Here is a 72089-nt window from a genome sequence, read left to right as displayed (position 1 = left end):
AATCAGAACACAATAAGTTGCATAAAATACAGTAGGGCCCTAGGGGCACGCTAAACCATATACTAAAATAGTGGTATAGGGACCACTACAAGAAAAGTGAATAGGCCTAGGGCCTACAGAATCGCTGGGCCTACGCTGGGCTACCAAGATTTAGGAAGCAGGAGACCCACGGGAGGCGCGTGCAGTGTCTATTCACACACGCAAGTTACCATGGAGAATGAATGGGAACGTAAAAGTTACAAACTAGTTCTTTTAGGGTACTTCCGACTGGACTCTGTGAAAGTTACTTGAAACCTAGACAGTTGGATGGTTGATACCCACAGGAGCACCAAAGTACTCGCATTACCTCACCCACAGGAAGCGGGTGCATAGGTGTCAAAGTTTGTCGGGTTTCGTCGTCGAATCCTATGGTGCCTGCAGAAAAGATGCTGCAGGCGACCAGGAGAGAAGTGTCCGGATGGATACAAGGGTGGATCGAAGATGAAGAGGACCTGAAAGCAGAGGGGACAGAGTCTGGGTCACTAGCCAGTGACCAGAAAGGAACCAGGAAGGAACCAGGCGATGTCATGAAGCAATCAGGTGCTGATGGGAAGCTTGTCTCTGCAGCCATGTGGACCAGGAGCCATTGACGACAACCAAGAGTCAGGCTCAGACTGTCCCACAAAGGCTCTCGCTGTCGGCGGTGTCGGCTTCAGGATTGGAGTCAACAAGCCTTGGCAAAGGCCGCAGGATACAAAGTAGGCTTCTTACTCAGACCAGCAGGGTCTGAGGGGCTGCTTCTTTTGAGGAAAGCAAGGGCCAGTCTGGAGCAACCAGACCATCAGTGTAAATTCAAAGGATCGTCGCCAAGATGGCCACTAGCCAACGGGCAAGTGACGGGCAGACGCATCAAGCAGGAAAATGCAAACGGGCCCCACGCTGAACTCGTGGAGAGTGCAGGGCTGACCTTTGGTACAGATGCTGCTCGGGGCTGGGGCTTGTCATTTCCCCAATGCACAGCTTCGTGGAGGCCTCAGGGGCTGCACAGTTAGCAGGTCGCAGACTTTTCAAGATGGCCGGTCCCACCTCTCTCGTCGCCTCCACGGGTCTCAGCTTTGCTGGGACTGTGGATCGGGCTGTCGGATGTCTGGAAGTCTGGTTCTTGTCAGGCACTGTGCTCAGGCTTTGGCGGGAGGCGGCAAAAAAGCAAGTTGTTGATCGCTGGATGGTGCCTGCTTGTGCAGGGTGGTCACTCCTTGACCACAAGGGAGATTCTTCAGGCGTCTTCTTCAAGTAGATCGTAGAAGGGCCAGAGTTTCGTTTCAGAGTTTCAGTCAGGATTAATCTAAAGTCTTAGGACTCAGTTCCTACCTATATACCAAATCTAGGGACTGGATTACCTGCTAGGTCCCTCCTATGGGTGGGACCAGGGGAGGGGGTGGTTACACTCCTTTCCCTATGTCCAGTTTCGCGCCAGAGCTGGGCTGGAGTGCCCCAGCACTGGTTTGAACTGGACCATGCATGGGACACCTTGTGTGCCCCAGGCAGTGCCTCATTCCTTTCAGACCTCCCTGTCCCAATACACAAAAGCCTGTCTGGGGTGGTGCAAGCACCTCCCAAGGCAGGAAACCTATTGTCCAAGCCTCCCTCACTAGAAGGACTCCCAGCAGCAGGAGGTCAGACTTGAGTCTGTGGCAGCAGCATCCATTTTGTGATGCTGAGTCTCTGGTTAACTTTAACCGGGAATAGTAGGAACAACATGTCTTCTCCCTCTAGAAGGGTGGAATGCTACCCCCGTCACCAGAACTGGCTAGGTGATAGTATTCAAAATCGTATGACACCTTACTCGACATGTTTTGATAAAGCCAAACCACAGTTAGCATTTAACCGCGAGGTTCATAATGCACTTAAGAGTATATGGTATGGCAATATCCTAGAACAGCTATAAGGACATGGTTCCGAAAGCTGCAGACAGGCTCAGCTCATGCTAGAGCACCATCTCACATATAACCAAGCACTCTGCCTCCAGGATTGTTAAGGCCTGCCATAGGAGTGACTTAAAGGTGTATATGTGTCTAGATATAAGGTTAGATATAGGTATACTATATCTAAGCAAGGGGTGATTACACAACCTTGCCCCAGCTGAGTGATCAGCCAGTTGTGCCAATGTGAATGACCAGCCAGGGGTGGCATAATACATGCTGCAGCCCCTGGTAGGCCTTGGATGCACCTATGCCCTGGGTACCTATAGTACACTGTACAGGGGCGCATAAGGTGACCCAGTATCCAATTGGTAATGCACCTAAAGTACATTGTAGTGAATTTATAGAGAGAGCAGCTGGGTCTGATTAGCAGGCCCACAGCCACATTAAGTCGAAAACCAGTGAAGCAAAAAGCAAAAAGTGGGGTGACCATAGGAAAGCAGACCCTACTCTCCTACATGTATTACTATGGTTTTTACTACTAGGGATTCTGATCTTGCTCTGGACACTTTTTCTTTTATAAAAACCATGACCTGCTGTTTACGGCTAATGGGTACCGAGCAAATAATTTCCAAGAAACATATTATCTTGTATACTGCCCTTGGTTTTCTTAATGCTTTGACATTTATGGTCTTAAACTATGATTTTGCAACATCGTTTTTGGAATATTTGTTAGAAATGGGGGTCTCTAGTTGGCAGTTATTTACACCCTGTCCAAGTAGGTACCCTTATTCTAGGTAAGGAACTTACACACCCAAGATAACTTCTGTTCATCCCCTCGGTAGCTTGGCATGAGCAGTCAGGCTTATCTTAGAGGCAATATGTAAATCATTTGTACAAAGCTCACACAGTAACAGAGTAAAAACCCTACAAACGGATACCACACTAGTTTAGAAAAACAATCAATCTTATCTTACTGAAACAAGACTAAACTACCGAAAACCCAACACACGCAAATCAAGGTGTCACTTTTAAAAGGTTCAAAACAGTTCAGTCCATAGGAAACATTTATCACTGAGTATGCAGGATGCACAGGATGCAAAGATGGAAACAAGCGCAGGGGAGGTGAAGTGCCGGAAAAGCAAAGTGATGCGTCAGTTCCTTACTCTCAGGGAAGGTGATTTGTTGGTTCCTTACTGCCAGGGTAGGTTATGCGTCAGTTCCTTATTGCAGCGCAGAGGAGGTAATGCGTCTGATCCTTACTGTCGGGGCAGGTGATGCATCGGTTCCTTACTTTGAAGGGAGGTGATATGTCAGTTTCTGGGCACGTGGCCTCAGTTCCTTACTGCTTGGCAATGTCGATGGAGAATGTGGCACACAGGTGAAATGCGTTGACAATCCGGATGCACTTGGTCAATGCAGCAGCGGCAAAACAGGCGCTGTGTTGATTTTCCGAATGGGTAAAGTTGCCTCCAAAGGAGTTTATTGATGAACGTGAATTAATGATTTGTAACTAGTGAGTAGGTAACTTAATTAACCTGAGTGAATTTAATTCATTGATAATTAAATGAGCAAGTATTGAACCAAGACTAACTAAACAAGACAAAACAAAACAAATAGAGTGATACGATTTAAAACAAAGACTATTAAGCATGTGTATAAGCAAAAATAGATTTTATCAACATTTAGTCATCAAGGGAAAGTACAATACTGAAAAAATATGTGCAACAGGAATACAGGAAGAAAATCAGAAATAAATCAAAAATCACTGTAATGCCTGTAGGACACCTATCCAAACAGATGTAGATAATTTTTCTTTGGATAAGGTTGGGAGTCGACGTTTCGGTCTTTATGGGTGACTTGTTAAGACCATCATCAGGACAAGGGTAAATTAATATTGTAGCTCCCTTTAGGCGAAAACAACTCTTTTCTTGTGTCGGAAAAGTATAATACAATAGGTCCAAAGAGAAATTTATCTCTATTGCCTCTAGGGCACATACAAAATAGAGAATTGTGCTGGCTTTAGAATGACCCGCCTCACAAGGTTGAGGATGACGTCGTTTCAAATTGACGATCTGTTCGAAAATCAAGGGTGAAATGCGTCTAACTGGTTTGTATCCAGGATAAATTCCAGGGGGAATCTGATTGAATCACAACGTTTCACTGAAAGCGGTTCACTGAAAGCGGGAAATATCAGCGTGTATCAAGCTTGCCTCTTGGGTTAGTTAAGGGAATGCTCGAAGAAGAACAATCTGTTTGAATCTCGATAGTTCCGGATGCGTAAAGTCTCAGCCGTCACTGCGTTACGCATATTTTTTCTGTATTGTACTTTCCCTTGATGACTAAATGTTGATAAAATCTATTTTTGCTTATACACATGCTTAATAGTCTTTGTTTTAAATCGTATCACTCTATTTGTTTTGTTTTGTCTTGTTTAGTTAGTCTTGGTTCAATACTTGCTCATTTAATTATCAATGAATTAATTTCACTCAGGTTAATTAAGTTACCTACTCACTAGTTACAAATCATTAATTCACGTTCATCAATAAACTCCTTTGGAGGCAACTTTACCCATTCAGATTACGTTTTACCCAAGCCCCCAAAGGTCTACTGGGTTGCTCACTTACAATTCTCATAGTGTTGATTTTCCAGCAACTTGGCAGGTGATGCTTCGATATCTTTAGCAGCACAGCAGGGCCTGCATTGAAGTCAATGTATCATTTAAAATCTGATCAACACAAATCAATTCTTTGCAACTGGTAAATATTAAGAAGCCCTGATGAGAGCCCCTGGAGGTCCCCTGGGGCTTGAAACGCATCGGCATTTACAGTGATAGGCAATAAAATCAATACTGAAGTGATACTGATGAACACTGAATGAAATCGTGTTCCTAGCTTCGAGAATTATTCTGTATTTATCAGTCACAAAGAATTGATTTATGTTTATCAGATTATAAATGATACTTTGGCTTTGTGATATATTTGTGTTTGTGATAAACTTTGTAATGGATATTGTGGTAAATGTAAAAATATGTGAATGTTTGTAAATATTGAAATTGTCTTTTGATATGTGTTCAACTGGAAGGATGTGAAGTCCTTTTAAAAGAAAAAAAAAGTGTTTTTCAAAAGAAAGGTTAAATAAATTACCTAATCACCCAAAAGAATTTAGTGTGATTGTTGCAATAAGGACATTGCTTGAATTATTCAGTCTACCAGCCCCCCTTCTTTGTACTTATTGAATACAGCCCTTCCTGGTATCTGTCTTGTCAGGGTCTTACCCCCCTTTTTTCTCCACTTTCTAAAAGTGGCATTTTCAAACATGCAATTTAAAAAAAAACTTTACTAAAATATGTATTTGCAAACTGTGAGTTCAGAGGCCTAAAATCAAAATCTCTATCTCTTCACAGCTCAAAGTGACACACTTTTGTAAGAGGTTACAAGAAAGATCTAATGATTAACTATGGGAGGGATGCAATAGTGAAAAACGAAATTAGCAGTATATTACTATCTGGACATGTAAAACACTCCACTACATACCTTTTAAATACACTGCATCCTGCCCATGTGGCTGCCTGGGCCTACTGTAGGGGGTTTCATACATGTAGAAAAAGGGAAGGTTTGGGCCTGGCAAGTGAGTGTTCAGGCCAGGTCAACTTGTCAGTTTAAAACTAAACTCACAGGCACTGTAGTGGCGGGCCTGAAACATGGTTGCAGGGCTACGTATGTGGGTGGCATAACCACTGCTGCTGGCACAATAGTAGAATTTAAGTTACAGGCCCAGGGTACACACAGGGCACTTTACTATGGACTTACCAGTAAATCAAATATGCCAATCATGGGTAACCAATCATAATAACAATTTACAGTGGGAGCCCTTGCACGTTTGCACTGATCAGCAGTCGTAAAATGGACAGAATTCTAAAACCAGCGGAAATGAAATGCAGCCCACAGTCAAAAACAGGAGGTCAGCAGCCAAAAAAGACAGGGGAAAAACACGCCAAAGATGCCAGGTTACTTTCATCCGATCAATTGTGTTTTTTTTATGAATATGTATTATTTATTTTTGATGAACCTACTTTCTATGATCCTAGTGATTGCAAATAAAGTTATAAATGGAATTAGCAAATACAATTATTTTCTGTTTGTTGCAAAATGTCTGAGTTTGAATAACCCCAGATACCAGCCCTGTATGTCATCAGAGGTAAAGACTTACATTTACAATAAATCATGTATTTATCTTTAACTCAAGTATGGGCATAACATTTCTACTTATTATGCCGCCTCTATTAGGCCATAACGTGCAAAAACCAAACACTGAAGCGGGTCAGTACGATATTTTAATCATTGAATCATTTTTCATTCATGGTTTTTGTTTTTTCTTATCGACTGACACCTTTGAATATGCAATAAAATTTACAAAAAGTGGCGCAACAATTTAGTTTAGTGGGCAAAGTGACATAATGTGAAATAAATGTGACACAGTGACATCAAGTGATCTATATATACATGCGTGAAGAAAGTCTTTAGAAAGGGAAAAAGGAATGGGAAAAGGCCGATTCTCATTTAGCTGACACTCAAGACCAACAAACTATATTCAATAGATGTGTTATGTTGGACATGGTTGACTGGTCCTTTCTGTGAGTTTGTCGACGTTTCGACCCTGGGACACCTTATTTATGGGTCTCTAGCGGGTCTTCTTCAGGACGGGGGCAAATAAGGGTGGTTGCGCCAGTTCTTCAAGAGTAAGACGTCCTGATGTTCAATTCAATCAGTCGGTCTTCTTATATATTTGATGAATATCTATTTAAAAGGCATTAGTCCTTGTATAGTCCTATTCACTGGCAATTGTTATTAATTATCAGGATCCCTTTGTGTTCAGGATGTCTAACTCTTGAAGAACTGGCGCAACCACCCTTATTTGCCCCAGTCCTGAAGAAGACCCGCTAGAGACCCATAAATAAGGTGTCCCAGGGTCGAAACGTCGACAAACTCACAGAAAGGACCAGTCAACCATGTCCAACATAACACATCTATTGAATATAGTTTGTTGGTCTTGAGTGTCAGCTAAATGAGAATCGGCCTTTTCCCATTCCTTTTTCCCTTTCTAAAGACTTTCTTCACGCATGTATATATAGATCACTTGATGTCACTGTGTCACATTTATTTCACATTATGTCACTTTGCCCACTAAACTGAATTCTTGCGCCGCTTTTTCTAAATTTTATTGCATATTCAAAGGTGTCAGTCGATAAGAAAAAACAAAAACCATGAATGAAAAATGATACAATGATTAAAATATCGCACTGACCCTCTTCAGTGTTTGGTTTTTGCACGTTATGGCCTAATAGAGGCGGCATAATTAGTAGAAATGTTATGCCCATACTTGAGTTAAAGATAAATACATGATTTAAAGCAATTGTGTTCATACCCGACGGAGCCATTGTTGAAACTATTATTGTATTGCCCAGGTTCTGAGGGATACTGGGTTACCCCATAAGGAGTTACTCTTACATTTATAATAGTCATTATATCATTAACTGGTTTCTGTCAGATTTTGTGAGCAAATCCAAACACTGCATCATTTGATTCATTAAAATATTGATGTCTTAGCTATATCATGGGTGACCAAGTCAAGGAGGAATTAAATAAAATCCACAAATAATTCAAAGTATCTGTTTTGCCCAACCTTTTCCCTTCTAACCAGTGAGTCCTAATTTTTGTTTTATTTGACCCAGATGTCATTACAAAGGAGTTAGTGAAGTGTAGTTTAAAATCTAAATCCTTCGTAAATAACAACAAGCATTGGCATAACCAATAGGTCTCGCCTTTGGGACCTTATAAGTGTTTAGCGAGAGCTATTGCCTTTGCCAGTATTTTTAAACTATGGTGTAGGATAGTGTGTCTGCTGCACAGTACATTAAAAAAAATAAGTGTTATAAGCATTTTTTTTACCTTATATATAATTAGGATGATATTATGTATAATTGAACAACTGTATTAAAAAGGAAATAACATAAAAATGCTGCAACACATGTCCAATTTCTAAATGTATCCTATATTTAACCTTGAAATTCCATCTGCTTTCAACTGGTAGAGTCTCCGGATGAAATCCAGATTCCGATCTTGTAATCCTGATGGGGCCAGTAGTGTGGATATTGCCCTTGCTCGTGGTTTGCCTTTGTTAGAAATGGGATATCTGGTTGGCTAAGGCTTGCGCCAAAGCCAGGCAGAAACCACCACTCTAGTCAGGGCAAGGGAGTTACATGCCAAAGATAACCCCAGCTCACCCCCTTGGTAGCTTGGCACGAGCAGTCAGGCTTATCCCGGAGGCAATGTGTAAAGCGTTTGCGCAACACCCAAACAGAAGCAACACACTAGGCACACCACAAAAGCAACTCTACACAAGGTTATATCAAAAATAGCCTTTGTATTGTCAAAAACACATTAGATCATAATCACACAATGTACACCGTGCCAACTGGCACTAGGCAGTATTTACAGGGGATTATTTACACATGACAGGGCCAATTGGGCCAGTGTCAAAACCATCACAAATCACCAATTGTAAATGTAGCACAAATAGTAAATGTAGAGCACAACCCCTAACTACTGACGAAATACTGAACTGAGAACTATATCCTGTAACATAGAATTTAGGATGCCTAAATCATATCAGGCATGAATCACATTAGCATAGACCACATTAATCACTTAGGGCCATCATTAGCATACCCACAGTGTGCCCCAATCTGGGGAACAACACACTGAAACTGTCCCTAGGCCAACTGGCCTCTCACAGTGGCTCAAATGCCCCATGTCCCGCAGAGTCAGGGCTGGCTGCACCTGCAGCGAAGTAAAAGTGCGCAATGAACTTGCCTAAACGTAGCGGCTGCCTGCTAATTGATGGGCAGCTGTACAAATGAGCATGGGCACCAGTGTGCCCCTGAGCCCCTCTCTGGGACTCTAAATGAAAATGCCCCTAAGGAAGAGAATGGGGCTGGCACGGTGGTGCTTCCTGAACCCCCACTGGGGCTCCTAAGAAACTATGGCCCCACAGTGCAGCTGCCCATTGCCAGGCGGGGCATCTGGAGAAGAAACGGCATTAGTACTCGGGAGCACCACCCTGGGGCTCTGTGAACCAAAATCACCCCCAAAGGTGGAGCGTCTCGCTCTCCTGTGAGTCCGCTCAGCAGCTGTGCCCAAAACAACTTAGCACTGGCATGAGGGGGTGGATACCGGCAATGTGTCCTGACACCACAAACCCCTTCGCAACTGAGCCCCACTTACCAGGCTCCCTGGGAACTCCTTTGCTCCTGCGGTGGTACTCTTGAGCTTCTCTTCTGCTGGAAAGGCTCCGGCGGCAGCAGGTCTTCCTCTGCAGCAGGCACCGACAATGTGCCTCTACTGGCAGACTGCTGCAGCACTTGCAGGGCTCTCCTCAGAGCATGGGAGCCCCGCTACCTCACCGACCGCCACTGCCCTCATGCCGTACCGCTGCCTCTTCTTCCTGCATGGGCTCTCCCTGCTCATGGGAGACCAGCGAGCCACAGCACGTCTGGAGTCGGCCCGCCCCTTCCTGGTCGCCGTGGGCATTGTGGCAGTGAATTTCTTCAGTGCGGAGGCAATACGGGGTAGGCTCTCGTTTTCACTAACTACCAAAGCGGGGTGGGCACCTGTATTATGGATGCATAAACATACGGGGTGGGCACCCACTAAATCGGCACAACCAAAATACACAGCGATGCGGGGTGTGCACCCGCCTTTAAAGTACAGATGCAGGGTGGCCTCCTCCTTGGTTTTCAGCATAAATTAGCGGGGTGGGCATCCGCTCATGAATGAAATACTGATGGCGGCAATAACGTGGGGGTGGGCTCCAGCTTTCCGCATGCCAAGTAGCAGGCCACCAGCAGTACTCGGGCAGAAATATAGCGCTCACAAGGACTAAAGTCAAGCGCTCTGCCAAAAATAAGTAAAGCACTATTCAGGGATAAAAAGTCCAGAATAGGCCCTTTAAGATGAAGGGGGGGGGGCAAAGGGCTGGGCCCAGGTAGGACAGCTCACAGGGTCCTCCAGCCTCCTGGAGCCTAGCAGCAGCAGCAGGCCCCCCTCAAGCCAGGAACAGCACAACATGGTCATGGGGTCACAGCCCCTTCTTTTATAGGATGTTTTCCTTTGTGCACAGCACAGGGATTGGGAAACCAGATGCAACTGGTTTTGGAGCACTCTGTTTACGAGACTCCTCTTCCCTATTGTTAGGTGGGGGCTCAGTGATCAGACGTACCACAGGGGCGGAGCCAGAATTGTGGAGGGAAGGCACAGCCATATTCAGGTCCCAGGTGCCACTCCTCCCTCCCATCTAGATGCAGATCTCTCTACTCACCACTGGGCTGACTCACCCTGTTTCCTGAAGTCACCCACACCTCTCTGCTCCTGTCAATCACAAGCCAGACTTGCAATTCACATCAGTCTGGCAGACGCACAGCACACAGAAATGCCAACTTCTAAAAGTGGCATTTCTCCAACAGTCACCATTGTGCAGCATTTATTCTCACGAGTTCATACATACTAAACTCACCCATGCACTCCTCTCATACCAGGAATTACCATGGACACAAATATCCCCCATGCATTCCTATGGGAGGGCAGGCCAATCTCACCACACGCACTCAGAGAGTGCACGCCCTTTACACTGGGCCACTGTGCTAAAGTGCCCAGAGGCCTAAAACCCCTACTACCATGTCAGAGCTTAAGGCAAAAAGTTCAGGGGTGAACCTACCAAAAAGGGCCAAGTACAACAGCCTTGAAATGGGCTCCAGTTTTAAAAGGCAGCCTATGCGTTGTCTGTTGAAGAGCTGGAAGTGCTCTGTTTGGATGGGGTTTGCAGAGGCTGGGCCTTGCACTAGGGCTATCAGCTGTTAGTCTCACTCCCAGATAATCAAAAGTAGGTGCTGTGTTCTAGCATCCATTGTATACATTGCAGGCCAACCTTTGCCTCGCGCAGTCTCGAGAGCCAAAACTTGTGTATTGTCATAAATGTGTGGAACGCATCAAAATGAAGCTAAAAGCTGTTACAGCTCACAAGATGTGCTCACCAGGTACCCGTAACGGCATCCCTGCTTCTATCAGGCCTGCCCCAGCCCCCGGCAACTTACACAAGAGCTTTAGCCGCACAGCTTTAAAGAACAGTTAATCACATCGATGTATCAGGCCAACCACTCGATCACTCTTTTCAGCACCCTGCAGCCTTTGGGCTGAAGTAGTGCTATGCTGAGACCAGAGACACACGTATGCCCGTCACACCAGAAGAACAGCCTCATGTGTCTGAATATGGAAAGAATACGCTCCCAGCAAGAGCAGGTGAGGCGCAACATCGTCTCGGTATAATTGAATTAATTGAATTAATTTTTCAGAGCGCTTACACTGTCATGTGGTGGCTTCAATAGGCTTTTGGAGAATGGTGGGGGAGGAGTTCAGAACTTGGAAGGGTGGGTGGAATGGACTCTCTGGTGCTCGTGGAAACGAAGGGGGAGGTGGTAGTGAGTAAGTATGGGCGAATTTTGCGGATTTGCGAACTCGCAATCCGCAAAATCTGCAAATTCCTGCGAATTTGCGGATTTTTTTTTTATGTTCGCACGGGTTTCTGCAAGTTCGCGAGGGTTTTGTACAATTTCGCAAATTGCGAAATTGTACAAAACGCATGCGAACTTGCAGAAACCCGTGCGATCACAATGTGCCCAGTAGGGTATGTGCCTCTTGTGTGAATAAAAGGTCAGAGAAAGATCAGTTCAGCAGATGAAGAGAAAGAAGCTCCTGGTCACAGGAACAGCACGGGTATTGCGCTCGTGAAAGTCAAGGATGCAAAGCCTATCTAGCATCACAGCTGATTTTCCACGGTAGATTTGGGAAGAAGGCACACCTGTCCAGCCTCGACGACGCTCACGATTGTTTTTGGGCTAATGAATGAGTCACTGAATTTGAGCATCAACTAGTTCGAGCGACCATGTGTGTGTTACTATGCAATCGCCCCGAAGGGCGCAGGGGTCCCTTGAGTGAGCTGCAGACCTGTGCCCAGCCATGCAACTATTTTACAATGGCGCCAGCAAGCTGCCAGCGCCGTTGTAAAATAGTTACAACGTTACCTTGCACAGGAAGCACTTAGATAAAATAAAGCAGCACCTGCTTCGTTTTATCTAGTGGTTCCTGTGCAAGCTAACTTTGTAACTATTTTACAACGGCGCTGGCAGCTTGCTGGCGCCATTGTAAAATAGTTGCATGAGTGGGGGTTCAACTTTTGAACCCGTTACGTTCGCGGATTTTTTTTTGCGGATTTTGCGGGAAATCCGCAAAATTCGCGGATTGCGGATTTCCCAAAAATCCGCAAAATCCGCGAGGGTAACGGATTTCCCGCTCACACTTAGTAGTGAGGTGACTGAATTTCACACAAGGACACAGTGGTTCAGTCCTTGGCATTTATTCTTTTTTGTTTTGCAGGTTTCTTTAGCGCAAACTTTGTCTAATGGTATTAGAGCTCTTAACTCGAGCACCAGACTATATAAAGTCTTTTTTTTTTTTTAATGTCATGACGAATTCTGGTAGCTGCAAGCTTAGCATCACTGAAACTACATCTAGTAAACCACTAGACCAGAAGGGATTTGTGAAAGAAAAACTTGGATCCCCTGCATTGCATACTTGATGGTGTGGAGTTGCCTGGGCACCCTGCTTTAACCTCACCAGCTGAAGTAGGGTTAGTTTTGGAAGGGGAACCCTGAGCATCAAGGAGTCCTGGACCATAGGCTCTTGTGTGGGTCATGCTCTAGACATAGGGTGACCAGATCGTACGACCCAAAAACTGGGACATTTAGCAATAAATAGTTCTGTGTGCGCTACATTAAGCAAAGAAGCTGCGAGGGGTGGGGGGGGTTGTGGGCAGCTGGGAGGCATGGGGAATTTAAGAGAAGCAAAATCAATATCAGGCTATTTCAAGTTTGTGTGTGCAACACTAGGTAAAGAAGCTGCAAGGGGTGGGAGGTGTTGTGGGCGGCTGGGAGATTAAGAGAAGTAAAATCAAGGGCGGGCTACGTAGGTTTTGTGTGCGCTACATTAGCAAAGAAGCTGTGAGGGGTGGGAAGTGGTCGGAGGCATGTGGGGGGGTCTGTGGTGAAACTAAACCGAGCGCACCCTGGAGCCATGTGGCTGGAAATCAATTAGTAACAGGATGCTAGTTTAGGCAAGGACTTCAGCGTTCGGAAAGGCAATAAATTGCTTTAGCAGATAACAAGCAAAATCACATGACCAAGGAGGAATGTATCTGCAAGCCTGCTCGCTCCTGACAGCAAAAGGCCATGGGAGTGAACATTTTAAAAAGAGGTGGGACATGCACCCGCGTTTGGCCAATTGCGTGCTTTCATTTCTTGAAAGCCACATGCAAAGGCCTATTGATGTGACAACCACATATACAAGCTTTCTGAAAGATATCTGAATGTCTGGAGTGATTCCAAGAGGCCCTCTCCTAGAGCAGCGCATGCGCTGCGCTTGGCTCGACCTAAAAAGGAATTTAATAAAATCTGAAGGCCATTCGCTATTCTCGAGATGAGCACTGCATCATAGGCATATTGGGAAGAAGCGATTTTTCACCTTTGGCATGTTGGGACCCTTTTCGAGCAGATACTAGCTTACACTAGATATGTATACCAGGATCAGCAAAGGAGCCATAATTTATCCCTCTCAGACTCCTCTGAGGGCCCTAAAGGGTGAGGTTAGCTCTCCTGCAGTGCCATATCTAATTGAAACAGATGCTTCAACATGCAGTTGTTTCATTAGTATTAGGAGATCTTTCTCTATCCCCAAGTGATACTATATTTCTAACAATGCAGTTTGATTCACCAGGTCAAAGGCACTCGAAAAGTCCATGGATGCTAAGTAGAGTGTGCCTTTCTTTTCATTCATGTATTTTCCCATGCCAAAGTACAAACATGAACATTGTTCCATTGTACCAACCCCGTGGCAGAAGTCATACTGGACTTCTGATATGATCTTATGTTCTTCTGCCCATGTTTCAAGCCATGCCAGGGAAAGGATCTTAACACTAGAAATTGGGTGGTAACAGCTGGGCTGGGCTGACCTCTATTGCCCTTCTTAAAAATTTGGTACGATAATAGCATCATTCTAAGATTCAAGGAGTTGGTCTAATATTTAAATACATTAGCTAAAGGTGGTGCCCAAAGAGGAATATTGAATTTATAAAGATCTACAGAGACCCCATTGGACCCTGATGCTTACGCTGCAGTACTTCTGGATTGTGTCTCTGCCACTTCCTCCACATTTATTGCGACACTAAGGGCTCTCATATCTGTCATTAAAGGTAGCCCCAAAACCTTTAGATCTGGATCTTTTCCTCCACGTGTAAGACATCAGTATAATGTTGAACCCATATGTTGGCAGGTATTAATGACTCCATCTTAGACACACAATAGTCTGCAAAAAATGGGTGGTTCACTACCTGGGGTGGCTTGGTGAGCAAAATAACGATGGTTTAAACCAGACCTGTGACTGGGGGTGAATGTTTTGCCATTGTGCAACATTCCGTCTATCATCTTGTGTGTTTTGCTGTTCTCCCTATGTCGGAAGGGTATGCCCAGACGTGGGTCCAGTGCTCACTACGCCACTGGAGTCAAGCTATCCTGGCTGATGAAGGCTGATAGCCAGAAACCGGTCCAAGGATGCTTGATTCCGGTCCAGGGAAGACATGGCTTGGCAGTTCGGTCTGGACTGTTCCCATGAGGCACAGGGTCAAGACTGATTTGCATATGGCCATGTCTGAACTGGGGTGGCTTGGTGAGCAAAATAACGATGGATTAAACCCAGATCTGTGACTGGGGGTGAATGTTTTGCCATTGTGCAAAATTCCGTCCATCATCTTGTGTGTTCTTTTGTGGTTCACTACCTCCAAGAACCTCTTAGAGTATCTCATTCTTCCTGCTTCCAGTAAGTTCTCCCAGGCTTTTCTCCTTATATTGGCCTTACAAACTTTTAATTATTATATCTAACAAAAGGTTCAGGTGAAGAGAGGATCACACTTAACAGCTAAACACTAAACATTAGGAATAGACACTAAATGAAAAGAGAGAAGAAGCCTATGTACATGTTAACAAATTTTTCAAAAAACAGTTATAATTTCTTGTATACACATCTGTCGTAAAAAAGTACAAAAAGGACAGTAACGCTCAAAAAAGAGTTGGCAAAACAAAAACATATAATCCACATGCCAAACTTGTGGCTAACAGACAAACATTATCATTACAGAAAGGAACAACATAGACAAAAAGGATGTGTCCTTTATAAATTGCGGCCACAGAATGCGTTGATGGCGTTTCAACTGCATGAAAACTACGCGGTCATCTTTAGGATAAGAGCTATTCTGAGCGTACAAATTCTGTATATAAATATATAAAATTACATGTAAGGGGTAGGTTTCTTCAGAGGAAAAGACTGAAAGTATTTCAAAGTAAAAGGTTCACCGAGTGAGGAACACAAGTCAGGGAAGGAACCAACACCACACCACTTGTGTTTCCAATAGACCCACAACTGGGCCAATTTTAAGAAAAAATCACCTTATTAACCAGCCGATCAATCGGAGCTGAATCTGTCAACTAAAGAATTTCCAACCCTGAAATTAAACAGGTATTTATTACCGGTTCAGTAGGCCATAGAATTAAAAATAAGTGATGTACAATGGATATTTCACCTACTTAGCCCTTGTAGGTCGGGGGCACCCCAATGACGGTATCCCAATATGTCAATATTGCATAGGCATTAATCCCACGGCAGGCCCTTTAGTTTTGCCCGTCGGTCTGCTCATTAAATCAGCTGGAAGGAAGGAATATAAGGCATCTATTACTGTATTATATTCAAAGAGTCCCTCAACAATGACTAACAAATGGTCATAATTGCAGACAAGGAAGATCTCAGTCACTGCTTAGAGCCTGTATAATGCTCCATACCAGGGGGATAGGGAGAGCGCCAAGCGGCTGAAGGATATGTGTACAAGGTGTGCCAGTTGGTCAGTGAAACTCGGGGTGGGTGATGCAGAACGCGGGCACCCACAGTGTCTGCACCCGTCATGAATAGTTAAAATAATGAAATGTTGCAAATGCAGTTGTCCAAAAGGACGTGCAAAGAGCATCTGCATGCACAACAAGTAGGTTGTCAAAGTAATCTTGACATAAATAAATGTACCCAAGACACCTTTGGCTTTGCTTGCATTTGAAGGAATCGCTTGGTGAAAGAAACCAAAGTAAGCATCTATATAAAAATCCTCCCTTGTCCTTGTCTCCTGGCCGCATGTAATATTGAACTGTTTCACTGTGGATAGCCAGTCATCATTTAAGAGTTCGGTTAGAGCTCATGAAATAGTTCAGGAGATAAAAGAAAAAATCCTTTGGGGAGTCACTTGATGAAGGACTTAAATTATCTTTGATTGAGTCTCCCAAATTTGGAGCTACTTCAGCACTTAAATGGTAACTGTGGTTCATTCTAACAGAGGCAGCCAGATTTATGACGCCATCGGAAGAGAATGCAGGTAGTGAGTATTGGTTAACCAGGTTAAATATAACGTTGGGGAAGGGTGTTGGGGGGCTGGTAAAATATGCAGTTCTATAGTAAAAGGGCCTGGATTTCAACTGTTTGATTGTAGATCCACAAGTGGCGCTAAGTGATTCGATGTGGGAATACTGTAGTTTCTTCTGTTATATTCCATATAGGTACCCTAATATAGGCCCAGGTAACATGGTAACCCTTCACCTATATTCTTTCCTGCATTGCACTTATAACGGTTTACAGGGACTGACCTTTTACCTAGATACAACACTGCATTCAGAATGTGGGGTTTCCCCAGTTTGAATCTCATACATTATGCATGAGGTTTCTTGGAAGCACAGCAGGATTACCATCTCCAGCATAATATCTTTCTATAAAGTTCATGCCCGACCTCATCCTTAGGCCGACACAGTAACACAGCGAGGTAGGACCCCTGGGGAGACCTATGGGTATATATACATCACATATTGATAAGATAGCATGAGGAGACCGAGACTTCCCGGCCGACACACTGACCCAGACGCTAAGGTTTCTGCATGCAGACACTCCAGCTCGCAGTGGTCTAACATCCCTTGTGGGGTGTCCAAGTCGATAACAGGACGGGCTCCCACAGACTCTCACTTCAGGTAATGGGGTTAACTAAATCCTAGAGGGATTCTTGGCTTAACACCTACACACATGCTAGGTACACTGAGGTACATTCAGTTAGGAAGGCATTAAATGAGTACGCACTTTTATTATCATGTGTTTTATATACTTGTATGTATTCATGATTACTGTACAATGGTATAGATATACCATCCATTTACTTTCATAGTGCTTCTAATCATTTATATCTGCTACTGTCTAACAGTTGTTGCAGCTCATCTGTTCCACACTAGAATACCAACTGTTCAATAAATACTTATTGAAAACGCCCAGCCTGTTTATTCTGTGTATCTCTCTGAGACATACTAAGTAAGCACAAGTGACTGAGAGAAAGGTAGTATACCGTTTTCACAGGCCTGAGGGATCAGGGTTGTCATGTTCGATGGTTGCCAATAACTGTTCTCTCCCTTTTAAGAGGAGATTCTAGTGGGACTGTGAGCTAGCTGGTACAAAAGGCCCACATACCCGGTGGGGGTTGTACAGAGTCAGTCTGACACCAATTCTACAGTGTATGCTGTCCGAACGCGCATTTAGGGGTTTGGTTCGAGCTCATGAAATAGTTCAGGAGATCAAAGAAAAAATCCTTTGGGAGCCGCTTGATGAAGGACTTAAATTGTCTCCCAAATTTGGAGCTACTTTAGCACTTAATGGATCACTGTGGTTTATTCTAACAGAGGCAGACAGATTTATGAAGCCATCAGAAGAGAATGCAGATAGTGCGTATTCGTTAACCAGGTTTAATATAACGTCGGGAGGGGGTTTGGGGGGTTGGTAAAATATGCAGTCCAACTGTTTGAATTTAGATCCTCAAGTGGCGCAAAGTGATTCGATGTGGGAATACTGTCGTTTCTTCAGTTATATTCCATATAGGTACCTTAAAATAGGCTCAGGTAACATTGTAACACTTCACCTATATTCTTCCCTACAATACACTTATAATGGTTTACAGGGGCTGTACTTTTACCTAGATACAATACTACATTCATAACGCGAGTTTTCCCCAGTTCGAATCTCATACATTATGCATGAGGTTTCTTGGGATCACAATGGGACTACCATCTCCTGTATAATATCTTTGTATAAAGTTCATACCCAACCTCATCCTTAGGCCGACACAGTAACATAGTGACGTAGGACCCCTGGGGAGACATATGGGTCACTAGAATAACAACTGTTCAATAAATACCTATTGAAAATGCCCAGCCTGTTTATTCTGTGCATCTCTCTGACACATTCTAAGTAAGCACAAGTGACTGAGCAAAAGGTAGTATATTGTTTCCACAGGCCTGATGGGTCAGGGTTGTTATGTTCGAGGGTTGCAAAGAACGATTCTCTCCTGTGTAAGAGGAGATTCTAGTGGCACTTTGTGCTACCTGGTACAGAAGGCCAACATACCCTGTGGGGGTTTTACAGAGTCAGTCTGACACTAATTCTGCAGTGTATGCTGTCCGAACGCACAGATTCTGCATAGTTTTTAGGAACTACACAACACTTCTCTCATGGCCCCTCTGTCTGTCATGCCTCCCATCTGATGTTTGGGACTCATAGGATATAGAACTAGATGCTCTACCAAAAAACTAAATGGCGTAATTGTATGTCTACTTTGCCTCGAGTAATCCCACACATAGGGCCTCATATATGTGCTTTTGCCATAGGGCAGCGCCGCAGGCCTTCTTGCAGTACTGCCCTTGTCAAAAAAAGGGCAGGAATGCTCCATATCTATCAGATACAGTGTATTCCTGTGCTTTCCCCCTTGCACTGGTGCACAATGGGCTGCCGTGCGCCAACGCAGGCACCTTCGCACCATGGTGCAAGGATGCCTGCATTGCAGGGATGCTTGTTTTTCTGCAGGAAGGGAAACCTTTCTGCACAAAAACAATCACAAGAGGAAATCACAAGAGGCATTCTGCAACACACATGGATAGAGTAAATGGCCTGTTAAGATTGTTTATGTGCAGGAAGGTGTACCTTCCTCCACTTAAACAATCCTCCTTGCAGCGCAGGCACCCAAGAAGAATAGCGTAAGGGTGCCTTCGCTGGCATAGTGCAAGGGTGCCTGTGCTGGCACCAGGCAGCTTCATTAGCGCCAGTGCTAGGGGAAATACAGAGATACGCCGTACTGTTATAAATATGGCGCATCCCTCTATTTTGAAACTGACAGAACGCGGCTTTACCAATTGTTATGTAACACCATGCTCCACCAGTTTCTTATACATATGCCCCAGTGTTTCTGATTGTTTTGACCCTCCACAGGCGCAGGTACATACACATTTATACTTAATAAAAGTGGCCTTCTTCCTTGAATCACATCTATATTTGTACCATTTGGTGAATGTGGGGGCATCTCCATGCAATTTGGCCCTCTTGGGTCCTCCTTGCTTAACCTTTTTCGTGCTCATGACGAGCTGACCTCGTCATGACGCACGGAGCTCCGGTGCTCATGACGAGCTGAGCTCGTCATGAGCCATGGAACGCTCACACGCGGGGATAATTCCCCTTCTGTGCTGAGCGTTCCATGGAAACGGGTGTGGTCATGACGATCTCAGCTCGTCATGAGCACACGAGCACTGTGCCTCATGACGAGCTAAGCTTGTCAAGAACACGGGGGCGCTGTGCGCGGCCCCCCACACAGCTGGGGAATTACCCCCGCTGCAAAGGGGTTAAAGATGCATCCTGATTATTTATGGACGAGACCAAGTCAACTATGTACCTCAGTTTATGATCAACTCACTGACAATAATTTGCTCCACCTTGAGTATAAAATCGGAGCATAACTCCATAGATTGTTTCTGGGCATCCTTCAGGACCTCCAGGCTGGGACTGCCAGATTTGTCCATATTCACACCTCCATTATCTGTGCTATAATTCCCTAGTCTTGTATCTAATGAGCTGTGTGCAGTATGGTCAAACGCCTAGCCATAGGTCTTACTGTGCCTTGTCACAGAAACTTTATTACTTTTCCTGTCGGGAAAGGGGTGGTAGGACTCACAGGGCTATTCTCAGTTCACATTTCAAAATTGGGATTGGAACTTAAGCTTGAAACTTGTTGTAAGGCGTGATTCAGTTGCATCACAGGTAAGGGGTTGATAATAGAATATCACCCCCCTCAGTACTTTGGTTAAATACTTGAGCTGCATTTTGTGGAGCTGCATTGCCAATAGCAACTGTGGGATCTAGAGGCGGTGGATGCGTATCGACTGGCACACAGAATTTCTTCAACAGATTGTATTTCTGCAGTCAAAACAACCATATCTGTGTTCAAGTCGTTTGTGACGGTGGCGGTTGGTTTTTATTCCCCGTACCTGAGGTTTTAGATTTAGCCTTCATGTTGTCATATAGTTACTTCTTTTCTATATATTGTGTTAAGTTAGCATGAGTTTATTAAATGTTTGCACGCCATTTTTTAGTCTTGCTTAACTTTTGCACACAACACATAATTGTTGTTTTAGCTTTCAACCCAGAAGAGCTTCGTGATTTACTAGAGAAATATTATGTTATTGCTTTGATATCAGTTTTGTTCTGCACTCTGTCTGCACACCGAGTGCTGAAGGCTACACGGATAACTTAACTCAGTGTTATTGTAAGGTCTGATCTTCGCACCCTTATAGACATAATACACATGCTGTTGCCAAAATCGGGCTCTAGGCGAGTTTTATATTGTGATGCAGCACGCACAAAAACTTACTTGATATGCTTTGCATGCAGAGAGCTGGTGGGAGGTGATGTGATCGACCTGCCACTGAGATTTTAAGGTATGGGCCCGCCCTGCTAAAACCCAAATGAGACCTTCATAGATATAATATACTATGCTAAATAGGGAGAGTGTGAATTAGACATTGTTAATTTCTATTCATTTCAGCATATTAGTATGCTCTCACCATTCGCCTTTTATGGACTGATAACTAAGCTGATAACTTTGTTGCTTATAATATATTTGCTAGTGTTATACAAGATACTGCGTTTGAGAACCTTGCATAAGTAAATAAATATTTCAAACGTGCACGTGTCCTCTTTTACTCCTCGTTCTGGTTTGTGATGATTATATAACGAAAGAGTGTTTATGTGTTCCGCGATTCCTGAGGTATTCTAAGTTCATGTTCTGGTCTGTCTAAGCATTGGGAGTTTGTTATGACCAATGAGACACTGTAGCTAGCTCGGTAAGGGGATTTTGGGTACTGAGGTGAGTTTTGGGCCATCCTAATTCACCGAGGTTCCAGGTCTCTATGCACAGTTCTGTAGGAGAACGGAATTCCCGCTACATGGCGCCCATACGTTGTTGGCCTTATATCATGACACTCGAGTAGTATATCATTCAATCCTTAACCCCTTCACTGACGTTTCCGGTAAACGGTGGTGACCAAAAAACCTACCTATTTTTGAAATAGGTCTTTTCAAGCTTGAACCTTTCTAAAAACGGTTTCCTTGAATTACTACCCAGTTGTGCTACAAAGTTCACTTTGTTTTTTCTACTTCCTGTGCTGTCATGGCCCAGCCCGTGGAAATTCCGCTGCATAGTCGCATTGCGGTGCGAGATCATTTGCGGGCCTACAATGTACCTTTGGAGGGCTTGGCTGTGATTATGGTGGTGAGTGCGGAACATGCTTACCCTTACGAACTCTTTTATTCGTGGGTGACATTTCCGACAGTGGACACTAATTCAGGCGTTTTCCACACATACAATCCCACAGTTGTACCTAATGAGTATACTCCGTACAGAGCACAGGAAGTACCTATTGATGTCTGGCAGCATGGAGTTTGGTTTGGTGGCGCCCTACCCCATTCTTTAACCGCTCCGAGGTTAGGTCCTTTGTCCATTCCAGGCGCTAGTTGGCCTGTTTTGGCTGGGTTTAGTCCTCATCCTCTACACGGCAATTGTAATTTGGCTGAAATCAGACGACTACATGTAGTCGCGATTGCCGTGATTAGAGCCTTAGTACATTACACAAGCCGTAATCTTCCGGGTGGAGCCCCGGGGGGGTGCGGCGCTTCCGGCAGGGCATGCTGGTTTGAAAATAAGCCCTGCCATGGTCAATGACGTAATGGGCAAGAAGCCCCAGGAAAAGGATGATTTTCCTTTCTGGCTTGCCAGGAAATTTGACCAGCTGGAAGCTGTATTTCCTAATACGACTCCTGGTGAAAAACACCGGATTCTTACGCTTAGTTTGCCGAAGGATTTGGCCCCTGAACTTGTTGACTGTGAGACATGGGAAAAGACTTTTGCGGCGGTCTATGCGCGGTGCTATGGCACACCGTCTATGTTCGTGCTGTCTTCGGTCCTTAAACGTGTTCAAGATGATCACGGACCGGAATCTGCGGTCGAGTTGGGTATGCGCCTGTGTGGCACCTTTGACGTAGTTTGCGTTCTAATCCTTGCTAATGTCAAGGGAGATGCAGTGAACTTTCAGGTTGCTAACGCATTAGCGGCGCTTCCCGAGGCCGAGAAGCCCCGACAGTTAGCGAGAATTATTGTGGCGGCTTACAAAACTGTGGGTCGCAATTGTAAGGGCGTTAAGCCTTTTTCTGTTAAAGATAAAAAGCAGCCCCAGGGACAAACTTCGGAGACGGAAGTTCAGCCCAAGTCCAAAAAACAAAATTGGCCTAAAAAACAACAGAAACAGGGAAAGCAACCGCAACAACAACAAACACAGGTTTCTCGCCCTGCGTCTCCGTTACCTACGCAGTCGGAACGAGTTTATGACTTGCGCGACCGCGCGATGATTAAGACTCCTGATCGATTTCAGGCTTCTGACCAACGCTCTCCTTGTTCCTTTCAGGTCTCATCGGCTCCGACGACAGGTGGTGGAGGGGGCGGCAGGGGTCGGGGTGGTCAGCAAGGACGTGACCAGCCCCGCCTGAGGAACGGTGCAGAAAAGCAGGAAGGCTCTACGACTAGGAGACCACAGTTTGCCAAGAAGAAAGTCGCAGCCTTAACAGCGCATCGATATGCCCCAGATAGTGAGAACGCAGCTTCGGAATCTGACGTGGGCTCTGACCTTGCTGGACAGCGTGGCGGAGATTACCATAGTGAGAGAGGCGCTCCGTCCACTACTGAAGGTGACAGCGACTGATACTTATGTTGTCATTGAAACAGCTGACACCAGGGGTGCTCCCCCTGATAGACATTTTGAAATTGTCCTGTTAATTGAAGGTGACATACAGCGAACCATAAAAGGGGTATTTTTGGGAAAATCTTTCATCTACATATGACATTTTGCTTTCGGAGGCTGACTGGTCCCCACCTTTTGTGCTCGCAGCTCCGCGAGGGGAGGAGGTAATCCTCCCCAGTTTCGCGAACACAGTCTCGAAAGAGAATGCGCAGCATTTTGCAGAAGAGTGGGCTCTAAATCTGGCGCCGGCTGTGTACCGCAATCAGTGTGGGTGGGATAAATTGTCCCCACGCCACGAGATACCTTTACGGTCTCAGCCGCAGCCTCAACCTCAATATCCCATAAGACGTGAAGCGAAAGCTTCCGTCGCAGCAATCCTTGAACAATTGGAATATCAAGGTGTAATTGAAACATGTGTGTCACCAATGAATAACCCTCTTTTTACTGTAAACAAGCCTGACGGTTCGTTTCATTTGGTTTTGGATTACCGGCATTTAAACTCGCATTGCCGTAACTGTGCAGTACAGAATACTCATGGCTCTGCTCTTGTGAATAGTCTTGTGCGTAAGCGGTTTAAAACCACGCTTGACATTTCTAATGGTTTCTATGCCCACCAATTGGATACTATAAGTTCCCAATGGACCAGTTTTACATGCGGCGGTGTCCAAAAACACTTTCTGCATCTCCCTATGGGCTATGAGAATTGTCCTGGGGTTTTTTCCCCCCGCATAGTCTCCCTTTTGGAGAGAATCGACCCGGATGCTTGTGTGTCAAGTAAACAGAATAATTTGTACCTTTACAAACTTAGGTTACAAGTTCAACTTTGCAAAATCGCACATTGCTGAGTACACAGTGTTGTTTCAGGGCTACGTGCTTAACAATGAAGGGAAGGGATTGGCTCCTCACTTCCTGGAGAAATGCGCACAATTGCGCGCTCCAACAACCCTGAAAAAATTACAATCTTTACTGGGCTTTTTAAATTTCGGGAGAACTTACATTCCGGAATATGCACAGCGTATTAAGCCTTTATATGCTTTGATACAACCATCTTTTTCCAAGTCATGCTGGCTGCCTGAGCATTCGGCTATACTGCAGTCTTTGCAGGCTGATCTGCTCGCTTCTAAACTCTTACTGACTCGTGATAATCAGACCAACCTGGTGATAATAATTATCCCTGGGACGGTAGGTTTCACGTACCTGACTTTTAATGAAGGAGACACAGTACCTATTGCTTACAAGTCACACTTGTACACTTCGGTTGAATTGCGTTTTTCCACTTTGGAGAAAGTTTTGACGGCTGTGCAGATGGCAATTCTTAAAGAACGTGCCCTGTCACAGGAAAAACGCATGTTGGTTGTTACCCCGTGTCCTGCCTTGGAGGCAGTCACAAAAGCCAGTGTACCTAATTCTAGAGCTTTGCACCCTCGGTAGATTCAATGGGCAGCGTCCTTGTCACCTCAGGATGTCACGTTTATTTTTGACGCCACATTAAGGTCGCAGGAGTACTTACAGTATGAATTTGTTCATCCGGCTCCTTTAGCAATGCGACCCCTGGAGGATGTTCATTGCATCATTTACACCGATGGTTCGGCGCAGGTTGCTCTAAACACACCTACGTTTCCGCATGCGCCATTGTGGTCGGTGCCATGGTGAACGATGAGTTCAAGTCCGGTGTCGTGCACACGCAGACACTAGGGGACTGCACTGCACAATTGCAAAAAACATGTTTTTTGCACTCCACACCACCCTGGGTTAGACACTGGCTATATGCAAATCAGCTCTGACCCTGTGCCCCATGGGAACTGTCCAGTCCGAACTTCCAAGCCATGTCTTTCCCAGACCGGAATCAAGCATCCAAGGACCGGTTTCTGGCTATCAGCCTTCATTCAACCTGGATAGCTTGACTCCAGTGGTGTGGAGAGCCTGGGACTCACGTCTGAGTATACCCAGCACACTCGGGGTGAAAATTGCAAAACATTCAAGCAGGCCGGGCCGAAGACGGCTGAAATGCCAGAATCCGGTCCCCGGAAGCTTGTTTCCTTCCCAGTGAAAGAATTGGCTTGGTAGTTTGGTTTGCCCTGTTCCCATGATGCACTGGGCCAGGGACAGACTAATTTGCATATAGCCAGGTACTGAGCTGGGATGGTGCAGTGAGCTAAAAAACGGTGTTGGATTAAGCCCTGATCTCTTGACTGGGTGAGAGTATTCTGCTTAATTTAGAAACTCTGCCCATCACCACCCCCTGTTGTTTAATTATTTTGTCCACCATAAGCGTGGAAGGGTATACTCAGACGTGAGTCCCTTGCTCATTGCACCATCAAGATTCAAGCAAGCCGGGCCGAAGACGGCTGAAATGCCAGAAACCGGTCCCCGGAAGCTTGTTTTCTTCCCAGTGAAAGAATTGGCTTGGTAGTTTGGTTTGCCCTGTTCCCATGATGCACTGGGCCAGGGACAAACTAATTTGCATATAGCCAGGTTCTGAGCTGGGATGGTGCAGTGAGCTAAAAAACGGTGTCGGATTAAGCCCTGATCTCTTGACTGGGTGAGAGTATTCTGCTTAATTCAGAAACTCTGTCCATCACCACCCCCTGTTGTTTAATTATTTTGTCCACCATAAGCGTGGAAGGGTATACTCAGACGTGAGTCCCTTGCTCATTGCACCATCAGGATTCAAGCAAGCCGGGCCGAAGACGGCTGAAATGCCAGAAACCAGTCCCCGGAATCTTGTTTCCTTCCCAGTGAAAGAATTGGCTTGGTAGTTTGGTTTGCCCTGTTCCCATGATGCACTGGGCCAGGGACAGACTAATTTGAATATAGCCAGGTTCTGAGCTGGGATGGTGCAGTGAGCTAAAAAACGGTGTTGGATTAAGCCCTGATCTCTTGACTGGATGAGAGTATTCTGCTTAATTCAGAAACTCTGTCCATCACCACCCCCTGTTGTTTAATTATTTTGTCCACCATAAGCGTGGAAGGGTATACTCAGACGTGAGTCCCTTGCTCATTGCACCATCAGGATTCAAGCAAGCCGGGCCGAAGACGGCTGAAATGCCAGAAACCGGTCCCCGGAAGCTTGTTTCCTTCCCAGTGAAAGAATTGGCTTGGTAGTTTGGTTTGCCCTGTTCCCATGATGCACTGGGCCAGGGACAGACTAATTTGAATATAGCCAGGTTCTGAGCTGGGATGGTGCAGTGAGCTAAAAAACGGTGTTGGATTAAGCCCTGATCTCTTGACTGGGTGAGAGTATTCTGCTTAATTCAGAAACTCTGTCCATCACCACCCCCTGCTGTTTAATTATTGCACTGCACAATTAGCAGAGCTTCGTGCTTTGATGCTTGCATTAAAGTACGCAGATCCTAGGGTGACTACTCTTATTGTAAGTGATTCTTACTACTGTGTCCAGTCTTACAATGAGAACTTGACCTATTGGATTCAGAATGAATTTCGTGATTCCAAGGGTAGCACAATAAAATATAAAATGATCTGGGTCCGAGTGGCTGAGCTTAAAGAGCAGTTGCCACTGGTGTTTGTGATTCATACTCTCGTCCATCAGCACGTGGGGACCACGCTGTCGGTAATTCGCTTGCTGATGAAGCAGCGAAATCAGTAGTATCCAAATATTTAGTTGCGGCAGTTACACGGTCCAAAAGTAAAATAGATGATGACATCTTGGAGGCTGTTGCTGCCACTGAGAAGGGAGGTAAATATCCTACTGTGTTCCCTTCGAAGTGCACATACCACTTAAGTCCCGATAAGGTTCCTTACGTGAAAATTCCTGATGTTGGCGAACGTTTAGTTCCCAACTCGGATCGCAGAGCTACTCTGATTACAGCGGCTCATGAAGGTGTGGCGTCTGCGCATGCGGGCGTCTCAGCCACTGTAACTTAGCTACAACAGAGGTTCTGGTGGCGGGGACTGTACAAACAGACGCGTGATTATGTCCTTCAATGTGACATTTGCCAGCAGATCAAGCCTTCCACTGCTGCGCGTCCGCCACAGACACAGTTGTACATTTCTAATAAACCACTGGGGTGCGTTTATTTAGATCACTGCGGTCCTTTTTCTTCTGATACTGCGTATACCTACATCTTAGTAGCAGTTGATTCATGCACACGCTTTGTGTGGGTATGGCCCCATCGCGGCGCTGATTCATGGACTGTCATAAGAGATTTGCGTGTCTTTGTAGGGATTTTTGCCTGTGGTACCTTCCATTCGGATCAGGGTCCGGCTTTCGCCTCTAAGGCGTATAAGGATGCTATGGTTTCATTGGGGGTCCAAGTCAAGTTTTTGTCTCCATACAGACCTGAGGGTAATAGTGTAGTGGAACGAATGAACCGTGACTTAAAGCAATCTTTGACAGCTCGAGTTATAGGCACTGGCAGAAACTGGCTGGCTCATCTCAATGGCGTGCAGCGTGCTCTTAATAATCTCCCTAGAAGGTCTCTGGGTGGGCGGACCCCATACGAAATGCTCTTTGGTATCAAGATGTACGTCCCTGACTCGACGGTCTAGACTGCGTGGTTCAAGCCACGGCCTTTGATGTAGATGAACATTGTGCTGTTTTACAGGACATACAAAAGACCAGAGACAGTCTTGCAAAAGAACATTTGCCCTCCACATCGGAAGATGCCTTGCAGATCCCGGTAGTTGGCTGGCTACCCAAAGTTGGAGAACTGGTTCGAGAGAAGATCGACAACAAGAAAGAATTTGGTCCTTCCTATCGAGCACCGGTCCTCGTTCTTGGAGTGAAGGGCACGAGAACAGTCATTTTACCGCCACTTCCAGGTTGTAAGGAAAACAGGTTTATCTCAATTGACAATGTCAAGATACACAGGGTGGCCGATTCTTCATAGTATGACACCGGCAGTCTCATGTCCTTGGATTGTAAGAAATTCTGTTTTGGCCATTACTGCAGCTGCTGAGCCAGAAGTGGCCTTAGAGATGCCTGTCATTTCCAATCCTTTGCTAAACAATTTCCCAGTTAATAACAATGATGACCTCCATTATTCCTTTCCTGCTGATTTATCGATGCCTGATTTACAAACACGTTTGGCCACAGAATCGAGGTTCTCATTTGACTCTTCTTCAGTGACTTCGAAAAAATCCTTCAGTTGTGCAATCTATGCCTCTTTATTCAAAAAACATTTTTTGGTTCTCCCTTGGACATATATTTGGCTAATGCTTTTTTCAGTATACCTTTTTATGTCATTTGGTTTTGTGTTTTATTTTTTTCGACTCATGGATGGACACTATGTCGAGGAGAGAACATGCATTCGGCATCTTAATGGAACTTTGGCCCCCTTATCCTCTTCACATTCTGCACACAGACTGAAAAGAGACTTGAACTTCGTTAACATCACAGCATGGCCGGTTCTTGATGGGATTGTGTGGGATGCAGTTAAATTTCAAATTCATGGCCCAACTGAAGTGGTTAATGTCCCAAATGTACCTAGAGTGAACATGGGGGATGTGGTTAAACAAAACATACGTTCTGATGATTGGAATGTTCAGGCCGTAGAATAATTATTCACTGATTTAAAATATTATGCTGCCTTTGATGCTGAAGATTTATATTTAGAATCTGCGAATTATGGTGATTTATTTTGCTTTCAACATTATGGTAATCATTTCCTGCATAAAACAGGTTCCAGAAGGGGTACTGTAAATTACACACAGTGGGAACATTGCCCAGCACAATTACAAGGCAGCTCCAGTACATTTTTGAAGAAGTACACTTACTTTACCAACTTTAATCAATCAAGTCCTGAGTCCTTTTATTTTAAGATGACACAGAAACCCATGTCTAAAGTTAGACTTACCGATACTAAATTGTTGTATTCGAAGTCCTTTCTAGACAAATTAGCTGTAGAAGGCTATGAGCTATGGAAGGAAACCATTGACCTTAAATCGGTTTGGGGTTCTAAAAATTGGCAGGTACAAGGCACTGAGGCTTTGTACCGTGCATGTCTCATCCCGAATCATATGTTGTTTTTGAATTCTACTATTTCTCAAACAACGTGCTTTAGATTGGCTACTTCAAAAAAGTTAAATAACCTTACTGTCCCTGAGTTGGAAGAATATCCTGGGTGGGATAGTTACACAAAGTTTTCCATTAGAGAATTGGAGACATTACTAGGTAATGCATCCTTTAATGTGTCCAGTTTTGATCCAAAGGGTTGGTTGCTATGGCACAGAAGCTCTGACTCTTGCCAGCATCGCTTTCTGGGTTTAACTGAAGGTTTTACACGAATCAGGCCTGATCCACGTTTTGATCCTGACCACACTGTTACAAAATACTCAGTTGGTAAATTATGTCAAAATTGGTTGCAACATTCTACATTAGCTGCTGTTAAATTACATCTATCTAAGCTGACTGATGAGGTGGATATTAATGATTTCATTAAAGGCCCGGCTAGTGGTAGATCTAAACGTTGGATTTATGCTGCTTATAATGAAATTTGGAAGCATCTCAGATTGAGGCTGCTAAGTGCCTGAGAGCAATTGATCAAGCAAATTTAGAAAAGGTGCTTTCAGTTGTCGATAACAGTATTAACATGCTTTCTTCCCGCATATACATGTTAAAAAATATTGTTTCTTCTGTAGTTGATATTGTAAATAATGAGGTATCTGTTCTATACCATGGACAAAATCAACTGGGTTCTGTAATGCAGTTTGCATGGACTCTACAGACTCTCAAATCTGGCCGCGTGCCCTGGAATTACATGAACGTTTCATCCCTCTTTGCCCCATTTAATTTGACTGACAGACAGCGCATGCTTTCAATGCGAGATGCATCATTTTCCATGTTACACATTGAGAAGTTGAAATCTTTACCGTTCTCTGTTGCTGAGGCCACTGATGCAACGTGGCTTATCCACGGATTAATTACGTTACCATTCGCGTTGTACAAATTCACTAGTTGTATGCGACATGTGGGAATAGGACGTTATGAACCGTTAGGAGGTGCCTTCCTCCATGAAGCATGGTCTCTTCCCTTCACGTATAGGTGCCTGAAAGACGGCAGAGAAGTTTATCTGAATGGAGAAGAATGCACAGAGTCCCCTGACCATTCATTAATATGCAGACACATTCAATTACATGGTTCCTGCAACCAGGAACGGCCTAATTTGTCCTGTGTTTTGAAAGGGACTCCTGTACCCGCAATAGTTCTCACGTTTACACTTTTGGCAAATGGTAGTTATTTGCTGTTGAATAACGAGGAGTGTTGTGGTCTTATTGTCGGTATCGCTTATGTGGTAACTGTATCTGAGCGTGTTGTGTGCTGCAAAAATGTAATGTATCCCCCTACGCATGGGAATTCAGATGTTTCCTTCTGGCCGCGCATCCCAACCTTGAAAGCAGAGTTCAATGGTATGACTAGAATAAGAGCCCTTTTGTCTCAGAAAGAGGTGGCCCTGAGTTCGGCCTGTGAAACATTCGTCCTTCACATAGCTAACACACGCACAGAAGTGCAAGCGCTTTTAAATAAATGTAAATGTAAATGTATTTATATAGCGCAAATCACTGACCGAGGTCGGTATCTAAGCGCTTGCTTAGGGAACCCGTCCTGGTATTCCCCTGTGAGATAACCCCAGCAGGGTATCTACAAGGTGAAAGCCAGGCATCCCGCCGCGAGGGGCCGTTGTGGAGATTAAGCAAGCTATTGCCCAGAGTCGCAGAGTGTGAACCCGTGAGTCGAGAAGGCACCGGAACGAGAATTAGAGTCCATGGAATTTTTTACCCCAAGACCCGCCGAGGCGGGGAATTGAACCCTGGTCCAGGGCCAATCTCAGCTTTCGGGTCTGCCGCCTCTAGCCCCTGAGCCACACTTCTCCACAATACTGATTTACCGTTACATTTCAGCGAGTTGGTTCATGAAATCTTTAATGCCTCCTCCACTTCCGGCCTGGCTCACTTTTTTAAATTAGTTTGCAGTGGTCTCGTGACTTCATTTGAAAAAATATTTGGGGTCATCCCTGCCTTTTTTCATTCTATTTTTTCGAGCTTGTAACGAGGATTCCCTGTCTTGTTGGCTTTAGCTACAGGCGTTTTGGTGATATTTTGCTTCATTACAAATGGCTGCCCATCCTACATTAGGAGCAGAAGAGCCCTTCCTGTCACTGCTGCGCAACCGGATGCTTGATTACTATGGCACCCTGCCGCTTGCGACCTTAAGCACGGCGTTTGGATTATCATTTCGATTTTCCTATTTCTCATGTATCCAGCCTGTGTTTCATTGCCTGAGCTGCGATTTCCACTGGGCCTTTGATTTGTGTCTCCTGAAGTCGACTTTAATCATCTGATGAGCCCCGTAGTTGCTCATGAGTTGGTTTGTACTGGCAAAAGGATTATGGCCTTGGCAGCGATGCATGGACTAATGGGTCGTTGGGATATAATCGCAGCAGCGCATGAGTTCTTGGCAAGGAGCTTTCTTGAGAACCCACTGAGTGTTCCTCTGATGTTAATAGAGGATCCAGTGACAGAGCAGCACGTATGTTCCTTCCCACTACTTAATTGGATGGCTGAACTGTTTTCGGATGATGACAGTGATTTCTTATTGGAGGCTGTGGCTGCATATTTTGCATACTCGATTCTATCGTGAGATGCAATGGAGTTTATTTTAATTATTTCGGCACATGCTTTTTATATTTTTGGACAGTGCCCGTTTTCAATGTGTGAACAATTTTTATATACGTCCCAGACCTATTGACTTATATTTTTAAAGGTTGGATCAATTACATTTGGCCGCTATAGGCCTGCATATATACGTGTGGAGGATAGATTAGTTCATTATTATTGAACTCTGTTTTCAGGTTAAGCCCCTTTCATGTTCTGCATTTAGATGTTTTTTGACAGTGCTCTGATCATTGGGGGGGGTGTCATATAGTTACTTCTTTTCTATATATTGTGTTAAGTTAGCATGAGTTTATTAAATGTTTGCACTCCTTTTTTCAATCTTGCTTCACTTTTGCACACAACACATAATTGTTGTTTTAGCTTTCAACCCAGAGAGCTTCGGGATTTACTAGAGAAATAATATGTTATTGCTCTGATATCAGTTTTGTTCTGCACTCTGTCTGCACACCGAGTGCTGAAGGCTACACGGATAACTTAACCCAGTGTTATTGTAAGGTCTGATCTTCGCACCCTTATAGACATAATACACATGCTGTTGCCAAAATAGAGCTCTAGGCGAGTTTTATATTGTGATGCAGCACGCACAAAAAAACACTTGATATGCTTTGCATGCAGAGAGCTGGTGGGAGGTGATGTGATCGTCCTGCCACTGAGATTTTAAGGTATGGGCCCGCCCTGCTAAATTCCAAATAAGACCTTCATAGATATAATATACTATGCTAAATAGGGAGAGTGTGAGTTAGACATTGTTAATTTCTATTCATTTCAGCATATTAGTATGCTCTCACCATTTATTGACTGATAACTATGCTGATAACTTTGTTGCTTATAATATGTTTGCTAGTGTTATACAAGATACTGCGTTTGAGAACCTTGCATAAGTAAATAAATATTTCAAACGTGAACATGTCCTCTTTTACTCCTCGTTCTGGTTTGTGATGATTATATAACGAAAGAGTGTTCATGTGTTCCACGATTCCTGAGGTATTCTAAGTTCATGTTCTGGTCTGTCTAAGCATTGGGAGTTTGTTATGACCAATGAGACACTGTAGCTAGCTCGGTAAGGGGATTTTAGGGACTGAGGTGAGTTTGGGGCCATCCTAATTCACCGAGGTTCCAGGTCTCTATGCACAGTTCTGTAGGAGAACGGAATTTCCTCTTGCCATTACAAATACACCAGAAAGAGAAAAGTATGAAAGGAGAAAGGAACTTGTGCCTTATACTGCTGCCTTGTAAAACTACGGCCAAAGGGGGTGGCTGATCAAGCCTCCTCGAGGCGAAGGTCAGGAGTGGCTTCTCTGTAATGGGGGAGGAGTGTAACCCCACTCATCAGAGCCAGTCAAAAAAAAGAAATGATAGTGAAAAAATATCATTTTATTTTTCTGACTTGGACATGCGGCGTGGACAGAGGGGCCAAGCTATGACAGGCAGGTGGCGGCACTGAGAAGTGTGCATGTTCCAGTCGTCCTTGGCTGGCCAAACATACATGTACCCTTCTAATTCTCCAACCCTGCTGTGAATGTGGCTGTACCTCAGGCTCACAGGCAATGTATGAGTGGCAGAGCTGGCTGCTTAGACCAATCCAGACGCTGCTCTCCCAGCAGAGCAGCATCTGGATTGACTGAGCAACCTCTACCTTCCCCAAAAATGTTGGCAGTGCTCCGAGCGGGAGGCTGCGGGTGAAAAGGTAAGTTTCAAAAAATTATTATTTTTATTCCTATCCCCGCCTGCCCATCCTTCCCTGCTGCCTCACCTTTGTGATGTGGCCCTTTCTTGGCCCTTTCTTGGCCCTGCAGCGCCATGGTGCATCCTGTGCACGGCAGCTCCAAGTGCACTTTATTATTATTAGAGTTTTTAGATTATTTGTTAAATATTGTTTCTTAATACAAATATTTCTAAAACTCTAAAATAATTAAATTTACTTTCGATTTACAATTTTGCCAATCACACTTAAATATACATGTATGTATTTACCTTTGTTACTAGCGGCTACACAAAACCCCAGTTTATGTTTAATATTGTCGGTTGATGGGTCTACCATTCATCATAGGTCATTGTAAAGTTGCCTAATCACTCTCTTTGATACTAAAGAGAATTCTAAGACTCACTTATGATGTGCGTTTGTCTTCACTTTCTTTGAAAAAATATTGACACTACGGGCCTCATTTACAAGGTTATTAAGCTGCTGGTGTGTCACTTTCTTTGATACACCGGCAGCACAGTGTGCCTGCCCATATCTACAAGGCCTCGTAAAGTCACCCTGCGTGACTTTTCATGGCCTTGTAAATATCGGCCCCTTTCACTCATTACTCTGCTTGAAAGGTGCATTCCATGGTTGTTGCTGTGGGTGTTCCCACACAACGTCCATGGAACTTGACATATTCCCAGATTTCGAAATTTTGTAAAGCTGGGAATGTTCAGAATCTTACGCCTCCCCAGGGGAGGGGTAGGAGTTGCAGAACCAGGAAAAATACTTTTATATCTCCTTGTTTTTTTCTCTGTTATACATGCTGCATTCTACAACATGTATAGAAAAAGGAAAAATCCCATCAATGTTTGTTTTTGTGCAGGAAAGTTGTCCCTTCCTGCACAAAAACAATCATCCCCGCAACGCAGGCACCCTTGCAACATGACGCAAGGGTGTCTGCTCTGGTTCATGGCAGCCAATTCTGTGCCAGCGCAGGGGAAAGCGCACTGATGCGTCATATTGTTGTTAATACAATGCATCCCTGTGCTTTTAAAATGATGCAGCTCGGTACAGCAAAATGGCTTGCGGTGTCCCACTTCATAATTATTTTGTTAATGAGGCCCTACATGTTGTGCAGTGCATAATTTAAGACCGTGGTTGTTGGTACTGATGTTTGGGAACTGGCAATGTTTTTAGCTCAACAGACTTTGGTCCATAGCAAGAGAGAGAAATACACAAAAGGGGGAAAAGGGGAAGAGAAAGACAAAAAACAAAAGTAGAAAGCAAGGATCAGCAAGAACCTGCTGGAGTAAATAGGAAGGGAGAAAATGCCTGGCGGTGAATTAAAGGGGCATGAGTTGGATTTAAGAGTATGCAACCTTAGTATTCAGCCCTCCGACCTTCGATAATACCAGCCTTTGGATTCTGAGCAAAACTTTGGGTCCCGGAATTTATTCTTTAACAAATTAAACATTGGTGTTGATGCTTTCAATATGGTAATGAGTGTTGGAAGTGGATATGTTGGTAGGTGAGTCTGTTGCATTGAAAGAACTCTTGTAGGAGATGTTGTATTAATCTATGTTTAACAGTGGCTTATACCTCCTCTGCCTTGCCGCTGAGCAGTATTGGGAACTCATTATTAATGTCTTTTACATAGATTTCTCCCACCATTAATATTTGAAAGAGTACATCTGAGGATGCTAGCTGGAAATGTGAAAGTACACAGAGTAAAGTACTTTGCATGTTGTGGATGCCAATGCAAAGATCTCCCCAATTAATATAGCGTATGGACAACACATTATGTCGTGTTCTGATGGGTCTGCACACAGTGGCACAGAAAATAGGGGTGTGCGATGTGCTGCAGCACTCCCATAAAATGTGAGAGAGTTTAGATGGCAGATGAACAACAAATGGGTCCTTGAAATGCTTTTCTTCTGATAGTATTTTTGTGGTTTCCTAAAGACACTATCAAAACATCTTCTATGCCTTTTGTGAGGTGATATCAGTGGCGGCTGGTGTATTTTGAAAGTAGTGGGTGAAAAATTGTATCGTAGTACAACGAGCGAGCGAAGCCCGCACTGAGAAATTATGGTGCGGGGGGGTATTTCCCCCGGAAGAACATTTTGCCAAAAATGGATTCAAATTGTGGCTTTTACATCACATATTTACAGCAAATTGTTGCAGAAACGGGATTCAAATATAGCATTTTAAAGCACCCGTGTGAAGAAAACATTAGGAACATATCTAAAATGTGCCACATCACCACCACTACACATCAAATCTTCATTGCAACCCCTAACTAATCGAGAACTGAGATCCTCATACACATCTCTGCCAGTACACTTGAGACCTAAAATGTAGGCCTGCTATTCCATTTCCGTGATTCAGATGCACATCTCTGTCAGCACACTTCAGTCCTACCGTATAGGTCCTCAATTTGGCCACTGAGATCCTCATAGACGTCTCTGCCAGTACACTCCAGTCCTACCCTGTAGGCCCAGCTATTCAATTTCGAGTACTGTGACTCCAAGACATCTATGTGGGTAAGTACACTTTAGTCCTATCCTCTAGGCCTAGCTATCTGAGTATTGAGAACCTCATTCACCTCTCTCAGTACACTCAATCCCTCATCTGCAGCACCCTATTATTCAAGTACTGAGATCCACCTATGACCTCTGGCAGTACACTCCCCTCATCTGCAGCACCCTTTTTTTCTACTTCCATGACCCACATACAAGCTCTGCCAGTTACCTCAAACCCTAGTCTGCAGCCCCATGTTATTCTAGTACAAAGACCCACATACATGTACTGCCAGTACACTCCTTCCTCTGCCGCCCCTATTATTCTAGCACCATGACCCAAGTACAAGCTGTCAGCAGTACATTTCAACTCTCCTCTGTGCAGCCCCTATTACTGCAGTAAAAAGACCCACACATACACTGTGACAGTAAACTCCAATCCTCGTCTGCAACCCCCTATTATTCTAGTACCACAGCCCACATACAACATCTGCCTGTACACTCCCTCGTCTGCAGCCCCCTATTCTTCAAGTACCAGGGCCAACATACAAGCTCTGTCTCACTTCACTATATACTGCTTGCCCCCCTCCTCACCTCCCCACCACTTCCACTTTCTCCACTAGCCCTGTTAACCTTGCTCCTCCCAGGCTCTGAACAACAGCCTACCTCTGCCTCCCTCCGCTTGTTCAAACACTCCAGCCAGGAGCGGCCTTAGGCATGTGTAAGCTGTGCACCTGCACAGGGCCACCAAACCCCTGGGGCCACCACGCCAATATATATCCTTAATATAATAATCCTCTGAGGATGGATACATATTTGTGTGGCGGCCCCCGGCAGGGATTTGGCGGCCTCCGGCTCTGTTCCACTTCCTAACACCCTGACCCCCCCTCTTCACTGGCCTCAGCGCTCCGCCCCGCCCGGAACCCTCTTCAGGGGCACCCTACCTACACTTCCTGCCCAGGTCCGCCATGAGCCTAGAGCTGCCCCTGCTCCAGCTTCTTCAGATCATTCTATCCGGCGATCAAAGACCAGACCCCGCTCTGGGTGTTGTCCAGGGGATCCGCCCCATGCACACAGCCCCCATATCTGTGCCCATGAGCCATCCGGCTTTAATCCGTGTAAGACTAAGGTTCACAAAGCATCGAGATTCGAGAAGAGAAGCTAACTAGAAACTTTCTAGACTAGAGACATTGAGATAGGGGAAGATGCGTGGCAGGCCTGCTACACATTAACATCCCACCTTGTCAGCAATGATTGCAAGATGCAAAGAAGACATGAAATAACTTTTCTCTAAATAGGTCTAGCACCTCTTTTGTGGTATCTATCTGGGAAGAAACAAGTCATTTTAAATATGGCATCTGCCCACAAACCCGGAGACTGATGAGCTTCCTGCTAATATAGAAACACCTTAAATGAAGTTCGGCTAAAAGGCCCTATTTTGCCTCCCAGAATGTTCGTGTTTTCCATTACAAGGTAGGCATAGCTTACCCCAGTCCCTTTGTTTTTGTCTTCACATTCTGGTACCTGCCGTCCTGCTTTGATAATGAAAAAAGATGGCAAGCCTCAGATTGATAAGAGCACACGCATTAGCAAAGCCAAGCGGTTTCACATTTTTATTATAAGCTTTGCTAAAGTCAGTAGGTCTGGCCTTTAACTAATGCATGCCACAAAAATTAGCTTTGCCAATGGTTCTTCATGGCTCATGCTCTATCTCATCTCTATCTAACATGCACCTGCTGAAAACCCTACACGATTTAAATAAACCGAAAACTCTCAAAAAAATACTCACCCAATTGTGGCATTTCATTGCCAGGAAAGCTGCAATCACACTTTCCTAATGCAGGTTGCTGAAGGTCCGTCAAGTTCAACAGTCGAACAACCAACAACGTACGCCTCCATGGGCCTCAAAGGAGAAGTGTGTCTCAATGGTTAGAGGAGGCATACCCGGAAGCTGAGGTCAGACCCGGGACCAGGGTTCAATTCCCGATGCGGCAGGGTCTGAGCCCAAGTGTCCACGGACTCAATAATTCTCACTTCGGTGCCTACTCAAATCACATTTCACACTCTGCAACTCTGGGCAATAGCTTGCTTAATCTCCACTACGGATGCCTGGCTTTCACCTTTGGGATGCCCAGTACCGGTTATCTCACAGGGAAAAGCCAGGACGGGTTCCCAATGCAAGCGCCGGGACACCCTGTTGGGGTAGCTGTGCGCTATTATAAGATACACTAAAAAAAACAAAAACTAATTCCCCCCCCCCCCCCCCCCACCCCCCCCCCCCAAACCATTAACCTTGGGTTTCTCAGCAGCGTGCTGCTCGGTGGAAAGAGCTTCAATGCCATGTCTGTCATGAGTAGCAAGCACTTTATAAATGCAAGAATAATAATAGAAAATAAATTGTTTATGGATCGTGCATGACTTTGTGTAGAAGACTTTAAACTGCACATATTCATGTTTTATAATATTCTAAGTGGGGTAAATGAAAGCAATAACCAGATGTCGACAAGGGCACCAAGAGATTCATATAAACCACGCACTGTAGCCTGGGAGTTGTAGTTTTGCCTCATCTCAACTGAACCGATAACACATAAAACTTTCATTGCAACTGGTAAATTGCATCACCTTCACATAACATGAAGTTAGCTAGTGCGTTTAGGGATATAATAAAAATACCAAAGGACAGCGTTAAGTTATTTATAGTAGACCGAACGTGTTGTTCCTCTAATATGATGTGAATATGTAATTTGTATTTTTAAGTTCAATTGCTAAAGTCAAAGGGGCAGATTTATGTCGGACTTGCGCCACGTTTACGCCGCCGTTGAGTCACGCAACGGCGCGGAAATGTGGCGCATCCCTGCGACCGATTTACAACATGACGCATCTAGGCAGATGCGTCACGTTGTAAAGCCCTGCGCCACATGAAACCTGCGTCAGGTTTCATGTGGGCATTCTGTCGCAGGGTGGGCATTCCCTCGTAGGAAAGCCCCGTAAAACTGACGCAGTGAAATCTACAAGATTTCACTGAGTCAGTTTTACGACGCTGCTGCGTCAAATCCTTATGCCTGCTTGAAGCAGGCGTAAGGAGTGACGCACCACGTTATGTATGGGTGGCCTCTGTACATTGCAGGAGTTGCGTCGCACTTGCGACGCTACTCCAGCAATGCGCCACCCGTACACCACAAGATGCGTCACGCATCTGCCCTTCCTTGCACCATGGTGCGCCGCATTGTAAATGCGGCGCATCTGTGGTGCCGCAAGGGGGGAATTGCGCGACGCATCAGTTCTGGCGCATCCCTGCTGATTTACAGAGATGCGCCAGAACTCATAAATCTGCCCCGAAGTGTGGACGAAAGTGTGCTTCAAACCACGTGTTGACTGACCCTCTTCTGCATGGGGCTCGCCACGGGCGGGCTGGTACAAATGCGCGTTTTCAAACAACAAGTTGTAAATGGCAAATATTTAACCAGCCTTATTTTTCAAGGGAAACTATCAGAGTAGCGCTTGGTAGCCTTCTGAGAGCAATTCCAGACAGTGCTATGGGGGGGGTAAGAAAGGATGTCTAGGTTTCTTTCTCTAAAGCCTCCAATAACACTTCTGTGTTCCACAGAGAGGGAATATTTCGATTAGTTCATTACACATACATTCTTTCAAAATATATCAAAACTGTGCAGATTAAATGATATTTCTTAAGGGTAATGTCTCTCGAAATTATTTGGGATTCACAACAGCTCTCTTTAATCTCAAGTCCCTTATTTGTCAAACTTTTTTTTTATTTCAAATTAAAAACCTTGGAATAGGAATTCAGAGGCTTCGTTCTTATTCTGCATAATGATATTTCCTCGAGATCATCTGTCAGATACAATTTTTCAGAAGTGGTTAATTCTGAATATTGTATATCTTTCTTGACTTACAGGCCAGTCGTTTTTCAGATGAGCATAGAATATTGATCAGTTTCCTGTTTCTTCCCATCTTGAATAACCCATGATGAATCGTGTCTAGTTCCAGAAAAAAGTTGTGTGATTTTAATTTGTTTTTACTGGAATTGAAAGAATAATGGACCACATATCACGTGAAATAAAGCACAGGCATGAAATAAAGCTTGGCCCTCTACGTAAAAAACGCATTTAGAGAAGTTATGAGCAATACTCATATTAGCTCATTCCTGTTAAACATAGGTTTTTAGAGTTACCCAGCCCTCCACTGAGAGTGTTAACTGCTTGTAATTTCTGCCCAGCCTAATAAGGCGAAAGGCCAATTAATAGCTATTAACATATTCCAGCATATGGGCAATACGGCTGTTAAAATCGACTCCCTAATCACATTCAACTGAAGAAAGTAAACATTCTCGGTTTGCACGTCTGATTCATGTCATTGCCTCACACTGCACTGAACTTACAGTACGCGCAAAGAACTGTCGCTAATGGCAACATTCTGATTGGCTGAACCCGTCTCAGCGTTCCAGGCTGAGTACCAATAACTCTTCTCAGCTTTCCTATTTACATTGTTTTCTCTGTCATGTCACAGAATTTTTTACTTGACGGGATGCTGAAACGAAGCAATTGGCTTTTGGTCCGGGAGCATTAATACTGTTGCTGGCAATGGCATATTGGTTTCACTTTCATTCTCCTGGCAGCCATTAAAGGTCACAGTCAGAACACACATTGCGCATTGACTTTGTGAAGGTGATAAAGCTTCAGTGGCAAACAACCTCACGGAAACGCAGCGGTTCTCCATTTAAAGCTTGATGTAGAAATCATTCATCTCTGTTCACCAGGCAGGCTCGGTTCGATACTGCAGGGTAAAGGTATTCTGCTTCACAATCTTTTACTGGTAGCCCATTGATCAGTGGTATTACAATATCTGCGCATGACACACCTGGCAAATTAATATAAATCTAAGCAGGAGAAAACCAATGTAGCAGGGAAAACAACACTTCTTTGTCAATGTGCGTTTTTTGACTGAGATTTATAGCTAAAAAATACATTACCTTAATTCAGGTGCTGCTTTTATTATACTAGATTTAGGGTATGAAGTCAAAATCATTTTTTTTATATTTCGCCCACGGGTAACTTTTGCTTGGGATAGCAAAAAGTATTCTTTCATCTCCCCAATTCAAAGAGACACTGGGGCATATTATCAAGGGGGTTTATCTCCGCTTTTTTGGCTTTAAAACCAAGAAAGCGGAGATAAAATTATCTCCCTATTACCTAGCTGTAGCTAACACCAGTTAGCGACAGCTAGTAGGAGATAGCGACCATCTTGGGCCCCGCTTTGCATGTCAGTGATATTTATCACTAATGACATGCAAAGTGGGCGTGCCAAGATGTTAGCGACTGGAAACAGTCGCTAACATCGCTATCTCCTATTACCAACTTTTGGAGATATTCACGCTAAGCGCGAATATCTCCAAAAGCTAACACCTGCCCCTGAGCAGTTCTTAGCCATGTTATCCAATGGGAGGTGGATAACATGGCTAAGAGCATTAGCTCGGTAATGCATGAATATCGCGGACTTTTCAGCGATATTCATGCATTGCAGCCGATTTTTATCGCTTAGGAGATAAACCTTGATAATGGAAAGGGGCGACCACTCGGTCCCCCCGAACGTATGGCGGAGTACCACGATCCCCCCCGGGAAGCCATCTTGGGCGGGAGGCGCGTCTCGGCTGGTATGCCCGAAGCGGCGTAGCCGGGGCGCGCCTTTTCCCGCCCTAGAGTGGGTTGGCCTAGACACTGACGCGGCTGGCCACGCCCTAGGGGCAGGCAGGGGCGGGTTTACGCCCGCCCTGAAGACGGATAAAAGGAGAAGCAAGATCCGAAGGCATCCTCTTGTTCCTGTGCTGTGAAGCTGCACCTCCTCGCTGCACGTGAGCTCGAGACGGAACGAAGAGCCAATTTTGAGCGTTGTAATCTTTCTTGTTTGTTTTCCAGATACTCTGTTGGAGAATGCCGAAGAAGGCGGGAAAGCGCATGACTACTGACCAGATGCTGCGCGTTCTTATGAAAGAGATGACTGAGTTAAAGAGGCGAATGGATGAAAACGAGGAAGGGGGACCGAAACGTCCTTTGGCGGGAGCGGCCCCGGGAGGGAAAAACAAGAGGCCCAGGAGAGGGAGAGCTGTGGAAGACATCCCGGGCCCTAGTGCCCCGCTAGAGACACCCACCCCCGTGCCGGAGGGAGGGAATCCGATTCCCGTTGTGGTCACCCCCGTGTCCGGGGACAATATGCCGCCTGAGCTGGCAGCACAACTAGCAGCGTGGTTGGGTAAAGATAGTGAGGGCGCCACGGCTGTCGACGCGCAGGTGCTGATGAAGCAACTGCGTGAGTCACGGGAAGCAGCGAAGGTATCCACACCGGCTGCGGTAGTAGAGAAGCCACAGGGGACAGGTTCGGTCGCAGAGACGCCGTCCGGTTCAGGTAAGCGGCCATTGCCGATTGCAAGGGATGAGTCAGCACCTTCTCGTAGGGAAAGGGTGGGTCAGCATGTTCCCTTGGCTATTAAGGAGAAGATATGGGCGGGAGAATATGTGAACATTTTCTCGTTGCTTACTGATCACTATGAAATGGAGCATGTTAAGGGCCAGAAGGATCTCATGCATCCGAGTGTTTGGCGCGCAAAAATGGCCGCCTTTAAGGTGAACGAAAATATTGGCAATTGGGGCAAAGCGTGGGGGGTCTTTACATCGATCTTGGGGGAACGAAGGCCCGATCTGCTGCACGAATTGCCGATTTATCAGTCTCGAATCATGGGGTACTCGGTGTCACATGAGGGTAACCATTGGTTCTGCTATGATAATCTGTTTAGAAAGGCTAAAGAACATGATAAAAGCTTAACTTGGGATTGTTATGATTCTGTGTCTTGGGATAAAATGAAGGAGACTGGTATGTTGAAAGTGCCATTGGTGGGAAGTAACGTTGGCGAATCCTACCGCCAGTATGCGGGGACGCCCTTTCGATCAGGTACAGGTACCGACAATTACTCGAGGCCTGCCGGAAATACAGGAAAAAGGGGGGTTTGTTGGAACTTCAACAGGGGTAAATGTACCAGGCCCCAGGGATCGTGCAAATTTAGGCACGAATGTAGTGGGTGTGGGCAATCATCCCATCCTGAGTCCACGTGCAGAGCCAAAACGGGTGATAACGGGGGTAGAGGAGGCGCCAAACAGGTCTAATATAGTCCGAGGGGCGCCTTTACCTACCCCGATTGATACCTTGGCGATGATTCCTTGGCTCAGTGAATACCCGGATCGTACTTCTGCTGGGGTGTTGCGGAACGGGTTTTCTTATGGTTTCCGCATCCCAGTGGGGGACTTTCAAGGTGCAACGAAATGTAAAAATCAGCTATCGGTCTTCCAGCATACGACCGTGGTACAGGATAAGATCAGGAAAGAGGTGACTCGAGGTCGAGTCGCCGGTCCGTTTAGTGTACCACCGGTTCCTAACTTTGTTTGTTCCCCCTTAGGTGTGGTCCCAAAGAAGGACCCGGGTGAGTTTCGGCTGATACACAATTTATCAGCCCCACGTGGTCTTTCCGTAAACGAAGCGATAGACCCGGAAGTGTGTTCGGTGCGGTACGCATCCTTCGATGAGGCCGTAGCCATTTTGAATCGCCTGGGGCCCGGGGCGCTGATGGCAAAATCTGATATCGAGTCAGCGTTCCGGTTGCTCCCGGTACATCCAGTCGATCAGCGTCTCCTAGGTTTCATGTTTCAGGGTCATTATTACATGGATAGGTGTATGCCGATGGGGTGCTCTATATCTTGTGCCTATTTCGAAAAATTCAGTACTTTTCTACAATGGGTCTTCACAAGGAAGACGGGTTTCCGAAATGTGATGCATTACCTTGATGATTTTTTGTTCCTGGGGGCAGCCGGGGATCCAGAATGTGGGCAGGCTTTGGCTCAATTTTGTGTTTTAATGAATCAGTTTGGCGTGCCATTGGCACCTGGTAAGACTGTGGGCCCTTCCACTTGCCTCGAGTTTCTGGGGATCGAGTTGGATTCCGAGGAAGGGTGTTTTCGTTTACCTACCGAAAAAGTGTCAAAGTTCAGGACATCTCTGAAAATATGTATAAATGGATCCAAGGTTAAGCTGCATCAGTTACAGCAGCTAGTTGGCCAGTTGAATTTTGCCCTGAGGGTTATACCAATGGCCCGCCCCTTTTCTCGTTCGATTGCTCAAGCCATGGTCGGCCTGAAGGAGGGCCATCATCGCACGAGGCTCTCGGCTGAGGTCCGCCAGGACATGCGCATTTGGTTGGCATTCTTGGCGGATTTCAATGGTCGAGTCGTCTGGAATAAACCAGCCGTGTCCTCTGATGAGCTGGGGCTGTGGACGGATTCGGCAGGGAGTATAGGTTTTGGTGCCATCTTCGGCACAAGATGGTCTGCACAAAAGTGGCCGACATGGTGGCATGACAGTGGGATGACAAGTAACATTGCTTTCCTGGAACTTTTCCCCATTTTAGTAGCCCTGAGAACTTGGCCCGAAGGGTTCATGGATCACTCTGTGGTATTCTGGTCTGACAATATGACCGTGGTCGAGTGTATCAATAGCCAGGCAGCACGATGCAAGTGGATTTTGAGACTACTCAAAGAAATTGTTTTACTGTGTATGCAATTGAATGTGTTATTCAAAGCAAGACATGTCCCAGGGGTAATGAACCAGGCAGCTGATGCACTGTCTCGTTTTCGTATGCAGGCTTTCTGGGGTTTTCTTCCCACAGCGGACCCGGAGCCGGCACCCTTTCCCGAAGCTCTCTGGTCTCTCGGTGCCCCGAACTTCGTAACCTCGTGGGAGAGAGTTTAGCACCCAGGACGAGGAAGGCATATGAAGGGGCGTTCCGGTCCTATTTGGCCTTTTTGGGGACTGATAGAGAGGAGCTTTGGGGCCAGGAAGAGTGGGTGGTGAATTTTCTGATGTCCTTACATCGGGTCGGGAAATCGGTGGCCACAGCTCAGAGGCATCGGGCTGCCATTTCCTTTGTTGCTAGGGCCCACGGGATCCTTGACCCGACAGCATCTTTCGTTGTACAGAAAGCGCTACGAGGGTGGCAACGCCTTGAGGGTCGCAGAGTAGATGAAAGGCGCCCGATAGGTTTAGATAGGCTGGCCCAGTTGCTATCCAGACTCCCTGCTACGTGTTCATCTCAGTTTGAGACGGTGTTATTCCGAGCCGCTTTTACGCTGGCATTCCATGGGGCTATGCGGGTAAGCGAACTAGTGGCGAGGAACAAGCAGGATGTGACAGGAGGATTGTGCCTGGAGCACGTCCAGATCAGAGGGGAGACGATGACGGTCTCGTTTGTCAGGTCCAAAACCGATCAAAGTGGGATGGGTGACTGCGTAATCATACGCAGGATTCCCGGGTCCTCCATGTGCCCGGTAAGGTGTCTAGAAGATTATTTAACACGAAGGGTGGCATCATGGGGGGGGGCCTTGTTGAGACACGCTGACGCCACCCCACTGACAAAGTTTCAGTTTCAGCGGGTGCTTGCGATGTCGATTGCCGCTGCGGGCTTGAACCCGGGCGAGTTTGGGACCCATTCCTTTCGGATAGGGGCTGCTACAGAAGCTACAGCCAGGGGTCTGGATGTGGAACAAGTTAAACGGGTGGGGCGTTGGTCCTCCAATTGTTATAAAAGGTATGTGCGTTTGCACATGTTGTGAAGCTGTAACAATGTACTCACGCTTCTTGTTTTGTTTGGTTTTCAGTTGCGCAAGCCTACGAGGCGGGGCGGACTTTGCAGTCGACCCAACACCGGGCCAGCGGTCAGACATCACCGGCTGTGAAAAAGGAGGTGTGGGTCGTGGGCCACTCATACGTGAGACGTGCCGCAGACATATTCAAGGCAGGTGATATGATTCACGTAGCTGGGGAATACGGGTACAGTGTGTCCTTCTACGGAAGAGGCGGTCTCTGTATTGAACAGTTTCAATCATATTTTGAGGGTTTGCTAGGGCGGACGAGGTCACCGCCGTCTGTAGTCATAGTACATCTTGGGGGTAATGATTTGGTCACCACTGGTAGACGACTTCTCCTTGAGGCGATGCTTTCCACTGTAAGTTGGTTAGCGAGGAGAGTTCCAGGGTGCACAATTGCATGGTCCCATATGATCCCACGAAAAGTGTGGCGGGGGCTATTTCGGTTCCTGCTTTAAATCATTCTGTTAGAAAGCTTAATAATAAAGTGAGTAGGTTGTTCCGTTCCAAGACACTGCATTCTATTTCACATGGGTGTATTAATGATGACAGTATGTATGTGGGGGATGGAGTGCATTTGTCTCGGGTGGGGAATGAGTTACTCATAGGAGACTTCTTAGCATGGCTAAAAACGTTACACCATGACCTTTAGGTAGGAGTGTTGTGGGGGGTCCGGATAGCCGGTCAACTATCCGGCCTGTGGCGGTAAGGTCATGATCGGTGAGCACTAATTGGAAGATCCCTATGAGTGGGCGTCACCCAGCACGGATGGGAGCGCTCGGGGGAGGTGGCCATTGGCCCCTCAACGGGGAGGCGGTCCCTTCTAAGGATGGGTCGCCGAAAGAAAAGGAAAGGCGGTCAAGGCCCCTTCCTGGGTAGGAGGGGTTACAGCCCCCTCCTGGGGAATTTCCCGGGGCCAGGACGTCTGCGACGGCAGATGTGGTAAGTTGTGTGGGGTTTGGGGGGGGTCTACGCTACCTTCTAGATACCTCACACGAGTCCTCGTACGACCTCTAAGTGGCGTCGAGTTTTATTGGGGCCCCCGTCAAGTCAAGGGAAATTGGTAATTGCACTTGAGGTACGCCTCTGGGCCGCCCCTCACAAGTGAGGGCGATATTTCTGGGTTAGGGATCTTGACACCGGTTACGACCTTGCCGTTGGCCCTTAAACGTTAGGATGTACAATTTCAAAATTTCAAGTAAATGTTTTGTAGGATGTTAGTTCGGCCAGGAGAACCTTTGTATTAGAGAATATGTTAAGGTTAGCCAAACATCGCAATGTGGTAATGAAATTGTACATAATATGAAACTCTTTATTTAATGTTTTAATTTTGTTTCATATTTTAATAAATACGGCCGGGAGGGTTACTCCCTCCCGTCTTCCAAAGACTTCAGAACTGTTTCCGGTTTCCCATCCTTGGGGATTGTGTTGAGAGGGGGTGGCGGGTATCTCAGCCATATGGAAAGGGGCGACCACTCGGTCCCCCCGAACGTATGGCGGAGTACCACGATCCCCCCGGGAAGCCATCTTGGGCGGGAGGCGCGTCTCGGCTGGTATGCCCGAAGCGGCGTAGCCGGGGCGCGCCTTTTCCCGCCCTAGAGTGGGTTGGCCTAGACACTGACGCGGCTGGCCACGCCCTAGGGGCAGGCAGGGGCGGGTTTACGCCCGCCCTGAAGACGGATAAAAGGAGAAGCAAGATCCGAAGGCATCCTCTTGTTCCTGTGCTCTGAAGCTGCACCTCCTCGCTGCATGTGAGCTCGAGACGGAACGAAGAGCCAATTTTGACCCAACCACCAGCCCCTGAGGACAGCAAGTGGTTTGTGAATAAAGTGGATGGATAACTCTGATTTTCGTTTACAGGTTGTGGTATTATCGTGATGTTTTGAGTATGTAATAAAGAATGGTCAATTTGTGTTAAGTTTCGTAAATAAAGAAATTCTGCTTTAGTGTTCATTGGTAAGCATGCTTTTAATAAAAGTGTAGTTGCTACGGTCTTTTTTAGTTTAGTCATTTAGTTAGCATTGTCGTATTTATTTTGGTCGGGCGGTAAGGTCATGATCGGTGAGCACTAATTGGAAGATCCCTATGAGTGGGCGTCACCCAGCACGGATGGGAGCGCTCGGGGGAGGTGGCCATTGGCCCCTCAACGGGGAGGCGGTCCCTTCTAAGGATGGGTCGCCGAAAGAAAAGGAAAGGCGGTCAAGGCCCCTTCCTGGGTAGGAGGGGTTACAGCCCCCTCCTGGGGAATTTCCCGGGGCCAGGACGTCTGCGACGGCAGATGTGGTAAGTTGTGTGGGGTTTGGGGGGGGTCTACGCTACCTTCTAGATACCTCACACGAGTCCTCGTACGACCTCTAAGTGGCGTCGAGTTTTATTGGGGCCCCCGTCAAGTCAAGGGAAATTGGTAATTGCACTTGAGGTACGCCTCTGGGCCGCCCCTCACAAGTGAGGGCGATATTTCTGGGTTAGGGATCTTGACACCGGTTACGACCTTGCCGTTGGCCCTTAAACGTTAGGATGTACAATTTCAAAATTTCAAGTAAATGTTTTGTAGGATGTTAGTTCGGCCAGGAGAACCTTTGTATTAGAGAATATGTTAAGGTTAGCCAAACATCGCAATGTGGTAATGAAATTGTACATAATATGAAACTCTTTATTTAATGTTTTAATTTTGTTTCATATTTTAATAAATACGGCCGGGAGGGTTACTCCCTCCCGTCTTCCAAAGACTTCAGAACTGTTTCCGGTTTCCCATCCTTGGGGATTGTGTTGAGAGGGGGTGGCGGGTATCTCAGCCATATGGAAAGGGGCGACCACTCGGTCCCCCCGAACGTATGGCGGAGTACCACGATCCCCCCGGGAAGCCATCTTGGGCGGGAGGCGCGTCTCGGCTGGTATGCCCGAAGCGGCGTAGCCGGGGCGCGCCTTTTCCCGCCCTAGAGTGGGTTGGCCTAGACACTGACGCGGCTGGCCACGCCCTAGGGGCAGGCAGGGGCGGGTTTACGCCCGCCCTGAAGACGGATAAAAGGAGAAGCAAGATCCGAAGGCATCCTCTTGTTCCTGTGCTCTGAAGCTGCACCTCCTCGCTGCACGTGAGCTCGAGACGGAACGAAGAGCCAATTTTGACCCAACCACCAGCCCCTGAGGACAGCAAGTGGTTTGTGAATAAAGTGGATGGATAACTCTGATTTTCGTTTACAGGTTGTGGTATTATCGTGATGTTTTGAGTATGTAATAAAGAATGGTCAATTTGTGTTAAGTTTCGTAAATAAAGAAATTCTGCTTTAGTGTTCATTGGTAAGCATGCTTTTAATAAAAGTGTAGTTGCTACGGTCTTTTTTAGTTTAGTCATTTAGTTAGCATTGTCGTATTTATTTTGGTCGGGCGGTAAGGTCATGATCGGTGAGCACTAATTGGAAGATCCCTATGAGTGGGCGTCACCCAGCACGGATGGGAGCGCTCGGGGGAGGTGGCCATTGGCCCCTCAACGGGGAGGCGGTCCCTTCTAAGGATGGGTCGCCGAAAGAAAAGGAAAGGCGGTCAAGGCCCCTTCCTGGGTAGGAGGGGTTACAGCCCCCTCCTGGGGAATTTCCCGGGGCCAGGACGTCTGCGACGGCAGATGTGGTAAGTTGTGTGGGGTTTGGGGGGGGTCTACGCTACCTTCTAGATACCTCACACGAGTCCTCGTACGACCTCTAAGTGGCGTCGAGTTTTATTGGGGCCCCCGTCAAGTCAAGGGAAATTGGTAATTGCACTTGAGGTACGCCTCTGGGCCGCCCCTCACAAGTGAGGGCGATATTTCTGGGTTAGGGATCTTGACACCGGTTACGACCTTGCCGTTGGCCCTTAAACGTTAGGATGTACAATTTCAAAATTTCAAGTAAATGTTTTGTAGGATGTTAGTTCGGCCAGGAGAACCTTTGTATTAGAGAATATGTTAAGGTTAGCCAAACATCGCAATGTGGTAATGAAATTGTACATAATATGAAACTGTTTATTTAATGTTTTAATTTTGTTTCATATTTTAATAAATACGGCCGGGAGGGTTACTCCCTCCCGTCTTCCAAAGACTTCAGAACTGTTTCCGGTTTCCCATCCTTGGGGATTGTGTTGAGAGGGGGTGGCGGGTATCTCAGCCATATAGCAAGGCTCCTAAGCGATATAAATCGCCGCAGCTCGGCGATAAAAATATCGCCGCTAAACCAACATAGAGATAATTTCGCTAGTTGTTGGTAATATGCCCCACTGTTCTGGAGCTGAGGGGTTTCATAACATAACCCACCCTTACTTTCCAAGGGAAAAGAGAAAGCACTCAACTGTGTCAGGACAGCTGGGCAGTGAAATAACACCAGCGGGAACATTTCTGACAATTCGTTGTAAAATCCCCCATTGGCTCAAAGACAATTCGTTAAGAGGATCCGGTTTGGGAACCTGAAACAAAAGAGACACTTAACCTAAATGTAAGAACAGGCGCACACATTTACAACTAGCCACATTTCTTTGTGTGTGCAGGATTACCAAGATCAATAGTTTTAGTCACTTCTTAAGGGCTTCCGACAAGGTGTTTCCTAGTTTTTTTTATTTTTTTTGTACACTTTCAGACGTCTTATTTAACGATAGTCGTAATAGGATGACAGCGTAAAACCACTACTTACCTCTAGACATATGTTTTCTCATTAACACAGGATAACAGCAAAGGTTGTGTTTCCATGTCGCTATTTTAGAATAATTATCAGCGGTGATGTGGATGGGTGAGGTCACGAATAACCTTCTACACCAGAAATCTGTCAACTTAACTCTATGCCTGCTTGGTCGAATTTTTGATATGCAGACGCTGCATAAACCCACTTAGCCAGCATGTTTAATCCATTGAATGTTTTCTCTGTGTATTAAGTATCCCTCTGGATGAGTAATGGGGTACCTCTTGACATGTAGCGGCCACACTGCAGGCTCACCGCCTCAAATTCATTTCTGACCAGTTATTGTTACCCTTGTTACCGCCTTCTTAACGGAGGTCAGATCTTGCTATGTGAAAAATTAACTCTAGGGTCGGTGTAATACATGTTTTCTATACACTGTTCTCATTTGTTGCCCACCTATTCTTCACATAACAGCACACAACACTCTTCTAAGACCTCCAGTTATTACACTGATGTGCTCATATGTTCCAGGCGTTCTATTTCAAGAAGGGGTGTTATCATGTCCCCATTAAATATAATATTCTTGACAACTGACTGACACTTCTATATTTTACAAAAACTCTGGTGCCTGTATGAGAAGAGCAGACTAGTAGGTCTCCATATGCCAATAGTATTCTAGACAGCATGGGCTGGTCCACCATATGGGGGGTGGGGGGAGGGGGTGAACTGGCTACCAGGCATTAGAGAGGGATGGCAGGGTGGGGCCAGTTTCACTGCCCTGGAGGCCGGTTTTGTTGCTGGGGACCTGCCAGCCAAATTCATACTTGCAGCACTTCTAAATAATCGATGTAATACCAAATAGTTTTAAAGTATGTTTTAGGCACGCTCAGAACTGTTAGAGAATTTTGCACATCCAGCCCAAAGCCCTAAAATCTAGCACATTTTCCCCATTATCATGCCCACTAATAGTTCCATTGTATGCTCGAATCCATTAAATATATTCCTTTACTAAATTCCCTTCCCACTTCCGATGCAAAACATTTAGGGCCTCATTTATGAGGCTGTGCGTCACTTTTACGCCGCTGGTGGGTCACTTTTTGTAATGCACCAGTGGCGTAAAAAATGCGCCTTGTTGCGCCATATTTACAAAGTGACGCATCTAGGTAGATGCGTTACTTTGTAAACCCCTGCGCCACATTATACCTGCGCCAGGTATAATTTATGCAAGGGGGGCATTTTGATGGTAGAAAGGGTCATGTAAGTCACGCAGTGAAATCTATAAGATTTCACTGCGCCATTTCTTGCCCGCTAATGCGTCAAAATCTTACGCCTGCTTCATCGCAGGCGTAAGACTGACGCAGGCACTAACACCATGGGACTTGCCCATGTGAAAGTACACATTGCTGGAGTTGCGTCACTTTTGTGACACACTCCAGCAATGCGTCACTTTTGCGCCTACAGATACGTCAGAAATACTGATGTATCTGTAACTCCTTGCGACATGATGTGTCATATTAAAAATATGACGCATCAATCATGTCGCAAGGGGTGCGCACTGAGAAGTGACGCATCGCTGCTTTCACGCAGCGATGCGTCATTTCTCATAAATGAGGCCCGTAGAATTTTCCTGAATCCTGTACCTGCACTGAATTGGTAAGAACTTATTTGCATGCAATTCAGCTACTTATTGCTGATGCTCTCATAGAGTTTTGTTCTATTTATTGGGAAAGTGATCTACGATTGTTGATCGAATGCAATGTAGGCTTTAATCTACGCAAAACCTACACTGTTCTGCATCTTTATGTGGGCATCTGGAACATTTAATTGGAATATAATGTTTTTAGTTTTTGCAACAGACACGTTTTGCTATCTGTAGTGTCTTGTGAGTTATAGATGACAGGACAGGTTTAATTCCTGAAGGACTCTGTAGAACAATGATGTAAGTGCGTGGGTGTGGGGGATAGATTTCATGAGGTAGAATGTTCAGTTAATGGTTACATGCAGAGGAATAATGAAGTGTAATACCAAGCTCCTTGTGCAGCATGATCCTCTGCATATACCAGGGCAGGGGAGGGCGATACACTATCTACAAGACCTCGAGTAATCAATTCCTTAAAAAAGCACAATAATTACAGAGATTAAGTGGCTTTTTAAATCAACCCGCATCATATCGGAAATCGCACTTTATAGATGGTTACATTATCCTATTTGTGGTCCTTTAGCTTTCGGTGATGGTGCATGAGATGGCCCTTTTGTTTGACTAGAGCCAGTGTGTTTTTACTTTTCTGATACAATACCAATTAATTTGTTTAACTTTCCTGTCCATATAACATGATCTTGCATTTCAGCTTTTAAAGTCATACAATGAGAACGTGTCTACATAGTCTTTCTTAAAGATGCAAAAAAATGCTGCCCTTCTAACATCTACTCACTATTTTACATAAAACGATTCTAATAGAGTAGAGCTGTTAGTACAGCCCGCGTAGCAAAAGTGTCTTACTACTTGCTATATTATTGCTGTAGCCCAAGATACAACACAAACAATGGTGCTCGACTATTACCAAACACTTCTCCTATCAAAAATACACACCTTTTAGCTTTGCCAAAACGTTGTATTACATGGAAGATGATTGGAAATAAATGTGTACATTTCATGGTACAGCTCATGTCACCATTGATATGATTGCATTATGAACTAAACAGTAGATTCATGTTATTTAATATATAATGCCACAGAGTGTAATTCTAACTTTGCATTATTTATTATGCTTAGACCAATGAATTACGCTGTAATAGAAAACAATGGGGCATATTACCAAGCAATAGCGATAATTCTCGCTATTGCTTGGTTAGAGACAAAGATTTACCGCTAAGCTGCGGCGATTTTTATCGCAAATAAACCTTGGTATCACCAAGGTTTATCGCAAATGCGACAAAAATCGTCCGCAATGCATGAATATCGCTGAAAAGTCAGCGATATTCATGCATTACCGAGCTAATGCTCTTAGCCATGTTATCCACCTCCCATTGGATAACATGGCTAAGAACTGCTCAGGGCAGGTGTTAGCTTTTGGAGGTATTCGTGCTTAGCGCGAATATCTCCAAAAGTTGGTAATAGGAGATAGCGATGTTAGCGACTGTTTCCAGTCGCTAACATCTTGGCACGCCCACTTTGCATGTCATTAGTGATAAATATCACTGACATGCAAAGTGGGGCCCAAGATGGTCGCTATCTCCTACTATCTGTCGCTAACTGGTGTTAGCGACAGCTAGGTAATAGGGAGATAATATTATCTCCGCTTTCTTGGCTTTTAAAGCCAAAAAAGCGGAGATAAACCCCCTTGATAATATGCCCCAATATGTTCCGCTAAACTTGAGCAGTTTCTTACCCACAATACTATTAACATGTGTTCTTGTGGAACTTAATTTATTGATAGCAATTAAATATATATATATATATATATATATGTATATATATATATATATATATATATATATACATATATATATACATATATATATTACCTACTGGACGTCGCCAGTAGGTAGTTATAGTTAGAATTTTTTTCATTGCAAAATCTCAACATTCTATTGGGAATAACTTTGGCGCCGGTTGAGGAATCTGCCTGAAAATTTCCTCATACTTGCCTTGCAGCGCTCCGGTCCTTCCCTGAAAGTTTGGAGGAGATTCGTCAAGCGGGGGCCGAGATAAAAGGGGGGTCCCAAAACGTGTTTTCCCCATGTTAATTTCCATAGGGCGGTCAACCTCACTTTTAGCCCGAACGGCTGAATGGATTTCCACCAAACTTGGCAGAATTGTAGGGACTGGTAGCCCGACGTGCCTTTGCTATGTCTCAATATATGTGCTCCAGTGGATTTTGAGAAATTAACGTTTTAAAAAACAGATATATCTGTAACAGTGCTCCGGTTAGCGCTCCGGTTCGCGTACCTGACGCTTAACGGAACTTCGCGAAGCGAAGCTGATTGGCTCTCAGTTGTCTGTCAACATTCTAAACAGTCCGGGCCGGCCGCCATCTTGTCTCTTGGTAGGATCGAGAGACAAGAGGTGGAGAAAAACAAAGGGGGAAATGAGCATAAGGGGGCAGAGTACATCCTCCCTGACCCCCTAGGTTTGATGAGGGGGCTTTAAAAGGGCCCCGCGGGGCAAAAAATAAATAAATTATTATCGTTTTTTTGCGGGGGGAGCACTCGGTACGGGCACCGGGAAGCGGTCCGGGAAGCGTAATATTGGGAAAATAGGATGAAAGAATGTTCAAATATTGTATGTTTATTGATTGTTATTTTTGTTTTTTTTTATTTGTTTTATTTAAGTACCAACATGTAGGTACAAATGCAGAGTCTAAAAATAATAATACATTGTTTCCTTTGTAGATATCTTGCAGGTTGTTTCAGAAGTTATTGTGGTATATGGAATTCATAGCGTAGTCTGTCAGGAAAGCAGAAACACCATGACGGCAGGAGATGATAAAGAGATGTTAAATACACATTGGAGATGATATAGTGGAAGAAAGGAAGTAACTATGAGCAAACTTAAAGTTGCACAGTATATTTAAAGTCTAATTTAACATTATAATCAATTTGCTACTAGTTTAAAAAATACATATAAAAATGAATAATGTCTCAAACAATTTTTGAATTATTAAATATAAATTTATTTTTCTGATTTGTTTTCAAAATTAAAAAGAACTTCTAATAATTCTTGGTCAGATTGTGTCTCATTTACAATTAAGAAATCCACAGCTTCAACACATTGCAGAAGTTCTATGTCCATTGATTCATCAAAGAATTCTGATTCATTATCTGTATCTTGGTTGCATTCTGCAACAATTTCCACGTTATTTTTTTGTTCTCCTTCCATTTCTGTGCTGTAAAATGAATCTAAAAAAAATATATCAGTACAGATAGGGCATTGTTGGGTTTAAGTACAGACAGGTAGTTTGGTTTTTTAAACAGTGATTTTTTCTTTGGGCAGTGTATGGTATCAGACTGGAAGTAGAAATATCAAAAAATTTATGTGAAAAAGTCTAAGTCAATTCTTAATTATACAAGCAAGCCTAACTCCATCCATAACTAAAACAGAGAAGTCTATTTTATTCTATAAGTATTACAGAGGGATAGTATATAACTATCAGAAAATGTTTTCCTAATTAACTTAAAGTACAGAACATACTTCAGTTTTTAAAATAACATCTTACCTTTCAAATAGAAGTTTAAGTTCTCAGTTGAAATGCACTTGATATGTACTTCAAGAAGTAGTAGTCAAAATGGCTGTGTTTCTCTCTCTTTCTTTATATATATTCAGGTACATAACCAATCAAATGTCATGAAATAATAGAAGATATTGAAAGTAGTAGTTTGATTGGTTGTAAATTCTAACACTTCATAAGTGTTTTTGTTAGGTAATTTACCTCAGGATATTTAGTTAGGCTTACAGCATAATTTTCTCAATGGAATTCCAACAAATTTGGGGAAATGGTAGGGACTGCTATGTAGTAGGGCCTATTCTATATTTGATGAAAGTGTCTGTAGTGGTTTTTCTGTTAATTACTTTCCCACCTTTTTTTAACAAGCGCTTACCGGTGCGCTCCCCGGTACGCGAACCGGCAGCGTTACGGGAGTCCTCCATTTTGAGTATCGGTAGAATTGAGACACAAGATGGAGGACAAACAATGTTCGGAATGGGTAGACGGGGCCACGGTAGCCACTTTGTGACCCTCTAGGTTTTCTGAGGGGGGATTAGGGGGGGGGGTTGGGAAGCGCCCGGTACGCGCACCGGTAAGCGAACCGGGGAGCGTACTTTGGTGAAAAAAAAAAGGTTAGAAAAAGATAAACGTTTTGAATGATCAGTTGTAGGGTAGCTCTGAAAAGAGCTATTGGGTTCTGTGGCTAATTTAGGTACCTACAAGTAGGTTCCAATGCACAGTTTTAAATAAAGGACAAATATTTTATTCCCTTCATCGGAGAAGTGCACACCATCTCTTCTGGAGATGTCCTGAATGTTGTAACGCAAGTTATTGTTGTATATTAAACCCATTCCATAGTCTCTCATGTAAGCAGAAACAGATTTCTTCACATGTTTCCGTGCTTTCTCAAATTGTAGAAAAAAATTGGTTGGACCACTTCCATTTCTGTCTTTGGCATATATATGGTCTATAACCAATGGTTTTCTCAGTGAATATATATATATATGAATATATATATATATATATATATATATATATATATATATATATATATATATATATATATATATATATATATATATATTCACAGAAAAAACCATAGGTTATAGTGGATATATAGTTAGGAATTTGCATTTACAAAACCTTGAAAATTCAATGAAAAAACCATTGGTTTTAGGCCATATATAGTTAGGGATTTGCATTTACAAAACCTTATTTTACTCGCATAAAACCATTGAAATTCCATATATAGTTATAAGCGCTAACTATATATCGCGCACCCGCAATCCACTGCTGATGATGTCACATATTACATCATTCATGACATGGTTAGTGACATCACTGATGACATCACTGATGACATCTCAAATGACATCACTGATGACATCACTGAAAACATCTCATTTGACATGACTGATAACATCACTGATGATATCATTCATGTGATAATACGATGAACCTCTTCAGACTCTAATATAACCTTAGATACAATCAGTGTAAACAGACACTCACAGACTGTCACTCATCCATGGAGTTACTCACACACCTAGTCAGTCATGCAAAGAATCAATCACACCTCCATTTCCTCAAATATACAGTTATACAAACTTTACTTATTCAAACATATACTAACACATATTTACTCTCTTATACAATCCCTGATACAAGTTCACAATAATCCATACAGCCACTCACACATTCACTGGCTCTTATGCACAGTTATTTATATATGTCAACTCTCACATGTACTGTGTTTTACATATGTACTTACTTTGACATGTAGCACTGAGATATCCATGCACTCACCAATACACTCATGCACACAGTCAACCGCCAATACAGCTGTTTCCACATGCACTTTTGAAACCATACATCTAGTGAATCAACTGCTCACACATCTATGCACAGAGTCACACACCTCCCAGCCACCCACACACACACTCAGTATCCCATACAAATACTTGGGCAACCAATCAATAACCCATATAGTTACTCATATAGCTACTTATCAACACATGGAACAGTTTACAGAACAACAGACATAATGATGCACAAATTAAGACAGTTTAGTCACTAACCCATGCACTCAGTGAGATACATTTAATCACTCACTCATACAGTCAGTCATGCACCTACTAAATCCTTCATCCAGACACTTATATATCCACTCATTCTTCAATATGTAAGAGATATTTTAACTTTACAGAAACATACAGTCACTGGATGATGTCATCAGTGATGTCATCAGTGATGTCATTTGAGATGTCATCAGTGATGTCATCAGTGATGTCACTAACCATGTCATGAATGATGTAATATGTGACATCATCAGCAGTGGATTGCGGGTGCGCGATATATAGTTAGCGCTTATAACTATATATGGAATTTCAATGGTTTTATGCGAGTAAAATAAGGTTTTGTAAATGCAAATCCCTAACTATATATGGCCTAAAACCAATGGTTTTTTCATTGAATTTTCAAGGTTTTGTAAATGCAAATTCCTAACTATATATCCACTATAACCTATGGTTTTTTCTGTGAATTTCATTGGTTTTTTAATAGCAAATATGAAAAGCTTTAAAATGTCAAGTACGTGATAAATAAAAACATTTTCGTATTTATGCACGCTGATGTGCTTTGAACGCTGCACCCCCCCCCTCCCCTCTTTTGTCTTAGTAGTACTCTCTCTTTGCAGATAGTGAACGGTAGTTAACGCAAGCCTTTGCCCCCGTTGTAATCCGTCGTGCCTGCTTGTCTCTCCATTTGATTGATTGTTGTCCAAGCATTTACTGTTTTAGAATTGGTTCTCTTTGGATCATTCTCTATTTACAAACAAGCACAAAGTCGCAATACTCTGTTTAGTCTTTGCAGATAGTGAAAAATCGTGTAAAAAAAATAAAAGTAATCGAGCAAAATCAGTAGGCCACTAATTGGATCTCTTTTTGACCTCGCTAAAATAGAAATATTAGGAACAACCCTTCATGAGAAATACGAAAATAGTGAGATGAACTGAGCTCCACACCATGAGGGCTGCAAGACAGCTCGGCTCCATCACCCATCCCGCACAAAATAACGACAAACCCTATGCAAATATTAAAAATATAGACAACACACCAGCAAAGAAACAGGGTAAAACATTTTATTAAAAAACTATTTACATAACGTTGGTTTATAAGATGATGTCAGTAGTGGACCGATGTGTGAATAGATCGAAAGCAGCACAAGGCTCCAAGATCCGGATGGCAAGCTCCTGGATGTTGGGTGCCATAGTTTAGAGTTCTAAATTTGAGCCTTTTTCAATGTCTGTGCTTTGTTGAATCAAATTTGCGGCTTGACACAAAGCTGACTCAAGCGTTGCTACTGATGCTATGCAGACCAAAACTGGTTTTCAGTTTGTACATTTTTCTAGATTTTTCAATCCAAGTTTGGTTGACTTTGTAGAACGATGGCTTCAAATTTTCAACATACGGTGTGGTGGCGCTGACTGGGAGGGGGCGCTTCGCTCCTGCCCCCTCCCCAAGTAAGATTTTCATACGTGAAAGTACGTTAATGGTTTTGGTCCCTGAGATGCTTCGATGTCACTGCCATTCTCAAATAGCATAAGTTCTGGATGTTGGGTGCCATAGTTAAGAGTTCTGAGCAGTGCTTGTAACACTGTCTGAAGCTTATTTCCACCTACTGCAGCTTCACTATTCTCAAAGTAAGTGAGTGTCGTTTGTGGACCTGACTGCATTAGAAAACAATGTGATATGTTAGCTTCCTAAACAGCTTGACGGAGGCCCCTGAGGGGCGGTGTGATGGCCATGGACTCGGAGAAGACGCTTGGCTCCGACACCCTCCCCAAGTCTTATAGCACTGGTGTAGCCTGAGATCGCCCCCGACATAGGCGGCCGGCTCCCGGGGTCCGGCGGAACTTTTTGCCTTTTGATGACTCTTCAATTCTGGACCTTGTCCCACAATCCGTTTGACCTGAAGACAAACTGTAGTGGGGCGCCCCTTTACCGTTTTAGTAGCCATTCCGCCCGCTTTTGCTACACTGTGCCTCTTCCGCCATTCAGCTGTTTACCGCCCGCTCTTGCGACTACAGCGTCTCGCTCATCATGTAGTTGAGTTGCTCCCGCTCTTGCAGTGCAGCGATAGGCGGCTGCCACAGGACTCTCAAAATGGCGGCCGGCTCTTCGGTTTTGGGCCTGGTCCACTAAAATGGCCCTGGGACACCTTGGAACTCGGACGCTTCCCTGATAGGGCTTGGGTCCCATTCTGGAAAAGCGTCCCCTCAGCCTTGAAGATTCTACAAAAGTCTTGGGGGCCTCCGACTCCCGCAGGCTTCTGGTGGGGAGCGGCTGCCATGATTGCTCGTGGAATGGCCACGACGGAGCTATGAGATGGTAGTGGTCTCATGCTGACGCCAGCTTTAGTCTGAAACATCCAGAAACACTGTAGACTACCAATTCGATCAGTTCCGGTAGCGCCCCAACATGACCCGGAAGAGAAGAACTTGCCCTCCCCTCTTTGACTGATGGTTCTTGTTGCCTGTCCCCTCTGTTGTCATTTAACAGAACTTTTTGGACTGCTGAAAGGGGTTGTGTTCTGAACGCTGGTTGGTGGAGACATTTTGACTATATTCTTGACCTACGTTGTCGCGTAATGCGTTATATGACACGCCGCGTTAGCGCACCCGGAAGTGATCCGAGGCGCGGCGCGCAGCGCGTAACGTAAGCATAACAGGTCATGTGACTTGTTAATAAAACTTTTCATTGGTTCATTTTACTTTTGTTAATTTAATGATGAAAAGCTTGGTCATATGACCTAAAAATTACGCTTTTTATTGTTTTCGAACAATATTTTTTTTTCAAACATATGTTATAATATTCCAGGCTAATGTACTTTCCCGGAAAATTTACAACTGTCTTGCAAGTAAAATATATTCCTTTTTCGAGAAAAAGGGCGTTTCTTCCTTCCATGACGGAGCCGTTGAGTAAAAGAGATTCGGCCTGCTGTCTTAGTCGCCGATACGCCTGATTATCAGATTCTTATCGATCACTTTATGTTGCAGACATGAAAAACACAACTGCCCTTGACCATTTATCTTTACTGCGTTCCTACATATTATACCTTTTATCCGTCATGTAATTGGACTGCTTTATTTCACTTGCCTTTTACTGATTCGAAAACAGTGACTAAAAGTAAAAACTTTACCAATGTAAATACTACTACCGTGTTTTGTTTTAAAAACCTTTATTGTGAAAATGTCAGTATACAAATACGGGCCTATAACCACGTGGGCCGGCCACGGAGCAAACTGAAATCGTATATGATGAGGAGACATTTACACTGTAGAGGAACGTAACGAGCGGGCCATTAGGTTGCAAGAACTAAGGTGTCTAACAGTTGCGGAATCGGTGGACATACATTTTGTAATTAAAATAGGACAGGGCCACTTACAATAACATTTTCTAGATATACATTTGCGGGCAAGGAGTTACGAGTCCCATTTATACCGGCGCCATTTTGGGCAAGGCCGGGCAGGTCCAAGATATAGTCAAAATGTCTCCACCAACCATCGGCCAGACCAGAACCCCTTTCGGCCCTTTATGCTACAAGATGGTGTCTTCCATTCAGAAAATATTGTTGGCAGCATTTTGAAAGGAAACAGAAACAGCCGTTCTCCTAGTGAGTTTCACATTGTTACATTTAGGAAGAATGTTGAAGAGTAGTATGTGGAAAATCTGAAGCCATTTTTCTACAAACTCTCAATCAGACTTGGATGGAAAAAAAAAAACCTGAAGAATGTACAAACTGAAAACCAATTTTTGTCTGTATAGCATCAACAGTAACGCTTGAGTCAGCTTTGTGTCAAGCCGCCATTTTCATTCAATCAATAGCGTCCCCCTGCACACATTCAGGGACCTGGTCGTGTCTTCAGATGAAACGGATTGTAGGAAAAGAAGCAGAAAGGAAAAGGAAAAAAGTTCCGCCGGACCTAGTGAAGCTGCAGCAGGTGCAAATAAGCTTCAGACAGTCTTACAAGCACTGCTCAGAACTCTCAACTGAGGCACTCAACATCCAGGACTTGCCATTCGGATCTTGGCGCCTTGTGCTGGTTCCGACCTATTCACACATCGGTCCACTACTGACATCACCTCATAAGCCAAAGGGGCACCCCACGCCGACTTTCGGCGCAGCATTGTAGGATGGCCACACCAGTGCGGCAACTTGCTGGACACAACATCGGGGCCATCCAGATCTCGGCGCGTTCGACTCACTGTACCGCAACAGTGACCGCAACTCAGCTGGACACGCCGTCTTTCGGCGCAGCATTGTAGGATGGCCACACCAGTGCGGCAATTTGCTGGACACCACCTCGGTGCCATCCGGATCTCGGCGCGTTCGAGTCACTGTACCGCAACAGTGACCGCAATTCAGCTGGACACGCCGTCTTTCGGCGCAGCATTGTAGGATGGCCACACCAGTGCGGCAATTTGCTGGACACCACCTCGGTGCCATCCGGATCTCGGCGCGTTCGAGTCACTGTACCGCAACAGTGACCGCAATTCAGCTGGACACGCCGTCTTTCGGCGCAGCATTGTAGGATGGCCACACCAGTGCGGCAATTTGCTGGACACCACCTCGGTACCATCCGGATCTCGGCCCGTTGTGCTGCCTTCGGCCTATTCGCACATCGGTCCGCTACTGACGCCGCCTCACGTGCCAACGGATTTTCTACGCTTTTTGTAGCCCTATGCCGCATAACAGGTCATGTGACTTGTTTATAAAACTTTTCATTGGTTCATTTTACTTTTGGTTTCCTAAAGATGGAAGGCTTGGTCATATGACCTAAAAATAACACTTTTCATTGGTTTAGAATTTTTTTTTTTCCCAAACGATGAAAGCCCCACCTTGTTTCTGGATCATTCAGACTGAAGCTGGCGTCAGCATGAGAGCACCACCATCTCGTGGCTTCGTCGTGGTCATTCCGCGAGCAATCATGGCAGCCGCTCCCCACCGGAAGCCTGCGGGAGTCGGGGGCCCCCAAGACTTTTGTAGAATCTTCACGGCTGAGGGGACGCTTTTCGAGAATGGAGCCCAAGCCCTAGCAGGCAAGCGTCCGAGTTCCAAGGTGTCCCAGGGCCATTTCAGTGGACCAGGCCCAAAACCGAGGAGCCGTCCGCCATTTTAAGAGCCATGTGGCAGCCGCCTATCGCTGCACTGCAAGAGTGGGAGGAACTCAACAACATGGTGAGCGAGACGCTGTAGCCGCAAGAGCGGGCGCAACTCAGCTAGATGGCCGCCACCTGGGGAGGCCCGTTCACGCCGCCTCCCCCACCCCCGGGCCGCCGCACGCCAATTTTCGGAGCAGCATTGTAGGATACCAAAACCAGTGCGGCAGTTTACTGGACATCACCTGGGTGCCTGTCGTACATGTTGTGTCAGCCATGTGACACTGGACACAGTCCCATCAACATCTCAACGCGTTCTGCTGCCTTGGGACTATTCGCACAACAGACCGCTACTGACGAGGCCTCCCCCCGCACCACCCGGGACGCCCCACGCTGTTTTTCTGTGCTGCATTGTAGGATCCCAAAACCAGTGCGGCACCCAGGCGACATCACCTGGGTGCCGTCCAGAACTCTGCACGTTGTGCTGCCTTGGGACTATTCGCACAAAAGACAGCTTCTAACCATTGTTGCTTTTTGTGTTGAAAAATGTTTAAATGTTTCGTTCGTTATAGTTAATAGTTAATAAAGTTTTATAATCTTACTTTGTTGGAGTGTTATCTATTTTTTTTAAAAACGAGTGAATGGGGCCTTGAATCGGGTTATTGTCATGTGTGGGCTTTGGAAGTGTGCTGCTGCAGGATCGGACATTTGAAACTCAAATGCACGTTCTTTTTCTTACCTTTCCGAAGCATGGAGCGCAATAGCAGGCAGAGAAAGGGTGATGCACGTGTTGAACACTACCTGACCTGGCAAGTTGCTGGCAGTGCCCCCCCGCCCGCTCCTAAAAGAGGGCACACACACACCGCCGCCCCGAGTACTTCACAAATCTTTAAAAGACCATGCGCTTGTTCATGAGGCTTAAATGGTTTATCACCTCTTCTAGAACCCCTGCATCGACCCTCTGACGTTTCCTGGAAAAATTACCATGTAACACAATACCAAGCCCTGTCAGCTGAAACCCCCAAGGAATCGTGGGGCATATTATCAAGGGGGTTTATCTCCGCTTTTTTGGCTTTAAAAGCCATGAAAGCGGAGATAAAATTATCTCCCTATTACCAAGCTGTCGCTAACACCAGTTAGTGACAGCTAAAAGGAGATAGCGACCATCTTGGGCCCCGCTTTGCATGTCAGTGATACTTATCACTAATGACATGCAAAGTGGCGTACCAAGATGTTAGCGACTGGAAACAGTCCCTAACATCGCTATCTTCTATTACCAACTTTTGGAGATATTCGCGCTAAGCGCGAATATCTCCAAAATCTAACACCTGCCCTGAGCAGTTCTTAGCCATGTTATCCAATGGGAGGTGGATAACATGGCTAAGAGCATTTGCTCGATAATACATGAATATCGCTGACTTTTCTGCGATAATAGCAAGGTTTATCTGCGATAAAAATCGCCGATGTGCGGCGATAATTTTTGTCTCTAAACAAGTTAGAGACAAAAATTATCGCTAGTTGTTCGTAATATGCCCCCGGGTTTTTGCTTGCAGAAATCGGGAGGCGGGAGACTAGCACTGAAATCAGTAGTCACACGCCTGAATCGGGAGGGTTGGCATGTCTGAATTCTCTACAGCTGGGGCCATAAACTACATCCGCAGGGGTAGGTGATAGCCTGGGACCAGCCTGGCATCTAAAATGGCTGCCGTGCACGACAAAATTGTGGCATTGGAAAAAAGGCAAGATGGCGCAGCCGCTGGAAGAGATGTATCAACATATATCAGCCTCCTCAGCCACCCTCAGGAAACATAGGGGATTAGGATACGTCTCCCGCACCCCCTTATACCTAGTAATTTAATTAACGAAGCACAAAATGGCGAATTCCCGTTTCGCTACCAGTTTGCGGCCCAGTTCGCGGCCCGTGAAGCGCTTCTACCGTGAAAAATCATTTTTTTTTCTTTTCCCCACGGGACCCTTTAATAACCCCAACAACATTCCTAGGGGGTCAAGAGGGGGATACCTTGCCCCCTTTCATTAAATTCCCCTTTCGTTTTTCACCTCTTCTTCTCTCTCGATCCTACCGAGAGACAAGATGGCGGCCGCTCCGGACTGTTTAGAATGTTGACAGACACCGGAGAGCCAATCAGCTTTCTGCGCGCAAAGTTCCGAAACGCGAAAAGTAAGCGGACCGGATCGCTGCCCGGAGCGCTGTTACAGATATATATCTTGATTTAAACGTTAATTTCTCAAAATCCACTGAAGCACATATATTGAGACCTAGCAAAGGCACATCGGGCTAACAGTCCCTACAATTTTGCCAAGTTTCGTGCAAATCCATTCAGCCGTTCGAGCTAAAAGTGAGTCCAACCGCCCTATGGAAAACTCAATGTAAAAAACGCGTTTTGGGACCCCCCTTTTTTCTCAGCCCCCCCTTGACGAAACCCCACCAAATTTTCAGGGGCTGCTCAGAAACGAAATGTGCCATTTTCCTGAAAATTGCAGCCGATTCCGTCCACAAACGCCAAAGTTATTAGACATAGAATTTTCAGAAATCCCATAGGGAATTAATCCTAACTATATATACCTACTGGCGATAGCCAGTAGGTAATATATATATATATATTTTTTTCAGCGATATTCATGCATTGTGGCCGATGTGCGGCGATAATTTTTGTCTCTAAACAATTAAAACGAAGCACAAAATGACGAATTCCCGTTTCGCTACCAGTTTGCGGCCCAGTTCGCGGCCCGTGAAGCGCTTCTACCGTGAAAAATCATTTTTTTTTTATTTTCCCCACGGGACCCTTTAATAACCCCAACAACATTCCTAGGGGGTCAAGAGGGGTATACCTTGCCCCCTTTCAATAAATTCCCCCTTCGTTTTTCACCTCTTCTTCTCTCTCGATCCTACCGAGAGATAAGATGGCGGCCGCTCCGGACTGTTTAGAATGTTGACAGACACCGGAGAGCCAATCAGCTTTCTGCGCGCAAAGTTCCGTTTCGCGAAAAGTAAGCGGACCGGATCGCTGCCCGGAGCGCTGTTACAGATATATATCTTGTTTTGAACGTTAATTTCTCAAAAACTACTGAAGCACATATATTGAGACCTAGCAAAGGCACATCGGGCTAACAGTCCCTACAATTTTGCCAAGTTTCGTGCAAATCCATTCAGCCGTTCGAGCTAAAAGTGAGGCCAACCGCCCTATGGAAATTAACATGGGGAAAACGCGTTTTGGGACCCCCCTTTTTTTCTCGGCCCCCCCCTTGACGAAACCCCCCCAAATTTTCAAGGTCTGCTCAGAAACAAAATGTGCCATTTTCCTGAAAATTTCAGCCGATTCCGTCCACAAACGACAAAGTTATTAGACATAGAATTTTCAAAAATCCCATAGGGAAAAAATCCTAACTATATATACCTACTGGCGATAGCCAGTAGGTAATATATATATATATATATATATATATATATATATATGTATGTGTATATATATATATATATATATATATATATATATATATATATATATATATGTATTCACTGAAAAAACCATAGGTTTCTCACCAGTTATAGTTAGGAATTAGCATTTAAAAAAGCTATTAAATTCACTGAAAAAACCATAGGTTTCACACCAGTTATAGTTAGGTGCAAATTTTACTCGCATAAAACCATTGAAATTCCCACGTTATAGTTAGTTGGACTCACTATAACTTGCGCGTGCAATGCACTGCTGATGACGTCACATATTACATCACTCATGACATGGTCAGCGACATCACTCATGACATCACTGATGATATCTCAAATGACATGACGTGGGAATTTCAATGGTTTTATGCGAGTAAAATTTCCACCTAACTATAACTGGTGTGAAACCTATGGTTTTTTCAGTGAATACATATATATATATTTTTTTCTATAATATACAAAACACTAGTTTCTCGTGTTAACTCTGCCATCAAATGGGGGCAGGCTATGGCAAGGACATAATCCTTTTCACCTCAAAACACCAATTTTTCACATTCATGGAACAGATTGCGCCGAGCCCAGTATCCAATTTAGACGTGGTTCATTCCTTCAAATTGACAAACAAAGGCCCGACGCGTTTCGGAACAACCGATCCTTTCTCACGGGTCAATTAGACATTTGATTTCACCCATCACATATAGTGCACCAAAAGTGTGAACATAAACATTGATAACTTTCAAGTTCATGGTCAAAACGGCATCCATTTTGGAATGGTGTTATACATTGATTTACATGCACGTTAATTGATTTGACTAGTATTTTAAATATTACAAATACAAAAAGAAGAACATAAATGATACTATTAGTTTGCTTGCATTACATGCGTTGTAATCATTCATTTGAAGTATTCAGATTAAAATCATCATGTGATTTTGTCAGCCAATACCGCCTCCGTGGACTTGAGGAACATATATTACATTGCAATTCTGCCTCAGTGGGCAACTGATTCTCATTTATATATTGTTACATGATTTATAAACAAAATTATGTTTGTAAATCGTGTAACAATATATAAATAATGTAGCCTGCCATCCGAGGGTTACACCAAGTGCAAGTGCACTTATAAATTAAGAAAGCGGGGTTCAAACCTCCTCCAATTAGTGGTAATATATAAATATATATATATTCACAGAAAAAACCATAGGTTATAGTGGATATATAGTTAGGAATTTGCATTTACAAAACCTTGAAAATTCAATGAAAAAACCATAGGTTATAGGCCATATATAGTTAGGAATTAGCATTTACAAAACCTTATTTTACTCGCATAAAACCATTGAAATTCCATATATAGTTAGCTAACTATAAGCGCTAACTATATATCGCGCACCCGCAATCCACTGCTGATGATGTCACATATTACATCATTCATGACATGGTCAGTGACATCACTGATGACATCACTGATCACAACATCCAATGATTGTATGTGTCTGTAAAGTTTAAATATGTTTCACATATTGAAGAATGAGTGGATGTATAAGTGTCTGGATGAAGAATTTAGTAGGTGCATGACTGACTGTATGAGTGAGTGATTAAATGTGTCTCACTGAGTACATGGGTTAGTGACTAAACTGTCTTAATTCGTGCATCAGTATGTTTGATGTTGTGTAAGCTGCTGCATGTGTTGATCAGTAGCTATAAGAGTGGCCATATGGGTTATTGATTGGTTGCCCAAATATTTGAATGGGAGGCTGAGTGTGTGTGTGGGTGGCTGGGAGGTGCGTGACTCTGTGCATAGATGTGTAAGCAGTTGATTCACTAGGAGTATGAGTTCAAGAGTGCATGTGGAAACAGCTATATGGGCGGTTGACTGTGCATGGGTGTGTTGGTGAGTGAATGGATTTCTCATTGCTACATGTGCAAGTAAGTACGTATGTAAAACACAATACATGTGAGAGTTGAGATATATAAATAACTGAACATAAGAGCCAGTGAATGTGTGAGTGGCTGTATCGATCACTGTGAGCTTGTATCAGGGATTATATAAGAGAGTAAATATGTGTTATTATATGTTTGAATAAGTAAGATGTGTATAACTGTATAGTTGAGGAAATGGAGGTGTGATTGATTCTTTGCATGACTGACTAGGTGTGTGAGTAACTCCATGGATGAGTGACAGTCTGTGAGTGTCTGTTTATACTGAGTGTATGTAAGGTTATATTAGAGTCTGAAGAGGTTCATTGTATTATCACATGAGTGATGTGATCAGTGATGACAAATGAGATGTCATCAGTGATGTCATTTGAGTTGTCATCAGTGATGTCATTTGAGATGTCATCATTGATATCATTTGAGTTGTCATCAGTGATGTCATTTGAGATGTCATCAGTGATGTCATCAGTGATGTCACTGACCATGTCATGAATGATGTAATATGTGACATCATCAGCAGTGGATTGCGGGTGCGCGATATATAGTTAGCGCTTATAGTTAGCTAACTATATATGGAATTTCAATGGTTTTATGCGAGTAAAATAAGGTTTTGTAAATGCTAATTCCTAACTATATATGGCCTATAACCTATGGTTTTTTCATTGAATTTTCAAGGTTTTGTAAATGCAAATTCCTAACTATATATCCACTATAACCTATGGTTTTTTCTGTGAATTTCATTGGTTTTTTAATAGCAAATATGAAAAGCTTTAAAATGTCAAGTACGTGATAGATAAAAACATTTTCGTATTTATGCACGCTGATGTGCTTTGAACGCTGCCCCCCCCCTCCCCTCCGTTGTAATCCGTCGTACCTCCTTGTCTCTCCATTTGATTGATTGTTGTCCAAGCATTTACTGTTTTAGAATTGGTTCTCTTTGGATCATTCTCTATTTACAAACAAGCACAAAGTCGCAATACTCTGTTTAGTCTTTGCAGATAGTGAAAAATCGTGTAAAAAAAATAAAAGTAATCGAGCAAAATCAGTAGGCCACTAATTGGATCTCTTTTTGACCTCGCTAAAATAGAAATATTAGGAACAACCCTTCTTGAGAAATACGAAAATAGTGACATGAACTGAGCTCCACACCATGAGGGCTGCAAGACAGCTCGGCTCCATCACCCATCCCGCACAAAATAATGACAAACCATATGCAAATATTAAAAATATAGACAACACACCAGCAAAGAAACAGGGTAAAACATTTTATTAAAAAACTATTTACATAACGTTGATTTATAAGATGATGTCAGTAGTGGACCGATGTGTGAATAGATCGAAAACAGCACAAGGCTCCAAGATCCGGATAGCAAGCTCCTGGATGTTGGGTGCCATAGTTTAGAGTTCTGAATTTCAGCCTTTTTCAATGCCTGTGCTTTGTTGAATCAAAATGGCGGCTTGACACAAAGCTGACTCAAGCGTTGCTACTGATGCTATGCAGACCAAAACTGGTTTTCAGTTTGTACATTTTTCTAGATTTTTCAATCCAAGTTTGGTTGACTTTGTAGAACGATGGCTTCAGATTTTCAACATACGGTGTGGTGGCGCTGACTGGGAGGGGGCGCTTCGCTCCTGCCCCCTCCCCAAGTTAGATTTTCATACGTGAAAGTACGTTAATGGTTTTGGTCCCTGAGATGCTTCGATGTCACTACCATTCTCAAATAGCATAAGTTCTAGATGTTGGGTGCCATAGTTAAGAGTTCTGAGCAGCGCTTGTAACACTGTCTGAAGCTTATTTCCACCTACTGCAGCTTCACTATTCTCAAAGTAAGTGAGTGTCGTTTGTGGACCTGACTGCATTAGAAAACAATGTGATATGTTACCTTCCTAAACAGCTTGACGGAGGCCCCTGAGGGACGCTGTGATGGCCATGGACTCGGAGAAGACGCTTGGCTCCGACACCCTCCCCAAGTCTTATAGCACTGGTGTAGCCTGAGATCGCCCCCGACATAGGCGGCCGGCTCCCGGCGGTACTTTTTGCCTTTTGATGACTCTTCAATTCTGGACCTTGTCCCACAATCCGTTTGACCTGAAGACAAGCTGTAGTGGGGCGCCCCTTTATCGTTTTAGTTGCCATTCCGCCCGCTTTTGCTACACTGTGCCTCTTCCGCCATTCAGCTGTTTTCCGCCCGCTCTTGCGACTACAGCGTCTCGCTCACCATGTAGTTGAGATGCGCCCGCTCTTGCGGTGCAGCGATAGGCGGCTGCCACAGGACTCTCAAAATGGCGGCCGGCTCTTCGGTTTTGGGCCTGGTCCACTAAAATGGCCCTGGGACACCTTGGAACTCGGACGCTTGTCTGCTAGGGCTTGGGTCCCATTCTCGAAAAGCGTCCCCTCAGCCGTGAAGATTCTACAAAAGTCTTGGGGGCCTCCGACTCCCGCAGGCTTCTGGTGGGGAGCGGCTGCCATGATTGCTCGTGGAATGGCCACGACGGAGCTACGAGATGGTAGTGGTCTCATGCTGACGCCAGCTTTAGTGTGAAACATCCAGAAACACTGTAGACTACCAATTCGATCAGTTCCGGTAGCGCCCCAACATGACCCGGAAGAGAAGAACTTGCCCTCCCCTCTTTGACTGATGGTTCTTGTTGCCTGTCCCCTCTGTTGTCATTTAACAGAACTTTTTGGACTGCTGAAAGGGGTTGTGTTCTGAACGCTGGTTGGTGGAGACATTTAGACTATATTCTTGACCTACGTTGTCGCGTAATGCGTTTTATGACACGCCGCGTTAGCGCACCCGGAAGTGATCCGAGGCGCGGCGCGCAGCGCGTAACGTAAGCATAACAGGTCATGTGACTTGTTAATAAAACTTTTCATTGGTTCATTTTACTTTTGTTAATTTAATGATGAAAAGCTTGGTCTTATGACCTAAAAATTACGCTTTTTATTATTTTCGAACAATATTTTTTTTTCAAACATATGTTATAATATTCCAGGCTAATGTACTTTCCCGGAAAATTTACAACTGTCTTGCAAGTAAAATATATTCCTTTTTCGAGAAAAAGGGCGTTTCTTCCTTCCATGACGGAGCCGTTGAGTAAAAGAGATTCGGCCTGCTGTCTTAGTCGCCGATACGCCTGATTATCAGATTCTTATCGATCACTTTATGTTGCAGACATGAAAAACACAACTGCCCTTGACCATTTATCTTTACTGCGTTCCTACATATTATACCTTTTATCCGTCATGTAATTGGACTGCTTTATTTCACTTGCCTTTTACTGATTCGAAAACAGTCACTAAAAGTAAAAACTTTACAAATGAAAATACTACTACCGTGTTTTGTTTTAAAAACCTTTATTGTGAAAATGTCAGTATACAAATACGGGCCTATAACCACGTGGGCCGGCCACGGAGCAAACTCAAATCGTATATGATGAGGAGACATTTACACTGTAGAAGAACGTAACGAGCGGGCCATTAGGTGACAAGAACAAAGGTGTCTAACAGTTGCGGAATCGGTGGACGTACATTTTGTAATTAAAATACGACAGGGCCACTTACAATAACATTTTCTAGATATACATTTGCGGGCAAAGAGTTACGAGTCCCATTTATACCGGCGCCATTTTGGGCGAGGCCGGGCAGGTCCAAGATATAGTCAAAATGTCTCCACCAACCATCGGCCAGACCAGAACCCCTTTCGGCCCTTTATGTTACAAGATGGTGTCTTCTATTCAGAAAATATTGGTGGCAGCATTTTGAAAGGAAACAGAAACAGCCGTTCTCCTAGTGAGTTTCACATTGTTACATTTAGGAAGAATGTTGAAGAGTAGTATGTGGAAAATCTGAAGCCATTTTTCTACAAACTCTCAATCAGACTTAGATGGAA

Source organism: Lissotriton vulgaris, chromosome 8 (genome assembly GCF_964263255.1).
Source record: "Lissotriton vulgaris chromosome 8, aLisVul1.2, whole genome shotgun sequence".
NCBI classification, from domain to species: domain Eukaryota; kingdom Metazoa; phylum Chordata; class Amphibia; order Caudata; family Salamandridae; genus Lissotriton; species Lissotriton vulgaris.
The sequence above is the reverse complement of the archived record's forward strand: the minus strand, read 5'-3'. Positions refer to the sequence as shown.